The sequence below is a fragment of the Chenopodium album genome, chromosome 1 (genome assembly GCF_948465745.1).
Source record: "Chenopodium album chromosome 1, dcCheAlbu1.1, whole genome shotgun sequence".
NCBI classification, from domain to species: Eukaryota; Viridiplantae; Streptophyta; class Magnoliopsida; order Caryophyllales; family Amaranthaceae; genus Chenopodium; species Chenopodium album.
Genome location: NC_137834.1, coordinates 79,936,177 through 79,997,124, shown reverse-complemented (window position 1 = coordinate 79,997,124; position 60,948 = coordinate 79,936,177). Strand labels below are relative to the sequence as shown.

The following is a 60,948-nucleotide window of genomic DNA, read 5'->3' as shown; positions in this document are numbered from 1 at the left end:
TTCTATGAGATTAACTTAGCTTATTGCTTGTATCAGCAACTAGCTAGGCATGCATATGAAGTATATTTCCAATCAAGCTATTTTTCTTTCTCTTTCATTACTAACATGGCTAACTTCTTGACCGTAGAATGAGTCAATGAGATCTAAAACTTGTTCATTACCCAAAACATGCAAGCTCATTCCCTATGTAAAAATGAAGGTTCATTAGTTACGGAGACTAATAAAGTTACATACAAAATTTATGATATATTCCGTAAGGAAGAGTTTTGATGTTGGATTAATGGATTATAAACTTCGTTTGATTCAACTTTTTTTGTTTCAACTAATACCTATACGAAGGTCATTGTATCAATACTTATACTGCTTGAATTTATTTGAACTTATTTTGTTTTTCCAAAAAAGACAAGATAAAATAAGTTGTAACAAACAAACTCTTATGCGACAATGTGCTTTCTTAGCTTATATACGGTCCACATATGGATATGGTTAACATATGAGTATGTGTTGTAAATCAATTTGTTACGCTTTACATTTTCTTTTTATTTGTTTTACTTTGACCTTCACGATCTCCAATGCAAATCTTTGACCACAAATATATTCAATTAGGTATGTATAAAAATTATAAAATATTAATATATAGAAAATTCATTTCAAGAGAAAGCAAACATCCCACATAACATCAAAAAATTACGCGTACTATATTAATTTTGACTTAGTCCTCTATATATCAAACATTTATAAAATAAAGGACGTGCAATAATATATAAGGAGTCTAGTAATTTCATTATTTGTTCAAGAGTGTTTGTTACGAGTCTCAAGTCAAGTACAAACACAAACAAGACCAAAAAAAGCCAAATTAAAAGTACGTAGAAATAATGTTACATAAGTGCTTCTTAAGAAAATATCTATTCCCTCTTGTTTCTAATTCTTTCAATGTTAACGTCAAATTATACATCAAATTAGACATAAAATACACACTTTAATGTTACATACACATTGGAATAAGACTCTTTTGGCCTTGTGCGCAATCTTTGTCATCTTTAGAGGTGGGACTAAACCTTCTTTTTAGAAATGGGTTATGGAATCTAGTTGAGCAGTTGATTTGGTAAAGAATTGAAGGATTGTAAATAATAGACACAATTCATGTATTTATGGGACCAAAAATAATATCTAGCTACTACACTACTTTTGTGTACAAGTCTCTATGCAATTATTTCTTAATTATCCATGCAAATATATCATTTTTAATATTTGCATCTTATGGTTTCAAGTAAATGTTAAAAATAAAGAAACAAATACTATCAAACAAAAAAATAAAAGTATTATTGATTTATTATTAGTATTAGGTTTTATTGATATATATATGTTCTTAAGATAAATATACCAAAAAGTTGGTATATGAATTGATGTTTAAGCAATTACAAAAATTTGTGACGTTTATGCTGAAATAATTAGCATCTAAAAGTACATTTATATTTATGTATAATTGATGAGATTCAAGTTTGATTGGGTACTTTATTTCCAAGCAATCAATAAAAGAAAATTATCATGAGATTTTTCAACCAAAGAATTTGTAGCAAAGACTTAATCTTAATTAATTTGGCCTACTATTGATTTGGTTTGCATAAGATGGCTTCTTTTCTATATTTTGATTAAAAAAAAAAAATTGCGTTTGGAGGTTTAGGACATAAAAAAAGGAAAGATTAGGAGATTAAATTTGTTGTGAACCTATAAACCAACGTACATTCGTCATCAAATTATAAATGTAAGCACACCATTGAACTGCCCTCACTAAAATTAGACGTAATAGCATTAAATAGGTAACAACCTCTCTCGATCTTGCCTTGTTACAATACAAGTATCATATAAACTTAGTATATGCTAGCTAGTGACTATAAAATATAATTCCACTACTCCTAGGTTATACGAGTATCTGTTTCCCTAATTTTACTAAAAAAAACCCGTAAAACAAAAATCACTGAAAATTCAAAAAGTGATTATTCACGGTTCACTCGTACTATTCATATTTGAAGGAGAGAATAGGATGTAAGAAAATAAATTACGAAATATTATTTATAATTGGATCCCACAAAATAAGGTGAAAGATGATTAATTATGAATATAAGGTGAATAAAACATGATATTATTGGTCGTGGTTTGGTTGATATCCAAATACTTAGAAGTAATAACTTGAATACTACAAGAATTTTGTAGGTGTGAACAAAAAACTCAATGTCAAAAAAAAAAAAAAAAAAAAAAAACTCCTTAAACTTCCAAAAAAATTCAAACTTCAAATATTAAATCAAAAAATTTTACTCACTTCAAAGGTGCAAGTTAGAGCCTGTTCTGATTTACTGAACTGAACTAATTGGAGCTGAATTGAGATGAGCTAAAATGAATTGTTTATAAGAGATGAAAATTAGGAACTGAATTGAACTAATTAAAGCTAAAGTGAATTCACCGATGAACTGACCTGATATATGAAATGTGTTCTCTGATTTGGAATTATAGGTTCAATTCTTTATTTGTTTTTGAGCTATATATTCTTTTAATTTATATATTTTTCAATAATACGACCCATATATCATGTTCATTTTATTTTTGAATAAAAAATGAACGTGTGTGTTTTGGATTTTTTTTTATGTATTCTTTAGTTTTCAATGTGGAGATCAGACATGTTATTTGCAATCAACTTATACAGTACATTTTTTTTGTTGATTTTTGGATTTATGTACATTCGTTTTATTTCTTATTATGTTATTTTAGGGTCGGTCCATATTCATTTGTTTTAGTTTGTATGTACGTTATTTGAATTTGAATTTTATGTTCATAGGGTGTGTACCCGAGTGCACAAACCAATTATTTAAGGATGCGAAATTTCATAGAAATTCAAGTATATAACATCCAAAGCTATAACCAAAAGCAACTAAATGGGAACTTATGTAACTAAATTAAGGCCAAAGTAATCAGATACATGTCATGATTGTCATCCTAGTTAGGCCCTTATAATGTGTTTGCTAGTCTTCTAGCTATTGTATTTGCTTCCTTGTTCTTGGATGAAAGTGAGCTTACAAAAAATATCAATAATAATAAATAAATAAATATTTAAAAAAAAAAAAAAAATCAACAATGTATAATTTGAGTATAGAGTGTCTAGAAGCTAGCTGAGCAAAATTGACATTAAACATCTAATTAATTCTCTAGGATTAGATGACGTATGTGGATTTCTTTCTACAATTGAAACTTATATCTTTGGACTTGACCACTTTCTTCCCTTTTTTAAACTAAGAAACCTCTCATTAGACATGCTAAACTTGTCATTTCCTTAGTACTTATTCTTCTATCACATGTAATACTATTCTCATCTCTTTATCCATTCAGCTTAGCTCAGTCTACAGTACATTAAATTTTTATCGTAGGGAGTTAGGTAGTGACATAGTGTTTTCTTCACTGGAATTTTACATACGTAGTACATGTCTTATCTTAATTAGTAGTTACGGTATAAATTATATATCTAATAAATACTTATTTATCGATCTTATGCTTCATATAAGACCTTACTTATCATAATTTATAGGAGCTTCTTTAAAAAAAAAAGAATTTATAGGAGCTTATTAACATTTTTCTTATTTTATACTTTGTACAATTTTATTAATCTTTATCTATATTATATCTAAACTTATTAATTATTAACCTTCTATATCTATCTTGGCATTAATCTTATCCCATATACTATCTCCGTTTCTTATCATTTACAACAAAAAAAATATATTATCTCTCACAAATTCTCTGTAATACCCATTTAATTTGTTGCATATAATAGAAAACAAAGGTGGTAAAAGATGAAAGAATACAATAGTTCTACCAAATGTCTACCACCTAATTTATAATTTCAATACCGTTGGCAATTTCTATAATACTTCTATCAATTGGAGATTTGATAATACTATTTTTTTAGATAGCAGTATTAGGTAATTGTGAGAATGAAGTGATGATGAAGATACAAATTCAGCTACTTGTACGTCTTGTAGTGTTGTTAATTGTAAAGATAGTATTGGATAATTACTAAAATGAAGTGAGCTCAACTATGTTACCACTACGTTTTATCTGTTGTTACATGTCAATTTCTTTCATTTTTTGCCTATGTTTTCCATCATTTCTTTTCTTTCTTTCTTTCCCTAACTTTAGATCCCATTTCCTTTTGATTTCACTAAATTGTGTTGATATGATAAAATGGTGGCGGAGTCCTTACCGATGAAATGTGTTATTGATAGAGATTTTTTCCTTATCTATTACGTTCCTTTTTAATATATACACCTCTGTCACTAAAATTATATCTTGATTCTCGTAGTTGGGTTAGTTGTAGGGAATATGGTAACAATGAATCCCGGCCAGATGCATCTATGTACGCCTTTTTTAGGTCATGAATAAATTGGATCGATCAATAATTATATGTTTTTTTTACCTTGATAATTGAGGGTTTTTATTTAATTACTGCATGCTGAAATATAGTTTGAAGAGAAAAGTCAGGTTATTTGTTTACATCAACTAAAATTTAACCAAAAATATTATGCTAGGCATGTTTTCTTGCTAAAGACTATGTCATGTAACAGCTAGATTACAGAAGGCTATTAGAAGAATTTATCAATAGTTTGGCTAAATTCTCTTAACATGTAGGGCTGTATGCATATAGATTAAACATCACGTATTTTTTTTTTTATACTACTAATTCCTAGGTTTCACTTAAACATACTAGTGTATGCATATATATAGTTTGTTTTATATTCTTAGCAACAAGGGATGACAAATAAAGGACTTGAATGAGCTAAAATCGGGGACATAAAATACAAGCGTGATTACTTTGTCCTCTTATAATATACAACCGCGAACACACATTTTAAATTTCCTTATTACAACAATCTTAATCTATACTTTGATTATTTACCGGGACTATTTATTAAGATAACGCGTCTTTCATCATCACTTTCACGAATCTATGCATCACCCGTGCATCGCACCGGCGAAAACCTTGTTACATTCATAAACCATGTGAATTTGTATCTATTAGCCAATTTTGTTGGAGGCGAATAGTTCAACCAACGTGTTGGACCACATTATGAAATAATTCGAGTTTTATTTTACGCAGAAATATGCACAATAAATCCAAGCTTCGGTCCATATATTATTTTGGGCTTTTGTGGAATGTTTAGATGGACTGAGTTATTTTTGGGTATAGCTAAAACGAGTGATGTTTCTTAAGCCCCCGACAGTACGTTAGATAGTGGTTTAATACGATAGCAACTAATTTAATTTTTATTTTTCCCTATTTTCTTATTTTAAAAAGATCATAAGAAATTTAATTTTGTTATTATTCATGTTTTGTTCTTTTACTTTAAATACATTTGTTATTATTGTTGTTATTATACCTTTTTTTTTTTTTTTTTTTTTCGAATATGTGATCTCCATTTTACTATTTTAAACAATTTTGACACTAATGTGAGCATGAGAAAAGGAAAAGATGTTAAAATTTGAAATTATTATGTACAACAGTACAGGCAATAACAATGTATTTAGAAATATACTTCCGCTGTTTGTTCCAAATTAATTCACACGTTTTTTAATCACAATTATCAATGTAAAATTCAATCGAAAATATATTTAATCATACAACTATAAATAAAACTGACATTAAATTATAATTAATTACACATTGAATACAGGAGTAACAAAATCCCACCTGACTAGGTTTTATGAATTGATTTCTTGGCGGTAATAAAATAAGGAGTAATTGGAAATTCAGGTATCAAAATCAGCCAGTTTGAGAAAATAAAAATAGAGTAAATTGCAACATGAATGGACCCAAACTTGACTGGGCAATGACCTAACAAGTTGCATGATTTATACTTCGTATTGTATTTCCTGGTCCATTAAAGAGGACAATGACAGCCCAAGAACAAATCAAGTATTTCAACAAGAGACTTTGATGATTACAATTGAACAGTTTCTTTCCCTTCTATATTTCAGCAAATCTATCAATCGATTACGAGTTCGAATTTGCCTATCATAGGCTCATAGCTAACAACAAAATTGCAAAGTGATGGACAAACGATATAAGTCTAATTTAGCATGCCCACATATTGATTGATGAAATTTTTCCTCAAAAAGAATGACATGCAACATTGGAAAGATACAACCAAGTACAAATAAGTTCCTAAAGCTGTAAATGGATGAAGGGTTATTCAAAACTAATCATCCTTTTTAGGAAAATGATGTTACTATGTCCAGAACATGATTTTGTTGGACTTGTAGGGTGCAAACAGCCAATCAGTAATCGAATAAGGCTTAAATAATTTTGCTCACTTGTAAGACTTGGAAACCTCCAGCACCAACTTATCCATGAACTGGCATTTTCGATGAAATCCCCAGCCTGGGTTACTCTGCATCACAGATTAATTCAATATTACTACTGTGTATTAACGATTGAAACCACATTTTTAAAAGAAAGTTCAGCCAGTAGATAACATGATCATTTAAAAGATTATAAACACTATCATGCAGCTTATTAAAAAAAAAAAAACACTATTATTCTCAAGCATGAATAAAGCGAGTACATTTCTCCTTGGGTGAAAAACATAAAATTCCTAGAGGGTTCAAGCAGGGTGGGTTGTCCCTCCAAAGAATGTTGTTTGTTTGCTTGTCTAGGTAGTATCCACTATCCAGTAAATATTGAGTTTCAGGCATATTTAAAAAAGCGTCAGATGCTAGCTGAAACATTAGCCATCACATGCTTTCCAAACAAAGCTCTGTACTTGATAAAATCTCAAACAAGCTTACACACTTGGAAGTTCAAAAGAGATTATGAGCTCTCTTCTCACCCCCACACCCTAGAACATTATTATCTCAGTAGCACAAAAGTGGGATGATCACCATCCTTTTCACAAAGCTTACATTCCTAACAGTTCTATGCAATAAGACAAAGCAGCTAAATCTATCAAATAAGTCCATACTAATGCCCTCTTATAGAATATGTTGGCCTATACGTGCAGCTCTATAGACTCTCACACAAACTTCAGCCTACTCCTTCCTGTCCCAAATTAAATGTCCTGCTAGGCTTTGGCAATTAAATAATTATAATGGAGTGGCATTTGCATGTTATAATGCGATAAAAATTGAAACTGGATGGAAAAAGTAGCAAGAGAAATAGAAATTTTGATGAAGCGAGAAAAGGTATCGAGAAAGTGAGGTTCTAATATAGCTGTCAAATCAGGGGTGCAGGTTGTGTTCAGTTTGGATCCTGGTTGGGTTGGGCTTGCGGGTCAGAGTGTTCATGCAGGTCAGATAAGAAAATGGTTCATTTTGTATTTGGTCAGATTGTTCTCAGGTCAGGTTGATTTTGGACAGCCTTAAGGTTCAGGGTGGGTGGATTTTTTATCTTATTATTATTTTTTTTTTTCCATTTTTAGTATATAGCCAATAATATTACTTAGGAACAGAGGGAGTATGATATAGTTAGTACATCTCTCTATCAAAAGCAGAAACATTTACTTTCCTTAATTGTGTAGATGCACATAGATGACACTAAGTTTCTAAAAATCCATCCACGATCGACATACCAAAGAATAACTGATCAGCATCCCACTTAGAGCCCGGTAGAGATATCAAAATCTATATCACTTTCTTAGCTTTTATATATATGGATCAACATCTTAACAATTCTGATCTAGTGAAGTAAGAATAGAAAGAGAAAAATAGTAAAAGAAATTTCAAAGCTTATATTATACATGTGACATGGCAAAGAATTGAAGCTCAAATGCTTAATACACCACAGATATTTAGCAGAAAGTTAAGGTATTATACTGCCAAAGGTTACTCCTAAAAAAAATTTACCCTAAAAATGTACTTTGCAAGGGAGGACAGACCAACCTGAAGTGAGAGAACAGCACGGTCCGCGAAGTGCTTCACTGAATTTGGTGCACTAGGAGGAAGAGTTTTTGCAACTCTTTGCAGTTCTTCATGTTGCTGCTTTGCAGTTACCGTGTCAGGCCCACAATAATGATCCACAATCTCTTTGAAAAGTGGAACCTTCTCCATTGTTTCCTTCATAATTTCCTGATAAAATCCATACAATAGATTCCAGTAAATGAAAATGGATATTGGACCAGAAGAATGAATTAATCATCTAAACAATTGGCCACGAGGAAAAAACATTCCAAAATGCTTAGAAATAGAAGATACTCAGGTAGCTTAAGAGCTATGCATCTCACTATCTTGCTAGGGAATAAAAAAATCTGCAGTGTAAAGATATCATAGAGAAGACAGGAAAAACAACTTCTATCTCTAGAATCATACATACAAGTAAGCCAACTCTGTAAAAGAGAATTAAAATCATATTCTGCTGTCAGTCAATGAATACCAATAGTTGGGACTCGATTTCCAATACAGCCATGGAAACCCCCATCATATCCTTAGAAAGACAAACTTGCTCCTTGTCATGGAAACCCCCATTATGGACAAATGGAAAATCAGGTCAGGAAATGCAATTGGATGCCAAATTATGATCATTCCATGGGTCAGCACTCAGCAGTGAATTCATTATCTAAAAATGCAAATCATAACTTTCAACTTCATTATACGGAATCATTAATAATTATTGTTCACGGATCAGTAGATAGTATGACTAACCGCATTACAGAAATAGAATGAAGAGACACAACTTATGCATAGGAGAAAGGAAGAGTCAAAGATAGAGAAGAGTGGGCAAGATCTGATATGTCAGCCTCAGTGAAGGAACCATGGTCATCCCCAAATACCACAAAGGCTTCAAAAGAGCTAATTCCCATATAACTAGTGCATATACCTCTGTGTGTGTTCAAATTTCTTCTCATCATAACAAGTCAGCTTAAATGATCTAATATCCATATGACTAGTGCATACACCTATGTTTTTATCAAAAAAACAAAAAAAAACAAAAAAAAAAAAAAAACAAAAAAAAACTATGTTTGTTCTAAACTTAATTTCTATCTTACCATGTACGCTTTATCTCACAGTGCAATTAGTGCATATAGAAAATGAAGATGGGTAAATGGATGATTTAAAAGGAAATCAAATATCAATGCAAGGGAAGTGGAAAAGGCCAATCTAAGCATCAAGGATTCAAAGATACAAGAAACAACTTGCATATATGTTTTCTTAATAAAAAACATTAATACTCATCTACAAGGGATTTAAATAGCATTGAAGAGGACAAGCTAATAGCAGAGCATGCAATGTAGAAGAATAATGCATACCTCCCACTCTTCTTCATTCTCTATTTCCTCATAAGCCATCAAGAATGGCTTCATCTTCTCAAGAGCATCACGAAGAGGAATAGGCGGGTTCTCATTAATATCAGGATTAGTCTCGAAATCTCCCATCAAGTATTCAGGCTCCAATTCGATCTACAATCCGAAGGTGAAGTTAACACATGAAATAGCCTGTCCAAGTAATTATTTAAAAAAAAAAAAACAAACAAACAGTGGTTATTACCTTAAGGTTGGTATCAAGTGCCTCAAGATACTCATCATCCTCAGGATCAGGTAAGACATCAGTACTCATTTCTTCAAATGCCTCTGACAGTTCAGCCATGCTGCTAGGTCCAAGTGCCTTGGCTAACTTCTCACCATCTGCATCATCACCCATGGCAAAATTCTCATCATCATCCTCATCCATTTCTTCATCTGAGTCATCTTTCGGTTTTCTAACCCTTCGTCTCCGATCACCTCCTCCTGCAGCACGCCCACCCTCTTTTCCATCGTCACCCTTGGACAAGATACCAACTGCCCTATTTTTCGCGTTCTCTAATTCCTCTTTGGCTAACTTTCTCCTTACACCAGCAGAGCCCGTATCTCCTTTCTCAGATCTATCTCTCCCTCTTCCAGCCTCAGAGGGAGGAGCACCAATTTGCTGCCTTGGCCTAAGATGCCGATTCTCTTCCTTAGCTCTAGTTTCCACAACCGGTCTTCTTTCAATGGTTCCCCTCCCTGATCCTCCTCCCAATACATTCAGTATATTTTCAGGAAGATTCTTCTCTCCAATGGGTTGACGAGGCATAGAAGCTACTGACTCAGCTTCAACACTACTACCTGTTGATTCATCCTTCTTAAGAAATATAGGCCTCTTAGGTTGCAAATCCTCTTCATTTCCCGCCTGCTGCACCGGACCACCTCTACCCCGACTTAACCCTAATTGCTGCCCCGGTGGGTTGGGAGCAACAAAACCATTATACGAAGGACGGAATGAGGTACCGTGCCCCCGTCCAGCAGGATGAGGCGATGATTCATCCGAATCATCCAATCCCTCATTTGAACCAGTCATTCCAGACACAAAATTAAAAACAGGAGAACCCGAGGCGGCACCTCGGCCACGCCCTCTACCTCCACCACCACCTCCTCCACCAGAACCATCCCCAGCAGAAGAAAAGGCAGAACAAAAAACAAGTTTACTTGTCCTCCCAATTGTTGTGCTTCCTACACTACTAGGATTCATAAACAACCCAATTCTTCCTCTCATTTTCACCCCTCTTCCCCAAATTCTATCAAAAATAAATCAAGGGTTCACCTTGCCAATACAAAAAATTATCATCAGTATTCTAATCTAATGCTACAATCAAGTTTTATACATGGAATTGTGCAATTGTTTCAGTCTATAAATCAATTAAAGCATTGATAATGAGAAAAATGTATGAACTTGAATTAACAAAGTTGCAATTGACAAATGGGGTTTACCTTTGAATATTGAATTTGATGAGGAAGAACCCAGTTTGCAGTTGTTGTACCCGGTTGCGCGGCGTTGGTCGGAGCCACGATGGTCGCCGGAATGTAAGACGGTGGTTTGGTTGACGGTGGTGGGAAAGAGCTGCAAGTTAAGAATGAATTTTTTGGATTTTGGAAGTTGAATGAAATGTAGTGACTGCTTACTAGTGAGAGTTTTAAGAGATGGAATCGAAAAAAAAAAACCGAGAAGGGAAAGGATCGAACTTGCGATCTATGGGTAACTAAAGTACTTACGAGTTACGACGCACAGTTATATACACCTGGGTGTACCGTACACATTGAAAATTTTACCCTCATTTTGAGGATTGTTTATCATTTAATTATTAAATGAAGAACAAAAATTAATATTTAATTAAAATTTTACCCTCAGATGTATATAACAAATTTTAATTTATTTATTAAAGTGAAATTGATTGGTAAGGATTTTATATCCCCTACTAGATTGAATTTGTTTGGTTTGTTGTTGGACTGGTTTTTACATTTCATTTAAAGAATGAAATGTGAATCTTCAAGGGTAACCGCTCGAGATTTAAATGGCACAATCCTTTTTGAAACCAGAAAAGTTCAAGTTATCAAATTAAGCTTATTGTAGTGGAAAAGATGGCACCTACTAACTTTAAGGTTGGGAGTTCAATCCCTAATAGAGACACTTTGAGGTGAGAATCCCTTACCCTTTTCTCTAACTCTCAAAGTGTATTGACCCGTAAATACCGGACCAATTTAACCGTCTTAGAAGGAATAAAGGAACTAGGGTACCCCTGCTTTAAGATTTTAATTTACATGACTCCACTAAAGTAAACATTATTGTTTCATTAGGAAATTCATTAATTAATCAAGGAAAATACATATAGTCAAAATTTCCAATTTCCATTAATATATGGCGTTTCCATCTTCACTCCGTAGTAGAGTAAAAAAAAGGTGATTTTTTTTTTTTTTTTTACAAATAATTTTCTTTGCAAGCTCCTTTTAGACCCTCCAACACGATCAACAAACTATCATCAACCAATCAGTTAAAAAAACAAGAGCGAGACACAAGTCGTAGCTGGCCAACTGCTATGTTCTCGGAAATTGGTATCAGCATCACTATTAGAGAGAGCAGAAGGCAAACAAACACACATTTTTTGCAAGTGAAATATGGTTACATTTCACCAGATAAATAGATATACAAGATTTCCAGTAAGATTCAGGCGTCATACGTTCTAGTAACAACTGTACAATAAACATAGGATGCCCAGTTTCTGGCAGAAGGATGCCAACATTAAACTCTACATTCCATCTGAAAAGTAGAGGAATGCATCAAACAAATCCTACACCAGCCAGCTGCTAAGTATGTTCAAGTTAAACCTGCCCAGTACTTCTCCAACTTTGATCTCTTGACAGCATGTCAGCAATCCTCAAAATCAATCCTCAAAATCTGACGCTGAAAAAGTGCTTGACCTTTTCTTGTTCATGCGTCCACTGCAAAATGGCATTAGCTATACCTAGGTCCAGTGACCAAGTTGTAACAACAATATGTTCACCTGCCCGAGGCTAAATGCATGTAGGTGAAATTTGCCCGCATTTTCTATCAGCTTAGGTCTCCTTTCAGAGCATTAGCTGCTCTTTGGATAGCTCTGGCAACCCTCCAAATCTCATGCTGTATTGTTGCTTGATTTTCCCTCTTCGTTTGTGTAGATTGAGAAATAGCATTAGCTATAGAAGGAAAGAAGTCTACCTTGCTATCATAGTGGTTGGAAGGTCCATAAACCTGTAACCATATATATTATTGCAAATCCTTAGTCACTACATGAAGAATTCTTGAGTCTTGACAGAAATAATTTAAGCTTTTCAATAACAGCATAATTGTCTTTGGTAATGAAATGACTGAAAAAATACTCTATTTATTGTTTGAAGAAGCACCGCTTTTGCAGAGTACAAGTACTAGATAGTGGCAACATGGAGATGATGTTTGCCTCTGCATACTACAGAGTCAGACTACCACGAATTACCTTTACAAATTCATTATTGCTATCTTACGTAGTAAAATAATGAAATAACAAAAACAAAGAAGATACATCGCTTACCAGATGCTTGAACCACTGATTCCCTAGCAGCCCCTCAGCATCTAAGAAACCTCTTTCTGCAAGCATCAACCGATCATTTAACATTCTTTTCTTCAGTACTTCAAGATCACTAGAGACCCCCTCAGCTCTTAGATTCTGCAATTGTCATTCTGAACATGTAACAACATCCAACAGCTATGTTTCTTCATTTAAAAGAATAAAAACAAGAATACCTGCAGGGGCGCTTCTTCTAATTCATACATCATTATGCAAACAAACAAAAAAATGGTTTTTATACTATGCCCAATGTCATGTTTTCTATTACATTATTCAGGACGATTGTTATTAAAAGGTCTTGCTTTCTGTAGATCATTAGAGCTAGAATCCAATGGAGCAGTATACTTGAGGTCCCATCCACTAAGATTCTGCTATTAGCTCGTCTTACTTCTTAAAGATCAATATTTCACCTCCTTGGGACCAATTTTGGAACGTAAGGAAGCCTTGGACATAGGGAAGGACAATGGGCGCAATTTTCTCAAAGAGAAACAAAGTCCAAAAATATCCCCTTTTTCTAGGTCTTTTTCCTCACTGAGGACCATGAGCAGGCAATCAGGTTTTTAGGACTCTTTACATCTATAAGGCCAGCAAAGATACAGAGCAATGAGTGATGTGATACTTTCCAGTTTCAATCCTATCTTCAGAGAAAGTAGAGAACAAGCTAGGGTAAAAAACAGATTCAAAATTACAGTTGCTTTTGAAAAAGAATTCTTTCAAAGAATGATGTGATGTTTGTGTCTACTTCTCCATTGCTTTTCTCCATGCACACAACTGGATCAATCCTTTTTCGGTTTTTTTGTGAAGCGTTAGGTTTGTCCTGACGCTTTGTCTGCCTAGGGAATCTTCAAGTTTGGTACAGGAAACTGGGAAGTATTATCTGGATATGCACTCTCTTTGCAAATAATTTCAAGTACTAATCATTCCCTTCAGGTATGGACATATAGCCAAAATCAGATGGTAGTCTAGACTTTGTTTATGAAGTTTCCCAATAATGTCTTCCTAGATTATTATTTCTCTTTAAGAAAAGCAAAAATCTTTTAGTTTTTTTCCCTTTTTTTTTTCCTTAATGTAACCCCTAATGTATCTCTTATCTGTTTTTATGGATTTTTTTCCCTCTATATATTCTACTTCTCTACTGAGGCTAAGTTTCACTAGACTTTTGCTGATGTGCTCTGACTTTTGTTATCAAATCTAATCAAAATTTGCTTGTGTGGTCTGATCTAAGCTGATGAATAATCATAATAATTGTGGTTGCTCCTCCTGCTCTTTTTCCAGCTGTTGCTACTACTGGAAATGGCACTACAACTATTGCTAACACCACCACCACTAAAACCAACCAACTACTACTAAGGATCCTCTTCTTCCTCTTGCTACTTCTTGTGTTGATGCTAATACTACTAGTATTGCCAATGCACCTTCTGCAGCTGTTAAGACTCTTCTTCCTACTCCTACAACAGCTTTTGCCTTTTGTTGATGCCACTCTACTAAAAATGTTGCTACCACTTCTGCTACTGCTACAGCTCTTGCTGTACCATCACCACCATAACTACTACATCTAGTATTACTCGAGCTACTCTAATTATAAACTGCTACTGCTACTTCCGCTGCTCCACCTACTGTTGCTCATATTATTACTTCACCTACTGTCTAATACTAATACTCTACCCGAGTTTCATAATCTGGATTGGTCAATATAATTCACCATTTTGATCTTATTCTTGTTGCACAGTCCAATCTAATCTGAAATAAGCAATAGAGTCCCAGAATAAGGTGAGCTAATCATAGCTTGAACTTTAGTTTTATGTTTAAGATAAGAAAAAAAAATATGGAATAAGAATACATTACTAAACTATTTTAGTTACCATATGCTCGTAGGTTGTAGCACATGAGAGCATCAAATGTAGTTAGATAAGCTTATCTCACCTTTGCTTCCTCCTCGACTTCTTGAGCTACTGCAAATAAATTTTTGATAGATCTAGATATAGGAGTAAAGGACACAAGACCTTCCAGCTTATTGCTCAAGATACTTGTATACTCCTGCATAGACGTAGAAAGGTCACTTGGTTAGCCCTCCAATTTTTACAGCACAAGGAGCTTTGACCAAGTTGCTACCACACGATATACCATATGACAGAAAAGATCATTACAACAGAATAATAAAGGCCAAAAGCCTACCTAAAAATCTTCATAACATTGTCAAACATCAAAAAGAATAGAAATAGCAGAAGGCAAGTGAAGATTATACAATTATCTCTAACAGCACTTTGCATGGAGTGATATCCTTCCTCCACTTTTTTTTAACCTTAATAAAAAGTATTTGCACAATCATGCTTGTAGAAAGTAGACCATATCTTATAATAAAAAGCAACTATACAAGAAAACAAATAAGAACTTCAGGTTAATTAATATTAACTCCACAGTAAAGTGTAAAAAAAAAAAAAAAAAACGGTGAAGAGTATATCAAGTATAACACGGGATACCTGTAACTGCATTGCATATGAATGATAATTGAAGGGAAGAACTGGATCATCAGCCAAACGCAGAGCTAGAAGGCCCCAAAGTCCCGCCACTATACAAATCATAATTTATGAAGGTTATATTAAGACACTAAGCATCAGCCATGTTTTCCTAAAAATATAATTTACAACTTCAACTAAGAAAGAAACTGACCAGCCGCATGGCGATGGAACAAAGGATCTCCGTGGTTTAACATCCAGTCATACGAGTCAAAAGCTGTGTGATAGACTGGAAAATCTGGGGGCAAAGTGAAAAAGTATAATTATCACGGTTTTGAGCACAAACAAGATATTAGGGATGAAATAATTCAGTTACTTTCAGAAAAATTAGAGATTATGACCATGAAAAAAGATCTATATTTCATCCATAATCTGGGATTCATCTTAGAGCTGTCACTAGGGCATTATTATGAAACTATTTCCATTTAAAAATTGATGTTGGCATGTAAAAGAAATTCAATTTTGTAAAAGAAAATTCAATTTCCTCGTACAATCACTTTCTTGTTTCCATCAAGTTGCTTGTGTCTTCCATTACCCAGCCTCTTCCCCACAACAATTATCCTCCTCATACAATCACTTTCTTGTTTCTATCAAGTTGCGGGTGCCTTTCATGTAAAACACACACATTAAATATCCCCTCATACCTAATTTTAAACTTTAGTTATGGTTCAGCACTTCAGCAAGTAAGGAAACCAAAATGAATTGATCCATCTGATGAATCTAAGAAAAGTCATACAAGTTCTGACTATTGATGGAAAATAAGGAATCTGTAGATCCTTTTCTACCTAGTAAGACATCATTAATTACAAAGAAACATAAGAAAAATGACATTATTGATACAGAGCCCTTTGTCCACATATTAATTAATTGAGCCCTCTAAGAGAAATACCTTTCCCATAGTACATATCAACAGAAGGAACCCCTGCATGCTGCAAAAACGGAGCAAAATCAGAGTCCACTCCACTAAGCCTCTGGATCTGCAAAACAATGAAGAAAATATTACAAAGTTGACATGCCCTCAAAGAAACCGATTTATACTATTTTCCTCCTTTTGTGGTAGTGTTTTAATGATAAAGGCTCACATCAGCTATCAACTACGGGTATGTTTTATTCTTTCACTTAGGATGCAAAATTTTTTTTGATGGAAAGTGGCAATTGATTAAGCATGTCACCAGATATACCATCTCGGTACCCTTTCTTTCTCCCTCATTATTACTCTCATATGTTTGAGGCCAGCATGTGCAATTCATGGCAAGCTACTTGTCAATAGGCAAGTCCCATACTGACAGAATGTGTCAAAAATAACAAGACTAGAACAGTGAGAAATGGCACTCAAATAGGAAATAGGTGCTGACGGAACTGATCCTTAAAACTGCCAACCAAAACCAGAATCAACTTTGAAGCAGCTAGAAAGACTCAATGAGCCAAATATCCAGCTAGATCATCCTCCCAGTCTCAGCAGAGCCACGTGTTTCATGACTTTCAATCAATCAATCAAAGCCTTAATCCCGTAAGTGGGGTCGGCCGTCGGCTACACGTGTTTCATGACTTTGAATTTTAAAAATAGGAAGTTATTTCACAGCTTGAGAATTAACCATTAGGCCAACATATAATTATGCTTAAAAGCCTTAAATACATGTAATCTATCAACTTCTTGACCCATGCTTTAATTTTTTATTTTTTTTTAAAATGAGACTGAATCAATAACATCCCATCAAGTGCCAGTGGTCCAGTATTTGCAATAAGGCAGGTACGAACGCCAATCTCAAGCTTCTCTATTAAAACAGAAATTTAAACCCCCTCCATCGACTATTAATTAACCTGATGAGGGGTCGAAAAAGAATTGCAAACATTACGACAATTTCGCCTCCAGCTTTGTTACTGACAAGTGACCACCCAACCATCCTGTAGCATAATGGCATTTCAACAATAATTTTTGAAGAACCTGATAATACCTATGAACATCCAAGAGAAATTTGACAAACATCGGTGGATGGATGGAATAGAAACAGAGATAGGCGTTCCCTCACTTTTTTAATGCTGTTTTGAATCTTTTTTTTTTTTGGTGTTCTACCCGGTTTACCCTTTGGGCTGATCCGGATTCGGGGGTCAGTTTTGGGTGGTTAGGTTCCAGTCCCCTCACAATTGTTGTTGTGGGGGATCGAATACGGGTTCTCCCTACCAAGTGCAGTCCCAATCACCACTGCACCAATAACCAATTGGTATGTTGTTTTGAATCTCAGAAAAAGTATTATGAGATGATTAAGAGCATGGGCCTCAACTCTTGAAATCCAAAATAATAATATGGCAAATAGACTACTCTACACCGTGATATTGCCTCCACACACATACCAACTGGCAACTAAAACAGATTTTCCAACACCTATATTCCATCGGTCCATCCATTTAAACCAAGTCTGTATTTCAATCGTTTATACATTCGAGACAAAGGGGCTTGCTGAAAAGAGTCGCACTACTTCAAAATGAGAGATGAGATCCTAAAAATGTTACGCTGGAGCAGAGGCCCAGGTATAATACTACTGCATGAAAAGAAGACAGTACTTTAAGAGGCTTACATTGATGCCTTTGTTCCTGGCAGTCCACTGGTCAAAAATAGTTTTATCTGCAGCATCAGGATCCTCGATCTACACCAATTCAAGCCAAATTTCACATATTAGCAATATGTATCTATACGGCTCAATTATTACATGATTTTCTTACCTTCTTCGTTATATCAGTTAGAAGATCATCCAGTTGTGGAGTCATACTTGGAAATAATCCAGGACCTTGAACTGCACAATCCACATTCAAATAGGCTACAGCCCTAGAGCCAAGATTCATAATGTTTTCTTCAACCCATTCAGTTGAACCTATCTGGAAAAGAAATAGATATGACTAAGTAAGAACCAACATCAACAAGATCCTAATGAAGAAATCATTAGGATCTTTAATGCAGGACACACAAGTTTATCCATTAAAATCAGTATCATTAATGAATTCTCAGTATAGTTATTTCTAGGTTCACTAAGCATTTGGAGTATCCCCCTCAAAAAAAAAAAGCATTTGGAGTATTAAGGACCAAAAAATGGTCACAGCTAGTTACATTCCTTGTTAAAACAAGCACAAAGCTTGAGCATAACTTTCAAGAGCACTAAGATTTTAATGACACATGTCGTAAATGGAAAGAAATAAAATTTACCCACCATCCCAAACTCTTCAGCATCCCAGCTGCAAAAAATAATTGTTCGGCGAGGCCTCCATCCCAAGCGCATCAATAAGGCATATCTACGAGCAACATCAAGTAGGGCAGCAGTTCCACTATTAGGGTCTACAGCACCGAATGTCCACGCGTCTCTATGGTTACCAAGAAGTACATAACGGTCTGGCTCTTCTGATCCCCTGATGACAGCAAAAACGTCATGAATTGTGGCATTTTTTTCTTTTCCCTGCATAAGAGAACCAAATAACAAATATAAATATGATATCAGACAATTATAACCACAATAAGCAATGAAGGAAAGCCTTCAAACAATCTATGAATTAATTAATCATTCATCATTGAGAATTCTGAAGCAAGCCATTTGGAGTTTACAACATGAAGATTCAATTTGGGAAAGCATGTACTCCCTCCATTTTCTTTCGATGTACCAACTTATCTTTGACTCTTGATTCTAGAAGAATTGGGTGGACATTAAAAAAAATGGTGTATAAAGTAACAGAGAGGTTGTACAAAGTGTGTGTGTGTGTGTGTGTGTGTGTGCATGGGTTGGGGGGCAAAGGAGTAAGATAGTAAAATTTGTTTACCCAAAATAGAATGAAGTTGAAATAGGTAAGTGTGTGTGTGTGTAAAGTAGAATTAGGTACATCAAATCAGAACACCTCAAAACAGAATATGCGTGCATCTTTCGGAAACAGAATAGAATGAAGTAGAAATAGGTACATGTATGTGCCTGATTCTAGTGATGATTCCGGCTGCGGGTCCCACATAACGACTATTCAAATGTTTAAGGATTAGGGTTCATGTGAATGAAAATGAGCTTTGTTAAGGTTAGATAATTACATGTTTAATTAGGGTTTTATTGATCTTTTTGATGTGAATAGGGTATTATAGAATAGTGAGTTAAGGGGAAATCATGGAAATAGAAGTGAAAAGGGAGGGTAAAAAGTGTGGGCCCCACAGCCGGAATCAACATCGGAATCAGGTAGTGATATCATTTTTTTTTTTAATAATAGGTAATATTTTAAAATAAAATTCAAAGATGTGGTTAAATCAAAAGGCAGGGTTTTATAATAAGTTAATAATATGCAAAAATCCATCAACAAGCAAAATTTATGGGACTTCAAGCTCTTAATGTTGATAGTTTTGTACGACATATGTGCTAAGAATCAATATATAGGGAAAAGGACAATTAGGTAGCTGCATCAGTAGTAGTAGCTTGAATAATAATTAGGTAGAGTGAAAACTCTATAAATAGAGCTGATTAGAGAGAAAAATCATGTTGAATATTGTTAGAGTGAAAATACTTTAGAGAGCTTCAGCTTATTTTAAAATTTTAATGCAAAATTCATCTTCTACCTTTGAATTTTTGCATAATTTTTCTAGCTTATAGAAAAGTTCTCAAAAGCTCAAGCTTAGATGGATTGGGCACATTAACAAGAGGCACAATCAAAAAATCATATTATAGCTTGAACAAGGGAAATTAGGTAAAGCAAGAACCCCAGCCGCAACTCACCTCGCGAACCCTCAAAATAGTTTATTACAGCATATTTAACTTCACTTTGGTCTCTTGAAACTCAAGGAAGTATCATCTTACATAAATTTAACTTGTCTTGTGTTATTTAAACTTATTATTCTGGAGCTTATTGTAGTCGAATTTATTGTATTTGAACTTATAAGACTGTAGAAACTCAAAACATGGTGGTGATAATAGAACCCCAAACATACACTAAGTATAAAATTAATAAGTAAAAATTAAGAGGGGAAAACAAAGCTGTGTTGCCTGTACCAATTACTTTGACCCCTCCTCTTTTTTCTTATTGCACCTAGTAATAATAATAATAATAATAATAATAATAATAAAATACAAAAAAAAAAAAAAAAAAAAAAAAAAAAACACAATTGTTTTGTAGTTTCCCCTACCACCTTCCCTTCTAAAAAGAATATTGCAGGTTTGCTGCCAGAAAAATGTTTGGGGTAAGGCCATAATGCTGCATAACAGAAACCTCAAGGACCATATTATTAGTCATGAATCATCATTGCCTTAACAGAGCTGATTACATTAATATAGATCACCTTAATATTCATCTTGTAAATAAAGAAAGAGACAAGTTATATACACAGTGAAAAAAATGAACTAAGCAATGAACTAAAAATCAAGAGCAGAAGTATATACATTTCAGACTTTGCTTTCATCAGGAGGAATAAGGGCCAAAAAGAGATGCTATCAATGAACAAAGGGCCAAACTGAGGATTTTCCTTAATAATTCATCAACTACCTAAAACAAAAAATCTTCAAGCTGCTTTGGTAAAGCAGATACCTTATTCAACAACTATCAACAAAGAGAGCACAATGGCTGGCTATAGTAGCTAAATCATCACTACACCTTTTCTTTGATGATTTACTCTAAAATTTTTATTGTGAATATATGGACTTAAAATCCATTTTAAACATTGACATGAACATCAAAATATACAAACTCTAATTCAATTATCCAGCAACCAAACCTCAACAACCCCTCAACCATAAAAACCGTCGTCACAACGAATAACATGACTTCCTAAAATGAAAGCAATTCCAACAACCAAAATATGAAACTTAAATAGAAATACTTTACTCACTCAGCCTACCACATTCAGAAAGATACAAAACCACCATAAAATTGACCATAACTTTTAGCAAAAACACCAGTTCCCACAAAAACAGTTACAACATAATTCAGGACCACATTTCCTAACATACATAGCATAACACAAAGTCAAAATAAACAACAACAATCCAAATATAACTTCATTAGATTTCCAAAAATTCAAACCTGATAAGTAAAATTCAGCACAGTAGGACCAGGACCAAGCCTTAAATTGCTATCTTTAAGGGCACCCCTCCATTCTAAGGGCACCTTAGGTCCCTCAAGTGACCTTAAAATACCCTCAGCTGTCTCCATAGATATTGGCAAAGATGGAATTTTAGGAAACCTTTCTTCCACTTCTTTCTCATTTCTCCTTAATCTCTCTCCTCCTTCCATTACACTCCCCCAACCAGGACTCAGTGGGTCCCCCACACCCTTCATCACTGTCCCTCTTTCCACCCCTTTAACATACTCCCCCTCGGTGTACATCAGCACCGCGACAGCCCCTCTTAGCTCCGCCCCTTTCACCGCCCCGCCTCGGGACATCCCCTCGCCTCTCCTAACCACCACCACACACCCACTAACGTTCACCCCCACCACCCCCAACGCTCGGTAATCCTCGTCGCTCCCGTAATTCGCAAACACCGCCTCACCCACCGCCGTCCCCGACGGCGAGTAAGCATGGTAGGGCCGAATTACGTCAAACCCCACCTCCGAAGTCTCGATTTCTTGACTATTTAGATTACTAAACTTCGCCGTAAGCGAAATTTGCGTTGGATAAGACAACAACACCTCGTACTCCGACACTTTTGTCTCTAAATTAAGATTTTCAAAGTGGGTTTTGACGTATTGCGCAGTTTGATAACCCTCCCGGGTTCCGGCGAGGTGGGGGTGGAGAGTTAGCGCACGAAGATACTGTGAAACGGTGTAGTTTGATGAGAGAGAAAGAAAAGTGTCGTGAAAATGGTGAGTTAATTTCGACGCTTTCTGGGGTTTTGCACTTGTTTGAATCTGGGTTTTTTCAAAAGTGTAAAACCCCAAAACACAGAGCAAAATTACAAAGATGAAGGTTGTTGAAGGGCGTTTGAAGATGGTAGAACAAAGATTTTGAGCCATTTCTAGTGAGAGAAAGAGGAGAGAGAAAATGATAGACTGTAAAATGAATGAAGAAGTGAAGAAATCGACGCTTTTAATCAACAAATGGAGGATTTCAAAAGGTAATATTAATGGCGATCAATGGTATGGGTGTCTGAAAGTGAAGAGAGTGGCTTTCAATGGAAAAGTAGTGGGGTCAACAAATAATTTGAAGAGACCAATGGTGGGTCCCACCTTATTTGTTGGTTTTGTTCTTGGTTGATGTACAGTCATATTTCCCAGATTTTTTTTTTATTCGACAGTCAACCTGATGAAGAAGATGTATATTTTCAATATTTCATACATCAGAAGTTCAGAACCATATACTATACTATTTCCGAAGCAAAATCGTATAATAATATGGTTCCTAATAAGGATATTCCATTAGTAAAATCGTGTAATAATATTTTTGTCTTTTGAAGGGTTGAAAATGAAAATAAAATATGGTTCCTAATAACAATAAGAAGAAAATATTTTTTGAGACAAACATTGATTAGGAGGGCATCTGGTGTTTAGCGGATTGAGCCAAATTCAACGGATAGAACTCAAATTAAAGAGTTGACCAAGTTGTGAAATTTGATCTACGTTTTTAATCAGCTAATGTGGGTGTTTGGTAACTAGTGGGTTGAAAAAGCTGATTGCATGAAATCAACTAATTTTAAAAACGCTGGGTTTATCCATATTTTGGTAGAGCTGATTAAAATCTAGATCAAATTTTACAACATTGTCCATTTGATCAGAGATACATAACCATCTAAATTCAATTGGAGAACTCCATTAATAAAGAAGAATTCGCAGGAATGAAGTAAAAATCTAAAACAATTTGCTTCAAAAAAAAATGGCTAGTGACTCTATAGTAATAAATTTGGAATAAAAAGAAATTAAAAGAGTGGCTGAGGTGTGCGGTTGAGGGATTTATTTATTGAAAGTTTTCTTATCAAAGTTAAATATTTTTTAAATGCGAAATAGACAAAAAGTATTATACCAACAAAAAAAATGCTCGTATTTAAGTGATATTCACAATCTTCCATACCAAAAAAAAGGAGAAACAAACCCGGGGCATCGCACAAATCACTAACTAGTTTTTTTAAAAAAGACATAAGAGTTCTCAACTTTATACGATGTGCTGCATATTTTAGGGGAGATGAAATAATATAGTCAAAATATTATTCCTCTGTAAGAGTTGGATGACATTATATATAAGAAAAATACACTTTTATAATCCCAACTATGGGCGATTTACTTTTAATAATCCCAACTAATATTTATTATCTAATAATTCTAACTATGGGGGTAGTTTTCCTTTAATAGTCCCAACCGGTCAATGACGGATCAATGACCTGTTATGATAGGTGATCATGACATGTGTCAACACATGAATGGTCCAAGATTAAAAATATTAATAAAAAAACATATACGAAGTAAAACTTAAAATAAAAATTAAAAAAAAAACCCAAAATTTCAGCCACCCTCTCCCCTCCCCTAACCTTGCCACCTTGCCGGAACCCTAACTCACCCCCTAACATCGCCGGAAAACGACCGACTAACCCCCATAACCACCAAAAATAGCCTGCCGAACTCTTCCACCCATTACCGACCCCCAAAATTAAACCACATACCCAGATTGAAGAAGCGTCAAACCCAACTACCCGAAACCAGTAAACCACCACCAAAAATAACAATCCCTTCCAAGACTCGTCCCACCAAAAACCCTTGAACAAGCCGAGCACGGCGTCATGATAGAGAAATCCAGCATGCTCTGCTTTACTCTACCCAGAAGCTCAAAAGAAGAGGGTCTTAGGCTGTTTATCTTACCTTTATAAAAGCAAAAAAACTTCTAATATTGTTGATATTAAAAATTTACCCTCAATTACCTACTCTAACAACAATACTCATGTCCGACTAATCAATAACGGAGGTTTTTTTGGTTGCCTCTAGGGTTTCCCCCTTGGGAGGGTTTTTCTAGCCTCCATTGCTAGATTTTCTCTATTTTTTTGAAGGTTTTCCTTCAATCTTCTCCTTCTCTCTCTTTCTCTTCCATATTTTTTTTCTTTTGGTCTCAATTTAAAATTTTTGAAGGGGCTTCCACCAGTGTTTTAACTGGTGGTAAATCCCAAAAAACTTATTAATTGCTTTCAATAAAGGATCACATCTGTATGGCGGTGTTTATTCTGTTAGGTTTAATTTATTTGTTTGTTCGTCTGCCAAAGATTGAAGATTTAGGGTTCACAATCTCCAAAGGTATCTAGAAGACCATAGGAGTTTTTTCACCCAAACAACTATTCATCCGTGGATCTCAAGCCGAATTAGAGCTAACTCACGTATTGTTTTGTTTCGGATGAAGATTTTTATAAAGGCGATCATTGATCGAATCTGCGATGTAACTATTTATAAGGTGAATTGTATTTGTATTGGAATTTTAGATTTCCTCATAATTATTTGTAAGTGTCGTTTAACTATCTTTCATTAATGAAATCCTATTCTTCTTAGAGGCGGTCCCCATTGATCTATTTGATTAACAAGTTATGTTAATCTATCAAATGGCTTATTTGTAAATAAAGCAAAAAATGAATGCAACATCTCAGCTTTCGTTGTCTGATGTAACATTCCATGGTGGACGCTTATGCTGAGTCGGGCGAAGATGTTGCTAACAGAGGTTAACTGTAAGAGTTAACGGGGTGTCGAAAAGCTTACGCGCCATTGAAGCTTCTACCATTGAAGCTTCCTCCTTCCTTCCCTTAAATTATCTCCAGCCATCTCCCACCGACACTACCATCTTCACCGTGTCCATCTTCCACCACACCGCTTCCTCATCTCCACCTTCATTCCACCGACACTGCTTCCTCATCTCCAGGCCATCTCCATTCCACCGACGACATTACCATCTCCGGCGGTTTCACCGCCAAATCAAATGAAAACCCTATGATTAAAGGGTGAAGTTAAGGTAGGGGTGACCATGTCCACCATTAAAGCTTTCATTGAGCTTACCCTACTATGTGAATGGTGATGTGTGGATAAGAGAGACGACGTACACTTTGACGTCGTTGGGTACTTGTGTAACAGTCGTTAATCCAATTACAATGTATCAATATGTCTATGTTTTGATTTGTCCCAATCAGCACACATATCAGCATCCGCATTTTACTAGTTTGCCCCCACTTAGGGCCTGTTCTCATTGACTGAACTCAGCTGAACTGAACTGAACTGAGTTGAGCTGAACTGAACTGAATTGAACTGAAATGAATATTTTATAAGAGAAGAAAATTAGGAGTTGAACTGAACTGAATAGAACACAACACAACACAACATAACTGAACTGGAAATTGAGTTGTATTGAAATTGAACTGAAATCTAAGTTGTATTGAAATTGAGATGTCTTATAGTGTGGGTTAAGGTTAAATTGGAGTGGAGAGAGCTACAGAGAGATGATGGGAACTTGTAAATCATTGTTGTTTGTTCCTCTTTCTTTATCATTTTGCTCTCTTTCAGAATTCAAATTGTAGTCGTACGGTATACAATCGATGTTTAAGAAAGGTCATCTCCATCTCTCTTAAGTTGAGGAAGCCTACAAATAACTTTTTGACATTACTTGCATTGGAGTGGCTTCTGAGGTAAGTTTTTCTTTCTTCTTATCAATCATCAGATATCAAATTCACAATCTAAGGTTCATCGTAATTAAATTACTTTTAGTGTACTCAGTTTAGGATTATTCTAAGGGACACTATTAAACTATTGGCTATAAATCTTATAATGAATCAAATTAGTGTGAAATTTGATTGATTACTTTTTATTGAGATTTGTAGTTTTAAATTGGGTTTTTGTAGGATTGTAGATATGAGTTTTGCAAAGAAATGTGTTTAGTTTTAAACTAGGATTTGGTTTTCTACAAAATTGCAGAGAAGGGTTTCGCAAATAAAGAGTATAAATTTCTGATTATGTGAGCGAAAATCAAGAAAGATAATGGTCCTCTAATGTCCACTATTAATCCTACTAATAATCAGGTATAAGTAATTGTTTTTGAATTGAAGCATTATTTGCCTGATAAATTGAGGTAAATATGATATCTGAAACTTTGTTGCATTTCTTTTTGGGATTTTATTTTGAATTAAGTGTTGATTGGGTGTTAATTATAATATTTTCTTGTATGTTGAGTTATAGGAAAGGCTTGTAGTGGGAATTTATATGTCCATATGTCTTAGTTACATTCACCTTTCGAACTTCATAGGATTGTGTTGTGAAGGATGTTCTTATTTTTTTTATTAACTCTTGAATTTATGTTATAGTATAATTATAAACAATTCCACGAATCCAGATGAAGGAATAATAATGGCTAATCTAGGAATCATGTAAAAGTTCCCGAATTTCTTTGGGAAATTCAGCTATAACAGTTAATAAATAGATAAATAAATTCCTTAGTATATGCCTATAACTTTATTTTCTTAGTCTATGATGGTGCAGTTGGGTTAGGATGGTGATTATGGTAGTACTGAGGATTGGATCATGCGTTCATGACCTTGAGTGATGTGGTAGAGGAACTGGTAGGAATTTATAATCCTTTAGGGGAGATATTGGGTATAAGGAATCCAGGAATTTAGGGGTAACACAACCAAAAAAAAAAGAGGAAATTATTATGCACACAATTAACATGGTTTGCTGACTTGGGGGTGTAAGAAATATCTCTAATTGGATTCTGTTTAGTATCTGCATGCTTTTATTATTATATGGTCGAGGTCGTGGTGAAAGCAAGATAATGCTCTAAAATGTTCAATGTAATGCCAATACAATTTGCTTATATCTTATTCTCTATGTAGTATAGTTGTATAGTGCCTATATTATATTTGTCGGGATTATGGGAGGGGGAATAATTTTTTATTATAGTTATTATGGGATTCATGACTGTATGACAATATTAAAGGTTTGCTTCCTATTTTGTGTTCATGGTCAGATTTTATCAGAACTCCATGTCCTAAGCTTGATTAAACCCTTTAGACGTGTATTGTTTCATATTTTGGTGGTGATTGTCCCTTTGTTGTTAAACATGAAGCTTGTTAGTGCCTGATTGACCGGATAAGTTTTGAGATACTACCTACATTACATCCTTGGAGTTGATATTGATGATACAATGTAGACATGCAGTTATATCATCAATTCATCACCCCTTCTCTGTGGATAGCCAAAAGGTGAGGCTTGCACTCAAAGAGAATCAAATTGATTATTGTGGGGAATAAATTTCAAGCGTTAATCCCCCTTAGCTTGAACCCCACTGTGATCATACACTAAATTACGGTGGCGTCCAAAAGGGAAGAAGATAGAGCAAAAGAGTCGCCAACAAGTTTTAGGAACTTGTAAACCGTTCACAGGGTGAAGGTTACACCCCTTAACGATCCAAGAGATCGTCAACTCCATAAGGTCTTGAACCAAATAAGGGTTCGGGGATGAAGGTACAAATCCAACCTAAAAGAGATTGAACCTGCCCTAATAATAGGCCTCTACTTTATTCTGATCGTATTCATGTGCGTTTTTTGACTAACATGCAATCAATAGGATTAACCCTAAACCTGTTTATCTATGTTGGTTGAATATTAACGCACAAATAAAACTATTATTGGCGATCACTTGAAATTATAATCAAATTAACCTTAAACAAGACTATTAATTATCTTATTAATCGTGATTACAAGTATAGATTCCCTTTAAACATGCATAAAAGATGTGATCAAGCAATAACAATAAATATATCAAGCAACATAAAAATAATCATAAACAATAATCATAATAACAAATTATAATTAAAATAATCATGTTAAAGCATAATAATAGAAAGATCCTAGGCATGATACTAACAAGATTAATAACAAACCCTAGCATGTCACTAAGCAATAAAAATCAAATCTTTAGCCCTAACATGATACTAACAATCATAAATATTAGGAAGAATATAAAAGGAATCATAGAAATCATAATTGAAATTAAAAGTTACCCTAGACATGATACTAGGAATATCATAATAACAACCTAATAAGCATGAATTCTATATCATAATATTAATAAAAACCATTAAAGTACTTACTTTGATGCCTCGTACCTCTTTCTAATAACAAAATACACACGTTAGTAACTTCAAGGGAAATAATAAACAAAACAATTAAATTAAATAATTGAAAGAGAGATTTGGGACCAAACCCTCATAAATTAAACCTTTCACGTGTAGGGCAAAGGCAACTTCGAATATGGCTAGGTGTGTCTAGATCTAATGAATGCGGAATTTTGTATGTAAAAAGCTAGTTTAGAAAAAGAGAGAGAGAATAATCAAGAGAACCTTGATGAGAATTGGTGAATGATTATTGAAGAGAATGAGAGAAAATTGAAAACTGGCTGTAGGTGATTGTAGGTGAAAACTGGTTGTCGAAAACGGAGTTTTTAATACGTTATTTATAGAGAAAATCAACCAAAAAGATAAAATATCAAAACAGAGTCTGGCGCACCTAAAACAGAGCTGGCGCCAACGCCGGCTATTTGCGCCAGGCGCCAACATTAGCGCCAGGCGGGCGCCAATGTCTGGCGTTAGGCGCTAATCCTGTTTTTGACGCGTTTTCTAAAATCAGATAAATTTTGCCGTACAGGAGGATAAAATCGTATCTTTTCCTCAAAAATGTTCTTTGATTTTAATTAAAACTCTGAAAAGTCAACAAAAGTCAATTTATCAATGCTAATTGAATTAGGAATGAAAAGAACCATCTAGAAGAATCTAGAAGACTAAAACCATTCCTAATTGCATTAGGAATGATAAATCATATTAGGCCCTCCCCTAGATCATTGGGCCGCATATAAAGCTCAAACCGGACCCAGTTTAGTAAATTATTGGCCATAACTTCCTTAATATTCATCGGAATTGGGCTTATAATATATCGTTGGAAAGCTCTTGTCAAGCCCCATCCAACTACACTATTATTGGACCCATATCATGGACCAACCAAACTGGATTGGTTGTTTTCTTAAAATAAGTTTTCAAAAACAGAGAGAAGAGAAAAGAAATTAAAACTATCCGCAACACTAAACTTTCCACACTTTCGCTTTATTCGATTATGATTCGACATGAAAGGTACTCATCACTGGGTTTGGTTTTGGAGAGACACAAATGTGTGTCTACAGAAGCCCCCACTTTAACTGAGTTTGGAGAAACGCGAGTTTCGAAAACAAAAGTCAAAGTAGCGATAGGGACGGAGAATGATTCAGAATGTTCTGCGATCCTAAACCACTCTTGTAACGCCGATACCTGCAAACTAGCGTTAGTTAAATAGATAAAAGAGTTAAGAAACGCGTATCTTGCACCGTCGAGCACACGTCTCTGAAAGTAACCGATTTGCTGCCGCATTGCTGATTTTGATGACCTCCTGCAAGCTAGAGAATGCCATCCCGCTTGAAAACCGCTACGCCCGTAACTGCTTCCAATATAGAAGATTGCTTCGCCTGAAACGATCCTCCCCCGCTTTGATAATATTCCACGTCCAAGGGAATACTATCGAAGATTGCTTCACTTGAAACAATCCCCATCTGCATTGATAATATTCAACGTCCAAGGGAATACTATCGAAGATTATTTCTCTTGAAACAATCCTCATCCGCATTGATAATATTCCACGTCCAAGGGAATACTATCGAAGATTGCTTCTCTTGAAACAATCCTCAGTTGTTTATGACAACTCTCCACAATCTAGGGAACGCCACCTTGCTGTTTCGATGTTCACTCGTCTCTAAACAAAGAGCTTCTTTTTGATATGTTCACGCGTCTCTGAACAAAAAACTTCTTTTTGATATGACTCCAATTTCCGCTGTGATAGTCTTCGAAAAGATCACTGCTTTTTAATCCTTAATGCTGCTATGCCAGTACGTCGGCGCTTTGTTGCTTGTGAACCAGTATGTCGACAATCCTCTTTTATTTGGGAATAGTTGCCAACACAACTCTTGTGTGATGTATGACAATCCGATTTAGGGAAAGTTGTCAATGCCACGTAAAAATCCATCCTTGGAAATGTTGCTACGATGAAGCGACAATCCGTATCTCGGAAAATTTGCCAAAATCCAATTTTGGGAAAAGTTGCCAATGCTTCGTAACAATTTGTCATCAGAACTTTGCTACGATCGACAATCCACATCTTGGAATATAACTCTTGAAAGCAATCCACCTTGGAAATTTGCCAACGCTATGTGACAATCCTTTTAGGAAAATATTGCCACAATTGACAATCCGCGTCTTGGAACATTTGCAAAAAAAGAGTCGACCGACAATCCACTTCGGGAAAATTTGCCACTTACTGAAATGAATGACAATCCACGTTGAGGAACCTTTGCCGAAATTTATGATGAATAGAGTCCTACAACAATCCTTTGGGAAATTTTGCGATAGGGAACTGGGTGTATGACAATCCAATCTCGGAAAACTTGCCAATGAGTCGATGAATGTATGACAATCCGAACTTGGAAAAACTTGCCAAACAAAGCAGGAGCACGACAATCCACGCTTGGAAACTTTGCCAGAGATGACAATCCAATCTTGGAAAAATTGTCGTTGAAAAAGATGCACGACAATCCATTTTTGGAAATATTGTCAGTTGGGGATGACAATCCAATTTTTGGAAAAATTTGTCGTTTAATAAGAATGGGCGACAATCCATATTTGGAAATATTGTCGTTTAAGTGCTTGCTTTTGAACCGATTGTAATGAGCCAGTGTTTTAGTCGCTTAAGCTAAGTGAGACGATCTTTCGTCAGGTTGATCACTTAGATTGTAATCAAACTGACTACTTAATCATGTCAAATTGCTTATAGGGGCTAACTGGCGTACCAAGGAACCCGAAATTGCTGTATGAGGTCGAAATCACCTTTTTGAGAGGCTTCGAGCTCTGCCGCTGTTGAAATATCTCTGGCGCCAAGAATTGACTCTGTCGCCAGACGCAAAGCGCTGAAATCTATTATCTATACGCTAGATGTTTTCGTCTGGCGCTGGAGTAGGGTCTTCCCTGTTCTGCTGAACCTGTATTTATTTTTTACTATAGAACTTTGCCAATATCTTTAATTATCTTAGGGTTGACCTAAGGTTTAACGTCGCTTGACTCATTGACTCGACACGCCTCAAGGTATAAACTTGACTCGCTGTGATCGACTCGAGGTTGACTCGACTCAAAGAGTTTGACACGTGTGTTAGACTCAAATAAAGGTGACATGACACGACATGACTCAATGTGTACATGACTCGTGTGTGCATTGTAATGTGATCGTGCGACTCGAAAATGCAAAAAAGCAAAAATTTTCCGTCATTTTTGTGGAGGGTACCGACTTTCTCCCGAAAAAGAAAGACGCGAAAAAGAATCGAAGTTTTTGAAGGTGCGTGTTGAATGAGTTCAGCCAAATGTCATTTGATACTATCTCTCAAAGTGCAAGGATTAATCCATCCTAAGCTATCACAATGGTTGACTCAATGATGAAAGTAGTTAGGTAACTTAGGCACGGAGGCTAAGCACTTCATACTTCGTGATGCAATGACAATTATGAGTGATTTTGACGAAGCATGCTTCAGCGTTGTGTGAAGATTCCATGACAAAGGGTTCCTAAGGGAAAGTATATTTGGTCATGTATCTGTGCGGTGTGTGAAAGTGACACTAAAGCTAGGCCGCAAAGGCTAAGTGTGTGGAAAAAATATTATTTGTTAAAAGAGTCAAATGGTGGTAACTCTTAGGCTATGTAAGCTAATAATGTAGGGATCAAGCCCCCAAGTCTAGCTCTAAGTAAAAAGGGATGAGCATAAGAGATCCCTTGATATGATCAGGGTGTAAGTGTGTGAATGTAAATATGAATGCATTTTTATTACGGCCGCACCTCAATGTGAGGTTGCCTACGTATCCGTTAGGAATCAGGCCGAACGTAGCTCTAGCCGAACATCGCACAAGTATGTGTATACCTCAAAAAGGTCTTTTTAAGGGTTGTAACGTGGTTAGGCTAAAGGCTAAAGAAGAAGGGGATAAAAAGGCTCAAGACCCTAGATAAGCCCCCAAGGTGTGCAACCTCGCTTTTGAATCTTTACATTTTTATGCTTGAGTTTCTACTCTTTTTTTTAGCTCACTTTTATCTTTTGCTTTAGCATTTTTTTGTTTTTATGATCGTGGGCAATCCCGATCATGCAGTCTATCACTCACTTGGCATTCATGTTTCTAAGGCACGGTACCGACCACTCGATAAGAGACGCAATCTGAGACGTGTTCTTATCAAAGACATTTTCATGTCAAAGACATTGGAACACTTGCCCTTTTGTACACTTTTATTTATTTCTTTATTTTTATTTTGATCTTTTGAAATCACTCAAGCCTTTTTAGAAATGCATAAGTTACACACCATCCCATCCCAAGGTTAGGTAGATGTAGGTTGAAAAAAGAAAGGTCTATCGTTAGACGAGGCTCAAAGTGGTTTATGAAGAGAGGATTGTAAATTTGAAGGGTGAAAGGTAATATAATGTGGCTACAAGGGGTGCCTCAAATCATTGGTATACCTTGTGCTTAGTTCGACATGGATTTTTTTATTTATTTAATGCAATATAATGAAATGATCATATATAAGGAAATAAATGCCCATTTTATTAAAAGAAAATATATAATGATCCTACAAAATAAATGTAAGGAGAATAAAAAGGTGCCTATGCTAGACTTATTGGGGAAAGGGTAAATAAAAAAGAAATAGAAAAAAGAGGTCACGAAATCTTGTCGTTAAAGCTCGTCTCTTGTCTTGTGTTGTTTGCTTCATCATCACCCAGTCTTCGTTAGCTAGAGGCAATGAGATCTTATTTGCTTCTATGAGATCTTGAATGAGATTTTGAAACATGTAGCATTCATCAGTAGTATGACCGTTTCCTCGATGGTACTTGCAATAGGAGTTTGGATTCCATCTCGAAGATCGATTTTCTGGTGTTGGATCCTCGGTAGGGCCAATAGGTTTGATTAATCCTCGATCATAGAGACGGTCGAAAGCAGCATTGTAGGTCATTCCAATGGGTGTGAACTCTCGCCTGGGTTTCCTTTTAGATCCTTGATTGTCCATGGCTAAGACACCATTATGGTCAAAGGCACTAACATTATTACTAGAGTGGGCGTTTTCGGAAGAAGAAGGATTGTCGTTCTTCTTTCCTTTCCAGCCACCGTGGTTACTATTGTTATTAGCTTTTTTCTTTGCGAGGTCGTCTTCGATCTCGATACCTATGTCATAGACGGCTCTGAAAGTATTCAAGTTGTGTTGATATTTTAAGTGCTTTAAATACTTTTCTTGGAGATTCTTGATAAACATCCTCACAGACTCCTTTTCGGTGGGGACCTCAATCATCTTGGCGGAAGTTTCCCTCCATTTATTAAAGAAAGAAGTAAAGCCTTCATTCTCTTTTTGTCTTAGCATCTCAAGTTGTCTATGATCGGTTTCAACTTGAATATTGCACTTGTATCTATCAACGAAAGCGTTTACTATCGATTCCCAGGTAGAGGTTTTCTCCTTGTCAAGGGAGAAGAACCAATGTTGGCAAACGGTTTCAAGAGATAGTGGGAACAGAGAGGGGAAAACCTTCTTATCGATACCCTTAATGTTCATTATAGTTTCGAAAGCTCTTAGATGGAAGTAAGGGTTATCTGTTGCCTTGAATTTAGGGATGTCAGTGGCGTTGAACTTATGCGGAAGAAGTTCCTTGTCCAACGAGATCCCTTGTGAACTCATGCCCTGAAATTTATAGTCACTAGATAGCTTTCTCAAACTTTCTTGCATGAGGTTCATTTGTTGTTGCTTCACGGGATCATCGATCTTGAGTGTGAGTAGCTTCAGTGTCTCAGTCACGGTAACCAATTGGTTCCTAAGCTCATTGAATTCTTCTTGACTTGCCATTATCTTTTTAGCCTTCCTCTTTTGACGAATCGGTTTATCAAAAAGCGAAACTTGAATAAAGGTGTTGTTCTTGATTAATCGCCCTTCTCTCCTCGACCAAGTACTGTGGAAAAGGAATTTGGGGATATTCATTGTTAATTATTTGACTCAAACTTTATTCAACATGCAATGGATGGAGGAAGTGAAGAAAGATTGGAATAGAATGTGAAGGAAAATGATGTAGATGGAGGGATATGAAGAATTAGGAATAGAGTGTACCCCCCAACTCAAATGACGGAAAAGACCGACTCATTCATGAACCTAAGACATGGTCATGGTGACATATACTCAAAGTGTGTGCGAGTGTAGGTGATAGGTTAAGACTCGTGTCATGACCATGTGTCTAGACTATGTGACTAGACTCAATTAATGACTCGACAAGATGTTATCGACAACGAAATTTAACCGACTTAATTAGCAAACTGGTTAATTAGACACTAGGTGATGACTCGAGCAATAAACCGAACTGTCGCCAAAACGACAGGACTGGCGCCGCACTGTGTAGTGTGACGCCAGACGACAGAGTTGTCGCCAGGCGCCACACTCCACAAAGTGGCGCTACAGTCCAGACTTTGGCGACAATGCTGGAGCTTCAATCTGGAACTGTTTTCGGTGTTATTAATCAACAGGGGTATGCCTAAAGTCGTATTGGGTCAATTCTGATTAAAATATTAGACTTTATTGACTCAAATTAATTAATTAGGCAAAGTTCTTTAAGTCATTAATTTATTTAATCTCAACACAAGTCAAACAAACGGTTAAGAGAAACATAAAATATATGCACAACAAATAATGCACAATTAGTCAAGTAGGCACAATATGATGTAATGAGTTTGCAACCTAACCATGGCTCTAGTTCTCTAAAGTTCGGAATATGGTTTAGTCAATAGAGGGTCCATGGTTAATTGTCCAGATGCACCGCGCGGAAGCCTAACCGTGAAGGGTTGGCGCGAGTGGATGGGACACCGTGAGTTTAGAAAAACTCGCTTCCATGGTTTGGTGAATTCAACATTCTCGGATGTACCCTTTGTTGCTCAGAGGGTTCAATCAGGTAGATGGAGCATGAATTCCCAGAGGGTTATGTCCATATGTAGAACACATATGGGTTTCAGAAAAGTGAGAAAAAATTCAATCAGGAAGTAGGATCAAGCAAACAATACGAAAAACCGGTCGAAATTAGAACGCATATTTCTGGCTCGGTATTGGGGGAAATTGGCGCCAGCTAACAGAGACTAGCGCCAGGATTTAGCTGTAGCGCCTGGCGCTACAGTTAAATGCCTGGCGCCAATGCTCTGGTCATTGGCGCTACTTCCCACATGCCTCAGCAGCTTTCTGTGCTCGATAAAATTTTCCAGTTTCACGCGGTGTTATTTCGGTCCTAGTTGTGAAAGATATTTCTCAAATTTTCTACGTGCAAAATCCTATGTTTTTAACTCATTACGAATGGTCTTTCCAATGAGATTTTTTTTATGCATATGACAATAATGTTAATCAAAATTACGCACATGAAATACTTAGAACGTTTCGAGTCTCATCCACTCATTCTAAATCATTGCCGAAACAAATTCAGGAATTAAAATAGAAATCCTCCCCAGCGGAGTCGCCAAAAACTGTGGGGAATAAATTTCAAGCGTTAATCCCCCTTAGCTTGAACCCTACTGTGATCATACACTAAATTACGGTGGCGTCCAAAAGGGAAGAAGATAGAGCAAAAGAGTCGCCAACAAGTTTTTTAGGAACTTGTAAACCGTTCACGAGGTGAAGGTTACACCCCTTAACAATCCAAGAGATCGTCAACTTCATAAGGTCTAGAACCAAATAAGGGTTCGGGGATGAAGGTACAAATCCAACCTAAAAGAGATTGAAACTGCCCTAATAATAGGCCTCTACTTTATTCTGATCGTATTCATGTGCGCTTTTTGACTAACATGCCATCAATAGGATTAACCCTAAACTTGTTTATCTATGTTGGTTGAATATTAATGCACAAATAAAACTATTATTGGCGATCACTTGAAATTATAATCAAATTAACCCTAAACAAGATTATTAATTATCTTATTAATCGTGATTACAAGTATAGATTCCCTTTAAACATGCATAAAAGGTGTGATCAAGCAATAACAATAAATATATCAAGCAACATAAAAATAATCATAAACAATAATCATAATAACAAATTATAATTAAAATAATCATGTTAAAGCATAATAATAGCAAGATCCTAGGCATGATACTAACAAGATTAATAACAAACCCTAGCATGTCACTAAGCAATAAAAATCAAATCTTTAGCCCTAACATGATACTAACAATCATAAATATTAGGAAGAATATAAAAGGCATAATAGAAATCATAATTGATATTAAAAGTTACCCTAGACGTGATACTAGGAATATCATAATAACAACCTAAACATGAATTCTACATCATAATATTATTAAAAACCATTAAAGTACTTACTTTGATGCCTCGTACCTCTTTCTAATAACAAAATACACACGTTAGTAACTTCAAGGGAAATAATAAACAAAACAATTAAATTAAATAATTGAAAGAGAGATTTGGGACCAAACCCTCAGAAATTAAACCTTTCACGTGTAGGGCAAAGGCAACTTCGAATATGGCTAGGTGTGTCTAGATCTAATGAATGCGGAATTTTGTATGTAAAAAGCTAGTTTAGAAAAAGAGAGAGAGAATAATCAAGAGAACCTTGATGAGAATTGGTGAATGATTATTGAAGAGAATGAGATAAAATTGAAAACTGGCTGTAGGTGATTGTAGATGAAAACTGGTTGTCGAAAACGGAGTTTTTAATACGTTATTTATAGAGAAAATCAACCAAAAAGATAAATATCAAAACAGAGTCTGGCGCACCTAAAACAGAGCTGGCGCCAACGCCAGCTATTTGCGCCAGGCGCCAATGTCTGGCGTTAGGCGCTAATCCCGTTTTTGACGCGTTTTCTAAAATCAGATAAATTTTGCCGTACAGGAGGATAAAATCGTATCTTTTCCTCAAAAATGTTCTTTGATTTTAATTAAAACTCTGAAAAGTCAACAAAAGTCAATTTATCAATGCTAATTGAATTAGGAATGAAAAGAACCATCTAGAAGAATCTAGAAGACTAAAACCATTCCTAATTGCATTAGGAATGATAAATCATATTAGGCCCTCCCCTAGATCATTGGGCCGCATATAAAGCTCAAATCGGGCCCAGTTTAGTAAATTATTGGCCATAACTTCCTTAATATTCATCGGAATTGGGCTTATAATATATCGTTGGAAAGCTCTTGTCAAGCCCCATCCAACTACACTATTATTGGACCCATATCATGGACCAACCAAACTGGATTTGCTGTTTTCTTACAATAAGTTTTCAAAAACAGAGAGAAGAGAAAATAAATTAAAATTATCCGCAACACTAAATTTTCCACACTTTCGCTTTATTCGATTATGATTCGACATGAAAGGTACTCATCACTGGGTTTGGTTTTGGGGAGACACAAATGGGTGTCTACAATTATACATTATATCATATCAATCATATCACTGCTAAGAACATGGATGCTTCATTCTTCACTCATGCTGTCATTTTTAAATACAAGGTAGGAAATTATTTTTTGATATATTCAGTTAATCAGAAGTACATATTCACAGCTTCCAGGATATGAAAAGAGGAAAATATATTTTTGAATTCAGGCTGGTGAGGAGACTTTGCTTTGGAAGGGGTCCTGGGTCAGGTAAAATGTGTTCATGGCATTAAGAGTCGCTTGAAACCTATTCTTGGTTGAGTTAACGTATGCATCATTGAGTTAAATGGGCTTGCAAATGAGCATCACTGGTCTTTGAATTTGGCACACATCATACTTTTATTAGATTAGGTAGGGGCGTAGGGCTGAGGCACCTAGCTTGGTCGCATATTATGACAACCATCATAATTAGAATTGTGATTGTTCCTTTTTATAAACAAAATGAAAGCCAGAATAGCAATAAAATCTTAACACACTCATTATTAATCCAATAAAAAGCATATGTTCAGTATACTGAATGTGTGATTTATCTCTTTATGCATTTGAATTTTTTATTACTTTAATTTTGGGGCGTCAAATTGTTGATTGTGGTTGATGTTAGTGTTTGATGATAATTGATTATCCTTAATTTGCTATGTTTAATGATTAATTAGAGGTAGGCCTTAGTTTGATTCATTGAGATTGAGCCTTTGAAATGTTTGTTTTTTTTCTCAGCTCTTTATCGTGCAAATGGGTTAGGATGGTGATTATAGTATGGGCAAATAATTGCTATAAATGAATGTTGCTTGTCTTTTTATAACTGAATAAAGGTTAATTAATTAGAGGGGTTTATGCACTAATGAATATTAATTTGTAAAACAGAGTAGTTATAATTGATTTTTAGCATACATAACAAATAACCTATTATTGAATATGGAATGAGTGGTTACTTGTAATTAACAGTTTAGCTCGATTTTTTCAGCTGAAGGTTTGATTAGGAGAGTTATAGGCTGATGGATTATATACACATTAATTTTCATTGTTTTGGCATAAATTTTGGGCTGTCATATTGTTTGTGAAGTGAGACTAATGTGGTGGTGGTCTTTAATTCTAAAGTATGATGGGTCTGCCTTCAATATATGTTATTTCCAACCTTCCTATGAGGCAATTACCTACTTCTTCAGATTGAGCTCATTCTTGAGCTTTAGATTACCTCAAATTGTGTATCTTTTAAATTTTATATTCAATTTTGATCTGTGACTGCTTCATCTTGTTGTTTTCATTTTATTTATGATTCTCTTAATCTCTTCATAATTATGATTTAGATATAAAATAAATCCTGTTTGAAAGCTGAACAGGATTGAAAATCAGAGGAGCAATGGCAGAGATATGAGGTTTTAAAGTTGGTTTTTAAAGTTGAAGCGGTTTCTGAATTTTCCATCCTTCAATGAATTAGATTATGAGGTAAGCTTTCTTTATTAATCATCAAAAAACCAACTAAGAATCATACTTAATGATGTTTCGAATGATTATGCACGTGATTATATATATTGATATTTTAAAGCGACAAGAATTCTATATGATATTTGGAGCCTAATCAAAATTAAGCACAAAATTGAGCGTAGTGAAGTACAAGTAAAATTAATCCGAGTTAAGCCATGTCGGTGTTCGAATGATGTATTCATGTTGTGTGTACCATGGGAGCACCAGGCAGTTGCTACCCACCTTACCCAAGTTCCACTTCTGACCTTGAATCTGTCCACATCTACCACTTCTCAAGAAACACTTTCTATGGTTATCTGGAAGTAAAAAGTAGCTTGCACTTTATAAATTATATATGTATTAAGTTTTACCTAAATGTTTTTAGCTATATATCCTTGCAAAAGTAGCATCGTGCATAATGGTTTGTATAGTATATTAATCTGGGTAATTCAAAATGTCTTTCTTCCTTACTTTGTCTTTTGTGATTCTTTTGCAGTTTGTATCCAAATATTTGTCAGATCGAGCCTATTCGTTCCCAACCCAAAAAAAAAAGAAAAAAAAAAACTGAGCAATTTTGATAAAGATGTTGCACACTTATTTTCAAATAGCAGTAAAATTTTATGATAATAAAGAAAATAATGTTGTTAGATATGGGCATGTGTTTGGACCTCTGTGTCTGCACTTGATCAAGTTTGTCATATTTGTATCATACTTGTTATTTCACTAAATTATTTCTTCATTTTCCCCTCTGATTCTGCTGGCAATATAACACATAAATCTTAATCTTACAAGCTAAATCATTTATTGTAGGCTTGTAGCCTTGAACACCTTTATTGTCAATAGTTGTAGAAACATGTGATCAGTTTATTAGGCTAAGAGTAATCATTACTCTTGTATATGATGCTTATCAAGGAAGACCTAATTTATACTCATTTGAACAATTTGAGAGTGATGATATCTTTAATTTCCAAGCCTGAACAATAAAAGTCAGCATGTGATATTTTAAGATGAGATAAGTGAAGCTTTTCATTAGTACTGTAGAATGTAGTTTACTCTCAAATTCTCATAATGGAGAAGCCTTGGCTCCCTTGAGAGTTTACAACTCCCCTATCGTCGACAATTATGGAAAATTGTATGATACTTATGTATGTTAATGTGAGGTTATATATATGGGATTTACATTGTTTGACTCTCCACTTTGTTCAGATTAGCGGTGGCAGTAGTGGTGGTGGATGTTTTGAAAATCAGGTGATTCAAAGGTACGTATTTTCACAACGACCCACCATATTGAACTAATAGCTACAAATATATTATTAGTGAAGCTATAAAAGATTATAAAAGTAACCTTATTGATATTTTAAAGCAAAAGGAATTTTTATATGAATTTGGGAACCTAATTTGGTAATTGATTGAGTCAATTTAGAGGGTTCTTTTAAGGTGTATTATTAAACAATAAGTTAAAAGTACTCGTCATGAAAGATTATACGAGTGATTTTCTTGGTACTATAAGCGAGAATAATTTACTATGATTGCAGACCCACAAACCTCGTTTGTTTTCCCCATTTTTTTTTCTTGCCTTGCTTCCATTTTTGCTGATCTGATGGCAGAACTGCTCCCATTGTTGCCAACACCTTTATCGGCTAATGCCACAGCCTATCTGGTTATTGCTTGTGTATGTTAAGCATTTTGGGTTAAATATTGGCATGTATTGCTTGTTGGCTTTTTTACAAAGTACCATATGGTTATTGATTTATTGAATTATACCAGTTCTTTAATTTGCTTTCAGTTTTTGGGTTGTTTAAGATAATGAACTAACTGTTTGTTACATACATTCCCCAATTTCATGACAATTGATCTTTGATTTTTGTCATTTTTCCCCCTTTCTTTCTATTAGTATGCGTTAATCTTTGAAGTTAGATTCTGAAGTTGTGGGATTATTGATTTGATATCTGGGTCATAGTAATTGAGGCTAGACAAAAGGGTGATAAGGAAAATAAATTAAATTAAGAGATGGGATTCATTGTCTTGAACTTCATTAGACACTTTTTTTTGGGTCAATCGTTGCAATTGAGGTGGTTCTTTGAGTAATTGACATTTATTTGATTAATCTCAACATTCAATGCCACAATTTCATTTCCCTCGCCACATTTAAAACATCATTTTCATTTTAATTGGTGGAGAATAGCCTTTTACCATTGCCTTTGCCTTATATTTCTGGGATTTGATTTATTAAAATCAGTTGTCCATGAGGTATCATGTTTCCTTCTATTTTAAAGAATTACAGAAACTCTTTCTTGTGGTTTCTCTAAATGGACCTAAAATAAGTAAATTAAGAGGACGTGTGATTAAATAAAAAGTAGAATATAGAATTTGGAACAAATGTAGCTTCATAGATAGTTCCATTGACTTCAAGTATAAGTGATTCAAAGTGGGGCAGCATAGATTCATTAGCCAACAACCATGTATATGCATGCATTTCTATTCAGAAAAGAAAGAAATTTAAAAAAATTGTCAGTTTTGGAAATCATATACCTTGAAGATTATCTGCAGTAAGCCAGTACCACATGAATTTGCAAAAAAAGTACATAAAGGACATAATGACGGCAAACTAGGATGTTATGTGAATTAGTAATCTGGCAGCAAGAAACTTATTGAATTGAATGTTGTAGGGGAGGAAATTCATACATCAAATCTTTGTTATGCTCCTTTACTTTTTATAGTTTAAAAATATTTAGCTTATTTTGTGCTATGTTCGCAGTTCACAGTACACTGCTTTAGGTCTCGTGATACCAAATACTTACTGGTTGATTTGGTGTTAGGTTCTAGCCAAGGATGATGAAAATAACGTTTGAGCATTGTACATATGGGGGAAACACAAGAACAGAACTAGGGCAAATAAACAGATTCAGCTAGAGAAGACTTGGTCAAAGCTTGTAAATATGCTCCTGATGACATGGTTTTTGCTTAGCATGAAAATTTTGTAGCTAGAACCAGAAGGGGCATGGCAAAGAAATGCTGGGACAAAGAACTGAACCCAAGAGATCTATTGCAAAATCTTTGAGGCTGCTTTGATGTGTTTAGTTTATTGCAAGCTTATTTGTACCTTTTTTAATTTTTTTCTCTATGTAACTAGCAACTTGCTTTTTAAAGACTGCATTTTGTGGTGTTCATTAAATTTACATGTGATGTGTTCTTTACCTTTTGTTTCATTTATCTTCACATTCTGTAAAATTTATTCTTAGAGTGTCTTTGCTAAATTTCCTTAGTATTATTTCAGGAGGTTATGACTTGCTATTGTTATAGTTACAAACTTACAATTTCGCTTGGTCAAGTAGTTTGAAAATCTCCACTCTCCAGTAATGTTTATGCAGGAACTACATTCTGCACTCCATTCTTGTTCAAAGCGATTAAACTTCTCTTCACTGCTTTCAATTTCTGAACGACACAGTACATGGATGTTCCCTGAATTGGAGTTTTCCAAGCCTGGGAGACTGTATCACCAAAATCATCTCTATTGCTCCAAATATTAAAATATCTTAAGGGTTTCTTGCCTCCCATTTGATCATAAACTGAGATAATTCCAGGGCAGTGATCAAAATCACCTTTATTCCCAAAAAACATTTCTGCTTGACTAAACATATTATCCCATTTCTCATTAATGAATCCTCTGTCTATTTTTGAGAAGACCCTAGCATCACCACTCTGCTTATTATTCCAGGTGTAAAAATTTCCCCCATACTTCATATCAAACAAGTCACATTTCTCTATACAGTTTCTAAAATCAGCCATATCACTCCATGACACAGCAGCTCCAATCCTCTCATTAGCCTCAAGTACACAATTAAAGTCCCCCAATACAATCCAGGGTTCCTTAATTGAGATACTTAAGTCAATCAAATCCTTCCATAAAGGCACCCTATCAGAGTTAGCATTAAAAGCATACACAAAAGTACAATGAAAACTTTCAGTCATGCTTTTAGGCTTGACTATGCAATGAATCAGCTGACTAGTGCACATAAGAATGCTCACATCAAAAGACAGAGGTTTCCATGCCACCAGAATTCTTCCACCTGGGTGCATACTGTTATTACAAGTAAAGTTCCAACCATCAAACACTTTAAGGTAAAGTTTACCCATGTTTTGGGATTTTACCTTAGTTTCGAGGAGGCCAACTGATCCACAATTATTAGCAGAGATAATCTGCCTTATTTTCAATTGTTTGCTTGGCATGTTGGCACCCCTCACATTCCATGCCATGATTCTATCCATGGCTGTCAGAGGGAATTCCACCCTCTGCAGCATGAGAATTATCTAGTACCTCAGAAGGGAGCTCCTCAAGAATAGCAAAAGTGTTATGAGTAACAGTTACTTCCATCTGAGTAGATCCTTTCCTAGCAGACCTTAAAACCTGTTGAAAAGGTAAATCCTCAGTATCCACCTTGTCTTGTTGCTTCTCAGTTGTATGTACATGATTACCAATAACCATAGAAGTCCCCTTCTGCTTCTTTGTTTCCTGAGCGACCCAAGTCTCTTTGTCTGAAACAACATGTTGTTTTCCATGAGCATTTTGCTTCTTTGGCACCCATTTTGTCTTCTTCTTCCCTCGACACTCTACAGCTGTGTGTCCCAGTCTCTTGCAAGTAACACACAAAACAGGTCTCCATTCATAAGTCAAATTAACAGTCACCTTAATGCCCTTCTCATTAATGAAAGTGATTGAATCAGGTAGCTCCTAATCAATACCCACTTCAATTATGACTCTAGCAAAGTGCAACATCTCTCTCCCTGCTGTAGCCTTATCCATCTTTACCCAATTTCCAAGTTTACCAACAATCTTCTTCAGAGATTTTTCCCCCCAATACTTCATATCCAGATTCTTAATCTGAATTCCTCCTGGGAAATCACTAAATCAGCTGACCAAGGTTTTAGAAAGACAAGTTTATTATCAAAAAAGATTTTAGGCCCAACAACTACTTTATCACGATTCTCCATAGTACTGAATCTAACTATTGACAGGGTAAAGTCGTGTCCCCTAATAAAAAATAATTACCTAAATCTCTAACTAAAGTAGATAAGGAAGTAGGGTCGAACTCCACAGGGAAACAGGTCTTTTTAATTCTAATTAATTATTATAATCTAAATTATTTAAGTAACCAATATTTATAATTAAGTAAGAAACTAAACTACTAAGGTTGAGAATAGGAAGAAAACAATATATGAAAGGATGTAGGGCATAGGTTCACCAATAAATAATACTCCAAGGTAAAACATAGTAATCAATCATTGACATTGCATAAATAACATGATTAACAGGCTCTCGCAATTTATTAACCAACATAGATATAACAGGCTCTCGCAATTTACTAGATCTAAGTTCTTATTGAAAATAGCCTTTAATATCAAATTAACATCTGCTCGATTCATCAATTTAATATTGCTATACTTTTACAAGCCGCAATTGTAAAACATTAAAACAATCCAATAAGAAATTATTATGCAATACCAATAATCAATAATAATTAATCATCAATGCATCAATTAACCAGATTGTAAAGGGATTTCGCTACTTATTACAATCACACAATTAATTTACCGGTATTAAATCTCATCTCTCGAATCTTGACTTAACCATTTATAAATTAACCTGCCTATTGAAACTAGACCCAAACATCAATTCTCATCTCTCGCATCTTGAATCAATATTGTCAAACTCATGCATAAAAGATAGGCCTAATCTAGTCACAGAGCATTAAATCAATCAATAGGAAATTAATCTAGCATTGATAATCAACAACAATAATTTACCCCTTCATATTATTTATTAGATCCCCATAAACCCTAGAAATTAAACTACTCACAAATCATCATGACTAAACTAATCAAATAAATAAATAAAAGCATAATCAAGGGAGTAAATAAAATAACTGAAATTAAAGGGGAAGAAATTGTTACCAAAAGTAATCTGGAATTAATGGAAGAATTAAGGACAAAAGTTTAGAGAAAGAATTCTAAGAGAAATAATTAAGAGAGTAAAGAAAGAGTAAAGAGGAGAGGAAGTCGTCAAAACGTATTACGGAGGAGTATTTATACTCCGTACAAAATCCTAAATTAAAACAAATTAAAACGACGTTAATCGTCAACTAATAAATACATGCGCCCGATCGGGCGAGGCACCGCCCGATCGGGCGCGCCTTTTTTTTGTCTCTAATAGCAATCTCACGCCCGGCCGGGCGCATCACCGGGCGCCAGCCTTTGCTTCTCCCGCGGGCGCGCCTCCGGGCGCCAGCCTCTTTGGCCGGGCGGCTCATTTGGGCCACTATTTGGACTTCGATTGGGCTCCAATTCTTCGGGCCAATCTGGGTTTCCTATTTGGGTCTTGAATACTCGGTCCAAATGCCCCGATATCACCTATACCGAGCCCTTAATCACCAGTTCGATGGCTCTAACCGGCCCTGGGCTATAAACTCTGGTCGTGCTTCTCCAATGTTCGTGATTGCTCCAAAATATCTCGGGAAAATACTCCAAAAGCATAAATCCCTGCAAAAGCCAACCAAATCTACGAAAACACTAGAAAACACCAATTAGTAATAAAAGTGGCTCTAAAGAGCCAAAAACACTACTAATTATGACCAAGGGACGGGGGTAAAATAATATATAAAATAGACACATCAACTATGAATATCCCTTTCTCCTTCAAAGAAACTTTATCAACACCCAGATTCCTCCAGATCCGACGGAAAAAACCCTCCATTACAGTTAATGGTGGATTAGCCCCACACAAAAAGCATACAACAGAGGAATTCCAGTAATCAATTTCATCTTGAATATCTTCCAAATCAATTACAATATTAGATTGGTCAGCAATAGAATTCATACCCATATTCCCACTTGTACCATTCACATTATTTGCCCCAAATTCCCTATCAAACGAAGTCTGTAAATTCCTAGAAACAGAGTTTACATGCAAAACAGGGGGTTGAAACTTAGGGTTACCTTCCTCCATTGCAAACTTCGAGCTAGCCTTTACTGCACTAACCCACTCAGAGAAGGTCCTTCGCACATGCTCCCGTTGTTCCAGATCCTCCAGAGAAGCTTTCGGAGATAAGATTTGATCCACCAAAAATTGTTCAATTTCTGGGTCGCCATTTCTTCTTCCAAATCCTTCACTACTTCCTTCGATTTCTTATTCTTCTTGGATTTCTGTGTAATTTTTTGTTGTTTCTGGACAATTTCCGAGGAAGATTGAGTTCTTGTGCCCACTTCCATGGCGGCTCAAGCTGACGTGCTTAAGCAAGGCTCACGCACTCTTTCTCTCTCTAGAAATTTTTTTCAATCCTCAAGTTTCTATATTATCTAATGTTTTTAACTTTTAAAAGATATAAAAATAATATTTATTATTATTATTATTATTATTATTATTATTATTATTATTATTATTATTATTATTATTATTATTATTATTATTATTATTATTATTATTATTATTATTATATCTCAAAAACAAAAGTCATACAACCTACAATAAATTAGTGGGAAGCCGAGATACAATCTGGGCCCCCACTCCTCTAGCTATTGCAAATCCTACCCTAGTGAAGATATGAGCTGCAGCACGAGCCCCAATGTCTTGCGTCGTCGAGAACCTCTGAATCCGCTTCAGTAACGCAACAGCCTCTTTCTCTAATTCCCCAAGCGAAGAAAAGGAGAAGGGAATGAAACCATATCCAATCGCCTGACATCGAGCTTCATACTTAACCCGCTTCCGATGAGCTGCATCAGCCACAACCCGCCCAGGAATGAAGTCAGATAGCCCTGACTGTGTCAAAGGAGAAGACCCTGTCAAATCAACACAGACATCGCGACCACAATCCCATGAATAAAGTAACACATCCGCGGGTCTGAGGGCCTCGTCGTTCCCTCCGGCCAACCCAATGTCAACCTCTTTTCTCGCTGAAATCCCAGAACGATAGCAAACATCAACAAGGGTATCCCGAACAACATTATGCCGATGTTTAATACCCACAATACCAGCACAAGACACCGCGTGATCACCGAAAATATCTCCAGCAAAAACCCTCAAACAAGCAGAGCACAACGTCGAGATAGAGAACAATGGAACACCCAACCGATAGGACAACACACAGCGATAAGTCTTGGCGTTCATCGTCTGACCCAACCCTGAAATAGGAACCGCCCGAAGCCAAGCAGAGGTGTGATCACCCTGCTGTGATTTCCATAATGCTGATTGTCGAGGAGTTAAAGAATAAGCAGATTCTGCAGAAGCGGTAACTTTTGTGAAATATATATCTGCCAATTTCTTCATGAGTTTAGGGGCAGCGACCTCACTAGGATTACTCGAAATGTCAGACTCCACTGTTCCATTAAACAGACTCAACGCATCCTCAAAGGCTCGTCCAAGACCAACAATGCCAGCATGCCAAAGAAGTTGTGTCTGCAACCCAGCTGACTATAACCGAGAAGCAAGAAAAGCATAGTGACGAACATCACCTGCAGAATAAACACCGAGCCCTCCAAACGCAAATGGTAAGGTGGCAAGTCGCCACTGCCAATCACCAAACCCAGGCCCCAAAGTAGTAACAATACGCTCCAAGGAAGATCGAAGAGCAGTATCAAAAGTGCGCTGAGCCACCTCAAAAGTACTAGGAGGACAAGTACGTAATGCAAAGTAGAGTTTTGAAACTCCAGTACATGCCCTAAGTAACAACAGCTCACACTGAGGATCATCGAGCATAGCGACCTTATCCATAAGGGCAATGTTCTTGGTCACCCTCTGCATCACAAGCTCACCACTAAAACCAGAATCGGAACTAGGGGGACCTCTAAGCAACCTAACACCACGCAAAGGTCGAGCAATATTAAGTGGAAAGACACCCACCAGCCTGCTTCGAGGGTCTTTTGTAGGCCAGAAAACTTCAGTTTTTTCCACATTAAGACATAACCCAGAACGAGGTCCTTCCTCCATAATCAACTGCAGAACTTGCCCCACCACTAAAGTGTCACCAATAATCGTGTCGTCATCTAAATACCAAGCCTGAAGACATACATTAAAAGTCTCTCTGATTTTACACACTAGGGGTTGTAAAACCAAAGAAAAAAGCAAAGGACCAAGGGGATCACCCTGCTGCACCCCTTGAGATGACCATAAGGTATGGTCCCCATAGTACAACCTGGCTAGATTAGAATAACAGAATTCTACCCATCGCGAAATGCCCGGACAACGACGATGTACCTCACGTAACATGACCGAACGATCAACCAGATTGAAAGCATTTTGAAAATCCACCAACAACATAGATAGACCAACATCAGAACCACGGTCCTCAATCAACCGATTCACCGCATAAAGAATTGCCTCACCACCTGAAGAAACCCCAACACCAAATTGAAGACCATCAAAGTAACTCCCTAAAGACTAACCAACCATAACAGCACCCACCTTCGAAACGAGACGCCGCCAAACCGTACCCACAGCAATAGGACGGATACCACCACCGGGCTTGACAAGTGGCGTAAGAGGAGCACTAGCAATGTACTCTCCTAATTCCATAGGACATCTCCCAGCTAGAAAGAGATTAACCACCCCAGTAATAGAGTCAACCAACTCATCTGAGACTGCCACAGTTGCACCACTCAAGCAATCCATAAGATGTTGAGCACGCAAACCATCCCTACCACATGATGTGCCACGAGGGAAACTCCTAATCCGATCCAAAACAACAGCAGCAGTCGTAACGAGATGAAGGTGATCAATAGGTATATCAGGCAAGGATGGAGCTGGAGATGAAGGGTGCTTTGACTGTAAATCTGCAAGAGTGGCGTCATTATAAGGTGCAACGCCTGAAGAAGAAAGAACCCGAACTGCAGCAGTGTAATGGTCATCGCAAATCATCCTACGACACTGCTTAATATTACGCTCTTCCAAATCAATGTCCTCATCATCAACCGACGATAAAGTAGGAGAATCCTCTGCCAAAATTTCCCTCACAAGCTGCAAATTACCACCCGCTACACTCCAAGAACAAATAGCATGGGAAATACTCTCTTCTTGATGCCGACGTCTTACCGAAGACCGAGACTCACGACTACTCCGCGGGCGAAAGATTTTAAGGATGCAAAGAGGTAACACCAACAAAGAGACCCAATTAGAAATGTCATCAGGCTTAGAGATCACCTTATCAAGAGCACCTTTCATAACCCGAGAAAACCCCAAACGACACTTGGGAGGGATAGACTTAACAGAGCGAAACCCCTTAGAGAATAAACAATCAAGGAGAGCCACATCAAAACCACCGTTATGATCTCGCACCAATCCATCCATACGATCAACTCGAGCAGGAGAAGAAGGAGATTGCGGCTTGGTGAAATTATGAAGCACAAAACGAACAACACCATCACCTTCATCAGGGGGTGACACATCCTCATCCCCACCATGACGACACTTAATACGTACCGTGTGCGTTTTATAGCAAACTCCACATATTATTATTATTATTATTATTATTATTATTATTATTATTATTATTATTATTATTATTATTATTGTTATTATTATTTATTAATATAATTATAAAAAAAAAACAACCCTCCTCCACCAGCCCCGGCGCCAGGACCGTACCATCGGCCACCCCTTGCTGACGTTGCAGCCACCAACCTCGCCGGCAACCCTGATCCCCGCAGCCATACCCTTCCTTCTCCCCTCCCCGACTCCACAACAAACCCAAAAATCCATTACCCTCACCAGTCCACCACCGAAAACCCCAAATCGCCACTTCCACCACTCCCAAAACCTTAGCGGCTAGGGTTTTCGATGATGGGGGAAGGTCCGATTGCGGGTTTCTGGGGCAGGAGAAGGATGCTTCGTGGTTTTTTTTGTGGGGAGTGAGGGGATTACGTTTATGGTGGTTTAGAGGAAGGGGAATAGAGTTTCGATGATGATGGTTTGGAGGGAGAAAGGCGGCGAAAGTGGGGTAGGAATGGGTGGCGCGTCGACGAGGTGGCTGGGCTGACGCCATCAGGTTTGGGGGAGGTCGGTTGTTGGGGGGGAGGAGGGACTTTGGGGGAAGGGATTCAATGGTTCAGGCAACGCCGGGAAGAGGGAAGAGGGAAGGGGGAAGCGGGTGACGCGCGGGGACGGGGGTCGGCGCCGGCGCCTGCATCGGGGAGTGGCTCTGGGCGCGATCGGTGCCGGAGGGCAGAGAGGATGGCTGGCGGCGGTGGTGGCTGGTGGAAGAGACATTTTCTAAAAACAATATTTTTGAAGAAAATTTTTAAAAATATTTTAATTGTTAATTAAAGTTGTTATTAAGGGCTTGTTCTCTTCTGTTGAAATTCAGTTCAGTTCAGTTCAGTTCAGTTCAGCTCTTAATTTACGTCTAATGATATTGCTAATGATATAAAGCCAAATTTCATTCTTTTAAGCTCTTATTACAACGACGACGACGACAACAACAACAACAACAACAACAACAACAACAACAATAATAATAATAATAATATTAACAACAACAACAACAACAACAACAACAACAACAACAACAACAACAACAACAACAACAACAACAACAACAACAACAACAACAACAACAACAACAATAATAATAATAATAATAATCAATAAGTAATAAATAATAATAATAATAATAATAATAATAATAATAATAATAATAATAATAAAAATAATAATTGAAATAATAATACTAATAATAATAATCAATAAATAATAATAATAATCATCAATAAATAATAATAATAATAATAATAATAATAATAATAATAATAATAACAACAATAATAATAATAATAAAAATAATAATAATACTAATAATATAATCAATAAATAATAATAATAATAATAATCATCAATAATTAATAATAATAATAATAATAATAATAATATTAATAATATGTACATTTGTATATACACATATGTATAGTAATAAATAATCAATAAATAATCAAAGATCACTAATCCGTAGTTAAAAATCACTAATTAATAAGTTCGGTTCAGTTCAGTTCAGTTCAGCTGAGTTCAGTCAATCGGAACAGGCCCTAATAGTTAATTACATTGTTAAACAAACCGTTTTTTTTTTGGGAAATTCTACATGGTGGCCCTCAACTTCCGTAATTTCTATTTGGTGGAAAAATAAAATCAACTTAGTCTCTAGTGAACCCCAACTTTTGTTAAACTCTAAATAGTGGCCTAATCTCACTTAAAACAGGTTAATAAGTGGATTATGGCTATCTTTTTAACCTTATTTGCTGCAATTACTAACTTACCCCTATTTTAACACTTTTCTCCTAAATCATTAATGTTGACTTAAACACTCACCCCCAATTCAACCATTACGCAAATGATCAGAGCAGCAACTGTTCATCTTCTCTTTCAAATTTGCGACTTTAATATGTTAAAAAAACAAAACTTTTGATGAAATTAATCAATTTGTGGAGATTATTTGGCGTTATTTTGTAATTGCGCACAAATTCCATCTGACATAGTCAATTTGCGGGAGTATTTTTCGATCGATTTTTAGGGTTAATTTTTGGGAATTGCCGTGAAAATTGGTATTCGCGACAAAAGATCAATTGTTCGGGGGCAGCTTTGAGGTTACCAGTTATATTTAAAAATTACCATTCTAATTCATTCCACGAAGGGTTACCAGTTCATTCGAGTTCGCTGCGCGAACGGATGAATTTTCGTTTAATTACATCAAAGTATAGGTGCGCTTCTAATGGTTGCTTCAATTGGGTGAAGATGAAGCCATGTAACTGCATTCCTACAAAAAATTCAGAAGATTGTTGGAGATATGCGCAGTAGCTTTAATATAATTCTGAAGATAGTTGTTGGTGTTGTTGTTATTTGCTTATTAATCTTATTGAAATGATGATCTGGGTTAGATGCAAAATGTAAGGATTTGCTCCAATTACAATTAAGCTGATGTAATAAGTTATATTAATGAATAAAATTTCCCTTTTATTAATTATTACCTTCCAATTTATGTTGGTTTTACATTGTTTTTGGATTATATTGAATAAAGTTGAATATCTTAAAGAACAACACATGCAAAAAACTATAATTTGCCAATGCAATTAAACACTTGAATGATGAGTAAAAATTTAGTAAAAAATTACCAATAACTCAGTTTAGTATAGCAAAAGACTTGAGTTTAACTAGATTATTACAACTTAAAACTAATTGAAATCAAATATCCATGAAAATATGAAACTAACTTAAAATTAATATGAATCAAATATGAAAAACATCTAGGCTTTATGTTTCCCTTTGCCTTTACTTTTGTATGTGGCCTGAGACGAATGAGCAGCAACTTGTGGCTGAGAAAAAACCAAGGTTGAGCTTATAGTTTGCATCCTGGTTGAAGTTTGCAGTGGTTGAGATGTAGAGTTTGGTTGAGATTTGGTCTTTCTCCTTCTTTGTGTTGTTGAGGGTTGAGAACCAGTTGGTTGGCTTGTTGAGGGTTGAGATCCTGTTGGTTGAGTTGTCTGGGAACCAAATGGATGACCTTTTTTCTGTCTCTTATGTTGATCAATGACAAAACCCAGTGATGCTTTCTCTTTTGCACTCAAACCACCCTTGCATGTCTTTAAATTATGCCCATATGCCTTGTAATTTGAGCATTGAACTGTGCTAGATCTTTTACCCTTATCTGGCTCATCATCTGCTCTTCTCCTTTGTCTAGATGGCCTTCCAATGCCTCTTCTCATTGGGGGAGGATTAATGGTGGGCTGGTCAATTTGAGGCCAATGTTCAGGATCTGGGATTGAGTTGATAGCAGGCCCATAAGCTTGTTTATATGCTGCTACAGAGTACCATGTGCTAACATAGCTGTGTGGATCATGTCCTGCATACAATATTGCTCTTAATGCATGCTTACAGGGTATCCCAGAGATCTGCCAAGCCCCACAAATGCAACTATTTTTGTTCAATGACACAGGAAGCATTGATCTTCCTTCCATAATCTCATACTCTCCTTCTTTACTCTCGAAGGCTTTGCATGATCTAGAATCAAGCATGAGCTTTTGAATCCTCTTGACAATATTAGGACATGGCTGTGATTCATTCCAAGCTTGACATTTCTGCCTTCTTGCTGCTATCCTCACCATGCACATCCTTCTTATAGCTGAGTCACACAATAAGATGCAAATTCAAGTTAGTTTTTGTTCACTATAATCAAATAAAAAAAAAATTGTAATTAGTTTACCTTCTAATAAAGTCAACACATGTCTGCATCTTTCAATCCCTAGTGTAGCATTGAAGCTCTCCACAAAGTTAGTCTTGTTCTCATCACTACATATCTTAGGGTCAAATTGATGTTTTGACCACCTCGATTGGTCTCCTAGTTTAGATAGCCATATCAGTGCAAGCTTGTTTGTCTTTTGTATCCTTTCCATTGTGTTGACCTTACATGTTTTGATGATGACTCAAGGAACCTAAGCAAACCTATAACGAGTTTAACTTTCGGTTTTAGCTTTGATTTATGACAGGTTCGTGCTAGGAAATTCTTGAGTGAGAAGGGAGCATGGAACAAGATTAGAGCTAGCTATGGAAGAATAAAGAAATCAATCAAGTCGTGTTCCTTGAAGGGAACTGAAGCTCAAGAGTTGAAGCTTCAAAGGAAAGTTCCTTAGGTGAGGAACTGCAGCTTCAGAGTCGAAGCTTCTCAGAGTATCAAGGAGTCTAATGTATTTTATCTTTACTTTAGGCAACTTGTATTTGTGTTAAGTACATTGCAATTGATTTGATTTAAGTGGATTTAATTTTAATTTGATAAAGATTTTATTTTCCATATTTTAACTTGTTTTAATTTTATTTCAAAAAATATCTTTTTAGTTAAAATATCTTGTTAGTTAAAAAGATTTTTTGTTTTAATTCTATCCTATTATTTTGGAAAATCTAATTTGGAAAATATTCTTTATAAACGGCTGTTTTACTTGGTCAAGGAAGTTGAGAGAAAATAGGAAGCAGTAAACCACTTCCTTGTAATGTGCTCAGCTTGTTGCCCAAGCATCCACGAATTGCACTTCCTTAGTTTAAGGAAGTTGTGATTAAGTGGTGATTAAGGCAACTACAATTTAACTGCCAAACTCTTTTATAAATAGCCTTGGTTTTTAGTTGGAAAAATACACTTGAGCATTACAGTCTTTTAGCTTTTGAAAAAGAGTCATAATCCACTTAAGTCCTTGAGTGTCTTTGTACTTAGCAATTTAGAGTTTAATCTTTGAGTTGTATTGGGTTAGAGTTTGGGGAAACTCTAAGAGTGCTTTATTGCTTTGAGTGAAGCAAGGAGAAAGAGAGAGAGTTTGAGAGTTCGACTGATTGAGGGATCAGTTGAAGGGAGCTTAAGTTTATAGATGTAGACACCCATTTGTGTCTCCCCAAAACCAAACCCAGTGATGAGTGCCTTTCACGTCGAATCATAATCGAATGAAACGAAAGTGTGGAAAGGTCTAGTGTTGCGGAAAGTTTTATTTCTTTTCTCTTCTCCCTGTTTTTGAAAACTTTATTTTAAAGAAAACAGCAAATCCAGTTTGGTTGGTCCATGATATGGGTCCAATAGTGGTGTAGTTGGATGGGGCTTGCAAAGACTTTTCCAACGATATATTATAAGCCCAATTCCGATGAATATTAAGGAATTTATGGCCAATTTACTAAACTGGGTCCGGTTTGAGCTTTAAGTACGGCCTAATGATCTAGGGGAGGGCCTAATATAATTTATCATTCCTAATGCAATTAGGAATGGTTTTAGTTTTCTAGAACATTCTAGAAGGTTCTTTTCATTCCTAATTCAGTTAGGATTCTTCAGAGTTTTAATTAGATCAAATAGCATTTTCGACGGGAATTATATTATATTATCTTCCAGTACGGAAATTTATCAGGTTTTCGAAAACGCGTTGAAATCCAGTTTGGCGTCCAACCCCAGGCCTTGGCGCCAGACGCCAGCATTGGCGCCAGACGCCAGCATTGGCGCCTGGCGCTAGCCACTGGTCTTGGCGCCAATTAGCTAGGGCTGGCGCCAAGATGGTTTTGTGGTCTTCAGACTCTGTTTTGATAAATTATCTTTTTTGGATGATTTTCTCTATAAATATCGTATTAAAAACTCCGTTTTAATTCGTCAACAATCAGTTTTCTTTCGCAATCATTAATTCTCTCTTAATCATTCACCAACTCTCATCAAGATTTTCTTGATTATTCTCTCTCTTTCCTTTTCAAAACCTTGTTTTTCATACAAAATTCCGCATTCGCAAGATCTAGAAACACCTAGCTATATTCGAAGTTGCCTTCGTCCTAGACGTGAAAGGTTTTAATTTCTGAGGGTTTGGTCCCGAATCTCTCTTTCAATTATTTAATTTAATTGTTTGTTTTATTATTTTCCTTGAAGTTACTAACGTGTGTATTTTGTTATTAGAAAGAGGTACGAGGCATCCAAGTAAGTACTTTAATTGATTTATTGATATTATGATGTAGAAATCATGTTTATATTATTATTATGATATTCCTAGTATCATGTCTAGGGTAACTTTAATATCAAGTATGATTAAAAGTACGATGCTTCCTATGTTCTTCCTAATATTAATTCATGTTAGTATCATGTTAGGGTTAAAGATTTGATTTTTATTGTTTAGTGACATGCTAGGGTTTGTTATTAATCTTGTTAGTATCATGCCTAGGGTCTTGCTATTATTATTATGCTTTAATATTAACATGAATATGATTATGATTATAATTGTTATAATGATTATGAATACTATTATTTTGATGATTATTTTATTTATGATAATTATTTCAATTATTATTAATATGATGATTATTTTCTTTTATGATTATTATAATGATTATTTATTATTATGTTGCTTGATGCTTATTTATTGCTTGATCACTTTTATTGCATGTTTAAAGGGAATTTGTACTTGTAATCACGCTTAATAAGATAATTAATAATCTTGTTAGGGTTAATTGTGATTATAATTCAAGTGATCGCCAATAATAGATTTGTTTGTGCATTAAATTCAACCAACATAGATTAAACAGGTTTAGGGTTGAACCTATTGATTGTATGTTAATCAGAAAGCGCACATGAATACGAGCAGAATAAAGTAGAGGCCTATTATTAGGGCAGGTTATATCTCTTTTAGGTTGGATTTGTACCATCATCCCCGAACCCTTATTTGGTTCATGACCTTATGGAGTTGACGATCTCTTGGATCGTTAAGGGGTGTAACCTTCACCTCGTGAACGGTTTACAAGTTCCTTATAAACTTGTTGGCGACTCTTTTGCTCTATCTTCTTCCCTTTTGGACGCCACCGTACTTTAGTGTATGATCACAGTGGGGTTCAAGCTAGTGGGATTTTAAAGGCTTGAAACTATTCCCTACAATAGAGGAACTTGAGTTTAGAGTCTTAATTTGTAATAGGTTGTTTGCCCTATTATTATTAAGAATTGAGTTTAAAATCCCTTGTGGTCGTGGTTTTTCTTCTTGATTAAGGCCAAGAAGTTTTCCACGTAAAATCTCTCTTTACACTTTTAGTTTTTATTTGAGTTCCTTTATAAATTCCGCAAAAATTACCCTAGTTCTTCTACAATACGATTCACCCCCCCTCTTGTATTGTTCATTCGAGTCAACACATTGCCTTTCTAAAGGTGAATAGGGAAGTAGCACTACATGCTAGCCAGAATAGAGAATGCATCAAAGGACCAGGAAAAGAGGTTTTCCAATTCTTAGCCAAGTGTTTGCAACAATATCTCCTCCCTACTTCTGGCCACAACTCGGTTAAGGCAAGATCTATTCCCTGGACATGGTATATAATTGGATATTAGATTAAACATGATACAATATACAGAATAAAGAAAAGGAATGAATTAAGTTCTATAACTCTTACTTTTTGTCTATCAGATATAATGCACCATTCATTTCCTCTGTTGCAATCTTTCAATATGTTCTTTAAATGCCAAATAAAGAACTTCCAGTATTCTCCATCTTCAACGGGAACTATAGCCCATGCAAAGGGATACAGTTCATTATTCCCATCTATAGGAACTGCTGATAAAAGGACTCCTTCATAATTTCCCTTCAGATGAGCACCATCCACCCCAATTAGACTCCTACACCCTGCAGCCAGCCCTTCTATAACCCCTTTGAATGAGATGAAAATGCTGGAAAAAACTAGAGACCTTGGTGGATCATTTCTTTGCTTCCAAGCACAAAAAGCTGATGAACCAGGATTGGTCTGCTTAACCATTTCACAATATCTAGGAAGATGGCCATATGATTCATCATGACCACCATTAATCTCTCTAAGTGCCATACTCCTCATTTTGTACAATGTACTTGTAGCTAAACATGGGCACGGGCCGTGCCGGCACGGGGGCGACACGGGCCCGGCACGACTCCGGCACGGCATGGCACGGCGGCCCACCTGTGGGCCGTGGGCCGTGCCGTGAACAATTTTCTGGAAAACGGCACGGGCACGGCACGTGGCACGACGGGTGGCACGGTGATCGGCACGTGGGCCGGCACGCTGGCACGACCCGCCGGCACGGCACGAGGCACGGCCTGGCACGACCCGTGCCAAATGACCGTTGGAAACTAGCCGTTTTTGGCCGTTTTCCAACAGCTATAAACGGCTAGTTTCCCACCCCATTTCCCACCCAAATTCCCTATAAATACCTCATTTTTTCCTCCAAAATTTTCACAATTCACCAACTCATCTCTTCTCTCTTATTCTCTAATTTTCTTACTCTCAAATTCTCAATTCTCAAATTCCTACAAATCCTACAATCTTGCTCTCTTTTGTGAAAAGAAAAAAAAATTCCTACTCTCTTATAAATTTTACATTTTTACTATTATTACTTTTATTAGTCTACTACCAAAAAAAAATATATTGTTATATTTACATTCGGGAAATTATAAATTCGGGAAATTATAAGTTCGGGAAATTATAAATTTGGGAAAGCATTGAAGCGTCATTGTAAGATCTAACTCAACTTTATTTTAATTTGTTATTGTTATTGTTGTTGTTGTTGTTGTTGTTGTTGTTGTTGTTGTTGTTGTTGTTGTTGTTGTTGTTGTTGTTGTTGTTATTATTATTATTATTATTATTATTATTATTATTATTATTATATAAAAACTACTTTCTATTTTAATTGTGGGTTATTTGGATTGTTGAAATCTGTCTAAGGCGGGACCTGGGCTCTGGACAACGTCGCTCCTAACCTCTCCTACCTAGGATCTCATTGATCCAAGTAATCTACTATTATTATAATTATTTTTAAAAATTTAATTTATATAAAAACTACTTACTAATTCTTATTGTTATTGTTATTGTTATTATTGTTGTTGTTAATTGTTATTATTATTGTTATTGTTACTTTGTTATTGTTATTTGTATTATTATTATTATTGTTATTGTTACTTTTATTGTTATTATTATTAATCATGGCATCAAACCCGAACTCTTCCTCCTCCTCTAGAAAAGCCAAGTCAAAACGTAGGGAATCACCAAACCCAAACACTTCAATGCCTATGCCCCCCCCCTAACATGGCCTTTCCCTCCCCTAACATGCCCTTTCCAAACACTTTCACCCCTTTCTTTCATCCCCAAAACACGGGAGGGCAAGAACAAATGGATGATATGGCTCCTTGGACCCAATTTCAACAAACCCAATTTCAACAACATGAATTTCCTTTTCCTCCTCCTTCCCAAGGTATCCAAACACAAGCCTCCGGGTCGAGTGAACCATCCACCCAAATGCCCAACACCCAAAATCCTAACATATTAGAGTGGTGTGCCGAAGAGGATTTTGCTCAAACCAAAAGAAAGAGTGAAGTTTGGTCATATTATCAATTAAGTAAAAATGGACAAAAAGCCAAGTGTCGGACTTGTGGTAAAATTTTCTCGGCCGATACCAAGGGAGGGACGGAACACCTTAGTAGACTTTCAAAAAAATTTGGTGGACCATCTAGTGATCCAACCCAACCCAAAATTTTTCAATTCCATCCACAAGGCTTCATTTACAATTACGAGAGAGATAGGGATGAACTTGGGAGAATGATTGTACATGACGAACAACCTTATCTTTTTGCCGAAAATGATGCCTTCAACAACTATATTAACCAAGCACTACAACCAAAACACAAAAAAATCTCCCGAAAAACCGTTCGATCTGCTGCCATGAAGACTTATCTAGAGTACAAATTGAAATTAGTAAATGAATTAGCTAATCTTCCTAGTAGAGTTTCTTTAACCGCCGATGCATGGGATGGTGGATACGGACTTCACTATTTATGTGTTACTTGTCATTGGTTAGATAATGAGTGGTTGTTACAAAAACGCATCATTCATTTCAAAATGCTTGAATACCCTCATACCGGTCTTAACATTTCACATCATTTAATGGAAGTCATTGATGCATATAGTCTTAGGCATAAAATCATGTCTATGAATTTCGATAATGCAACTTCTATGACATATAGTGCGAATTTGGTCAAATCCCAATTGACCGATGTTATATTAGATGGAGATGCACTTCATGTTAGATGCATTTGTCATGTTCTTAACTTGTGTGTGAAGGATGGAACACAAGCAATTGGTCCATTTTATCATAAAATAAGGAATGCTATTATGTCTATTAATAGCTCTAACATGAGATACCAAGAAAAGGTTTTTGCAGGCAACAACGGATAAAAACCATAAAAATATCACCGGAGGTGGAACTCCACCTATGAAATGTTGAGTCGGGCAATCGAGTACAAGGTTCATTTAACACTTTTTTATAATATGAAATTTCCACAATGTGCTTTACTAGAAGATGATTGGGTTAATTGTGAAAAATATATGCAGTTTTTACAATTACTATATGGTATGACACATTGTTTTTCTTCTGTATATAATCCTTGTTCTCATTATTTTCTTAGCAATGCATGTTTACTTGCACAACTTTTTGCGGAACACCGATCACAACATGTTTATCGTGGATATCTTCCATCCATGGAGGAAAAATGGCGTAAATATTACACCGATATTCCTATGATTTATATTTTTGCTTCTATTTTAGATCTTAGGCAAAAATATGATGGCACCTTTTTATTAATTGATATTTATTATAGTAACATGAATTTTGAAGATGATGTTGAAACTTTTAAAAATAAGGTGACTAATGAGTTTTTTTTCTTTATATAGAGTTTATGAAAGTAAATATGGAACCGTGTCTCGATTTTCCTCTTCTCAAACATCCAAAAATGTAAGTAAACGGGCCAAAGGTTTATTTGCACAAGCTGCTAACATGATGTCCAAGTTTTCAGGTACGGAATCATCATCAAGTAAGAGAACACAAAGCGATGTTTCGGAGTTGCAAATGTACTTAAGTTACGACTTCATGAAAGGCATGGACGATGAAGAGAAGTTTGGCCTCGACATCCTTGATTGGTGGAAATCACAAACCATGAAACATCCAATTTTGTCGACAATGGCTCGTGATATTTTTGCTATCCAAGTCTCCTCCGTTGCCTCCAAAAGAGCTTTTAGTGCGTCGGGACGAGTTTTAGACGATAGAAGAACAAGACTAA

At 35.9% G+C, this 60,948-nt stretch overlaps 2 protein-coding genes and 1 long non-coding RNA gene across 3 annotated transcripts; 1 reads left to right on the top strand and 2 right to left on the bottom strand.

Annotated features, from left to right (window-relative positions):
• Window positions 1–6,098: 6,098 nt before the first annotated feature.
• On the bottom strand, window positions 6,099–10,964 carry LOC145609715 (uncharacterized). The gene is made up of 5 exons (XM_081665207.1): window positions 10,764–10,964; window positions 9,526–10,596; window positions 9,288–9,437; window positions 7,924–8,109; window positions 6,099–6,437 (listed from the first exon to the last, which is right to left on the bottom strand). The coding sequence occupies exons 2-5, from the start codon at window positions 10,546–10,548 to the stop codon at window positions 6,357–6,359; spliced, it is 1,440 nt and encodes a 479-aa protein (XP_081521333.1). The 5' UTR covers window positions 10,549–10,596; window positions 10,764–10,964; the 3' UTR covers window positions 6,099–6,356.
• Window positions 10,965–11,993: 1,029 nt separating this feature from the next.
• On the bottom strand, window positions 11,994–22,444 carry LOC145609623 (putative glutamate carboxypeptidase AMP1). Its single transcript, XM_081665107.1, has 10 exons — window positions 21,460–22,444; window positions 18,630–18,872; window positions 18,148–18,300; window positions 18,003–18,071; window positions 16,316–16,403; window positions 15,581–15,664; window positions 15,391–15,479; window positions 14,834–14,947; window positions 12,875–13,009; window positions 11,994–12,558 (listed from the first exon to the last, which is right to left on the bottom strand). Exons 1-10 carry the CDS (start codon window positions 22,387–22,389, stop codon window positions 12,379–12,381), a joined length of 2,085 nt encoding a protein of 694 aa, XP_081521233.1. The 5' UTR covers window positions 22,390–22,444; the 3' UTR covers window positions 11,994–12,378.
• Window positions 22,445–38,031: 15,587 nt separating this feature from the next.
• On the top strand, window positions 38,032–42,548 carry LOC145609564 (uncharacterized). Its single transcript, XR_014106039.1, has 3 exons — window positions 38,032–38,100; window positions 39,195–39,333; window positions 42,171–42,548. It is a non-coding gene; the product is annotated as an uncharacterized LOC145609564 (long non-coding RNA).
• The last annotated feature ends 18,400 nt before the right edge of the window (window positions 42,549–60,948 follow it).

Coding starts and splice junctions, on each gene's coding strand:
- LOC145609715 (XM_081665207.1), bottom strand. CDS start 10,548: ATGAGAGGAAGAATTGGGTTGTTTATGAATCCTAGTAGTGTAGGAAGC. Junction 8,110..9,287: donor AGAATGAAGAAGAGTGGGAG/GTATGCATTATT, acceptor GGATTTTATCAG/GAAATTATGAAGGAAACAAT. Junction 6,438..7,923: donor GTGCTGTTCTCTCACTTCAG/GTTGGTCTGTCC, acceptor TCTGTGATGCAG/AGTAACCCAGGCTGGGGATT.
- LOC145609623 (XM_081665107.1), bottom strand. CDS start 22,389: ATGGCTCAAAATCTTTGTTCTACCATCTTCAAACGCCCTTCAACAACC. Junction 18,873..21,459: donor TGCTGAATTTTACTTATCAG/GTTTGAATTTTT, acceptor TCTCTTATGCAG/GGAAAAGAAAAAAATGCCAC. Junction 18,072..18,147: donor TAACTGATATAACGAAGAAG/GTAAGAAAATCA, acceptor GAATTGGTGTAG/ATCGAGGATCCTGATGCTGC.